At 50.6% G+C, this 60,948-nt stretch overlaps 2 protein-coding genes across 2 annotated transcripts; both read left to right on the forward strand.

Annotated features, from left to right (window-relative positions):
• The first annotated feature begins 25,560 nt into the window (after positions 1-25,560).
• Positions 25,561-57,786, forward strand: Bdkrb2 (bradykinin receptor B2). The gene is made up of 3 exons (XM_021179605.3): positions 25,561-25,657; positions 51,305-51,408; positions 54,150-57,786. The coding sequence occupies exons 2-3, from the start codon at positions 51,338-51,340 to the stop codon at positions 55,255-55,257; spliced, it is 1,179 nt and encodes a 392-aa protein (XP_021035264.1). The 5' UTR covers positions 25,561-25,657; positions 51,305-51,337; the 3' UTR covers positions 55,258-57,786.
• On the forward strand, positions 42,067-42,364 carry LOC110307379 (translation machinery-associated protein 7). The gene has a single exon (XM_029484361.2). It carries the CDS (start codon positions 42,067-42,069, stop codon positions 42,259-42,261), a length of 195 nt encoding a protein of 64 aa, XP_029340221.1. The 3' UTR covers positions 42,262-42,364.
• Positions 57,787-60,948: the final 3,162 nt, after the last annotated feature.

Raw genomic sequence — 60,948 nt, forward strand, 5'->3', positions numbered from 1 at the left:
TGATCCACCCCCAGGCTTCCAGTTTCCAGCAAGCCGTCTGTTTGCAGTGGGAAGGCGTAAATAAAAGCTTAGTCACCCGGTGGAGTGGCCAAGAAGTCACCTCCCTCCTTGATAGCCACCATAAACACAGTCCCAGTCTGCTCCATTTGTTTACTCTCTGAAGTTTATGTTGTTGCACGGAACCTAATGTCAAAGATGAGCCACAAACATCTGACTCCCCATATTTAGTCATCTCTGTATCTGAGAGTACGTCACACACCGTAACACACTTGAAGAGTGCTAAGAGGATTCGGGGGGAAGCAACACCCCCCCCACTTCAGCCCACCCTCAGAAGCACTCCAGCCTTTGCACCCCACAGTTTGTATGTGCCCTTTCCCCTGGCCACACACACACACACACACACCACCACCACCACCACCACCACCACTCACTGGAACAAATATGGCTCATGAAAGCGCTGGCAGGCCTTCTGAACTGAGCCATAGCAGCCTTGCTTTCAAAGCTCAGTGCTTGCAGGTCCCTCCACTCCTGCATGGTAAGGCTTCCCTTTCCCAGCTTTCCACAACCAAACTTACCTACCAGCCAGTGTCAGGGAACCCGGAGGGTGTGTTCGAGGTCTCATGACAATGGACTTGTTGGCCTCTGCTCTTCTCAGTGTGCCAGGTGTTAGGTCCCATTTCACAGATTGGGAAACAGAGGATGAGAAGGGCAAGGGATTTTCCCAGACCATCAATCTTCTACTAGCCTTCTGGGCTATGGGTAGCAGGTTCATTTCCCTCCATCTGCTCTCCTCTCCATGGGCCCAGTCAGTGAATGCTTCAGGCTCCTTCTGGGTCTTCAGGTTCTGAGATAAGTTCTAACGTCTTAGAGTGGACCTCAGTAGACTATGGCAGGAACCTAGCTAAGGGGTAAGGTACCACAGTGCCTGGAAGTGGAAAACCATGGCTCTCTGCTCAGTGGGAACAAGAGATGTTTTATTCTGGAGCCAAATATGAGTGAGAATGGCCAGGGAACTCAGTTTACCACAAATCCTGTGCTCCAACGTGGGAGAGGTTTCATAGCGTTCCTTATAACAACAGATCAAAGATGGTCATAAATCAAAGCATTTAAAAACCACACTGGGGGAGAGATCAAAGAGCAGGGTTACAGCCGGGGGTTGAGTATATCTCAGCTACACACATCAGCTTCTATCCAATAGCAACCTTGGCCCTCTGATTGGTGGAGAAGGGGGTAAGGGGGTTTTGTTAAGTTAATATACTCCAGGGTTGGTTTGGGATTTTTTTTTTCCCCTGTTTATCAGGATGTTAGGTCCCGTGCAGAGGTGAGCAAGGAAAGGCTCTTTGAGGGGCTAAAGATAGCTCAGGATAGATAGCTCAGTTAGGCTCAGGACCTGCACCAAGCCAGGCATGTGTGCTCAAAGGAGCACCAGGTTGGCCTTAGGGATAAAAGCCCAATGGGGCTCACCCTGGGTGCCCCAGCCTGCTTCACTTGGCAAAGCTATGCCTTTGACAGAAGTCAGGGGTTTTTGCCTTGCCAAACTATGGGTTGTGTATTCATTTTGTTGAGACCCCAGACCCACCTCTTCTCCCTCATCTGTTGGAAGCTCCCTCCCTCACAGACCTTCTCACAGGTGGCGATTCCAAAACAAGTCAAGTAAGTTTAGCCAGAGCAGCCTCTGTCCCTGGCCACAGTGGACCCATCGATGACCGAGGCCTGTGGCTTTTTCATATTTGTCCCTCTAGCCTGGCACTGGAGCTTGTCTTTTGATGTCGGAAGAGAGGAAGGATGTACTGACAGACTTATGACCCAACGTTCTCAATCCCGCTTCATTCTGGAGCCCTCCAAGCTGAGAAGGAAGGATTCGTGTTGGCTCTCGGTTTGAAGATACACAGTGGTTAGCGTTGACATAGATCAAGATAACCCTTCACACACTGTCCTGAGGCCAGTCTGATCTAGACAGACCCTCACTGAGACTTCCTATGACTCTGGACTTTCAAATGGACAACACTCAAATTTCAGTGAGCACAGAAGGCAGCATGCTCAGTACTCATGATAGAGCACAAATCCTGAGCCTCTCGGGTGACGATTCAGAGCCTCTCTAGGAAGTGGGTGGTTGGGCTGGGGAAAGTCAGGACAGGTTCAGGTTCTATCTGAGGCTGAGGAGAACCGGCACCAGAGTCTTTGTGAACTTTTAATCCTGGAGCTCTGAGCTCATGCTGGGCTCAGCACAGCCATGTGTTGCTTGGTGGGAAGAGCCCCTTGCTCAGGGACCATCTCCAAGTCTGCAGAAGGTGACATTGAGTCATACAGACAAACCCAGGGGTTAGCAGGAGCCTCTCTGCTTGCCAAGGATTTGGGGAGATTTCACCAAAACTGCTGGTTCTGTGCTCTACCCTTCCAGAGGACGCCCCCTGCCTTGTCCCAACCCCCTACCCCAACACAATTCCCATGGCGTCTCTCAGTTTTCCTCTACAGACTTCTACCACTTCATTGGAAGGACTGGCTGGCATCAGCCTCTGCACTTCAGACATGTGGGCTAAGATCTGACCACTGCCGCCACATGTCAAGAGTTTCACAATTGGAAAACAGCAGAGGGGCGTCGTCTTCTGCCCAGGCTAGGGCTCACCACTTCCTGCTGTCTCTCACTACCCTACCATACCACAAGCACACATCAGAAGGACCACAGGCCTCTCTGGCCTGAGGCTGGATGCTGCTGCCCACACAAAGCCTAAGGGCTTTGCCTCTGTCTCCAGTGGGCTCCCCCATGGATTTCTTCCTAGACACGATGTACTCACTGAAAGGAACTGGAGAAACCCAAGTTTCCTTGTCTAATGTGTATATGTTCATCTTAGTTACTTATCTTGCCGTGATAAGACACCATGACCAAGGCAACTTACGGAGGAGAGAGTTTATTTGGGCTTAGGATGACAGGGCGTTGGAGCGAAGACATGGCAGGAAGAGTTTTAACCACCAGAAGCCACGTGCTAGGAGTGAGTGCCTTATGCATAGTAACCAGCACTGAAGGGTGAAGGCAAGATGGTACCGTGGGCTCACTGGTCAGCCAGTCTACCCAAAACTGCTCACCTGTGTTCAGTGAGGTATCTCATCTCAAGACAAATAAATAAATAAATAAATAAATAAATAAATAAATAAATAAGATAAACAGCTGAGGGGAGGAAACCCAAGATTGACATCCAGCCTTCACACACACCTCCACAGGTAAGCAAATCTGGACATGCATACACACACATGCATACGCACGCACACACATGCATACCACACACACATGCATACCACACACCCAGTACATGAGTTCGGCAGAAAAGCAAGGAGGGGTAAGGGAGGTGAGTATACAAACCGCCCAACAGGTCATCTGGGAGGCTCTGAATTTATGTTCCCAATGCAGCCAAACATATGCTATGTTACAGTTTTCTTTTCCATAACCAGTGACACAAAAACATGAGTTCATTAATTTTACTTATAGCATGGCTCCCTGTGGGGAATTGCAGGCTGGTCTCCAGTCAAGCTGAGGTCTCTGAACCCCGATGGTCATAATTCACCTACATGACATAGTAGGCGTTCCCTCGTGCTCCTGGAACTCTGGCCCCTGCCTAAGGTACCACCTCCCACAGCCCCCACAAGAGAAGCATGGTCAGTAGTCACATAACCAATGGCCCAAGCTTCTGACCTTCAGGCTAAACTCCTCCCCAGTTACCTAGCAACAGTAAAGACCATAAAAGGGGCTGTTAAGCCCCCACCTCACTCTTACTCCTTACTCTTACCTCTCACTTCTCTCACTTCTCTCTCCTCTTCCCTTTCTCTTTGTCTTCTCCTCTCCTCTCTCCTCTCTCTTTCTCTCTAGCCTTCTCTCTAACTCTCTCTCTCTCTCTCTCTCTCTCTCTCTCTCCCTCCCTCCCTCTCTCCTTTCTACCTTTCTACCATCTCTCACTCTCTCTGCATTTCTATAATAAAGCTCATAAACCATAGAGAGTCTCTGCTCCATCAAGACCCACTGTGCACTCTGGTCAGTGTTGGGAACTTCTTCCCCTATTCCCTGTCTCCTATAACCCTGGGGCTACAAGGTGTGGCCTCGGGGTCCCTTGTCGGGGGCTGCCCCTTCTCCACCTCACCCCCCTGCCCCCCTGCCCCCCCCCCCGCCCCCAGGGATGGGTCAGAGGCTTAGATCTCCACCCAGGGCCGTGTGGAAAGTGCCAGGCAGTCTCTCCGAGTCTGCCTGCCCAGAGCACAGGAACTCTGGCCAGACATGGCATATTTTTTCTCCCCCACTTCTCCCTAGGCCTCCCCAAGCCCCCCTTTTTTTGTTCCCAACAGCTCCCCACCAACCTGATCCCAGCACTTGACATGGTCCCCAAGACTGGTTCGACTCAACAGAGGGCAAGAAGGCAGGGGAGTAGGTTTCTGTGCACTGCTTCTATGAGCTGGGTATCTTCATATGAACAGGCGTACACGTGGGAAACTAAGGCCTGCCCACTTCATGCAAACATGCGTGACGGTGTACAGCAGGTAGCACATGTGTGGGCATGTTTGTGTATGTCCCACATCCACTCATAGAAAGTCAGGGAGGAGCTGTCTTTATCCCGAATGAGCTCTGAGAAGTGACCATAGCTGGCCACCATGACAGGCTTACATTGCTCACATGCTGTGGTCCTTATATCATCAATCTGAGCCACTGTTTGTCTGAAAGACTGTGGTGCTCCCAGAAGCCACAGCTAGAGGAGCCCCTGGGCCCGAGGCATAGCTGTGCAGGCGGAGCCTTAAGAGCCCTGGTAGTTAGGCACCACAGAAACATCCCAGCTGCCAGGCCACCCTGCAGCCCCAAAAAATGGAGTTCTAAAAATGAGTCCTGGATTGAACCTAGATCAGGCTTTAAATTAGATCTTGGTCCCCAAGCTCCTGGTGTGCCTTGGGCTTCTATGCCCTCCACCCAGAGCCCTCATGACCACATCTCACAGCGGGTCCTGCTGGAGTGCCCTAGTGGCAGCAGGAATCCCCTCCAAAACCCCCACGACTCATCACTGAGGCCCCTCGTGGTCCTAGCCCACTGGCCATGCACTTGCTCCATCCATTGTTGACTTTGTTTCTGGCTTCGTAGATTCAGTCAGCATTCTGTGTCTCTTTCCCTCTGTGCCACCCAGGGCCATGCTGGCACCTGGCTGACAGACTGTTGGTCAGAGCTCATGGGGTAAATAAATGAAAGGACAGACTCAGTCATTCAAAGAACACACTGAACATGGAAAAGAGAGGGGACCATAGATGAAGGAATCAGTATCAGCGATAAGGATGCTGTCTTCACTTGTCCTGAGAGACAACATTTGAAGCCTTTCTGTGTATGTGTGTGCTCCTGTGTATATATGTGCACTGTGTGCATGCAGGAGCCCAGGGGGTCAGAAGAAGTATAGGATCCCCTTCCCAGAGTTACAGATGGCTTCAAGCTGGGACTGGGGCTGGAACTGGAGAGATGGCCCAGCAGTTAATGGCTGGGTTCACAATCAAACAAACAAGAAAGATGCTCTGCTGGAGTCTGGTAGCCACACACATGCATGCATTTGCACATATGCACGTGTACACATTCACACTCAGGCATACACTCAAAAAATATTAAACATAGAAAGAAAATATCAGCCATTTGTAGTCCAAGTGACCACCAGATGATAGTTAGTGTGTTTCCTCCAGTTTACCTTTTAAGAATGTGTGTGTATGTATATACATGAACTGTGAAAGTGTGAGTGTGTGTGTGTGTGTGTGTGTGAGTGTGTGTGTGTGTGTGTGTGTGTGTGTGTGTGTGTGTGTGTGTGTGTGTGTATGGTTGCACGCTTATAAACATGTAACCAATGCAAGTGGGAATGAACTAACACTGTTCTTCCTCCTGTCTCGGTTTACATTTTAATGTTTTAATGTGAATACTCTGCTGCATGCTGCTGTCTAGGCTCACATTCCATCCCACCCCACCCCACCCTTGTAGCCCTGTGATCTTGGACCATTCATCTCTCCTTGCTGAGGCCCCACATTCTTACTGGCAAAATAACCACAGTCTCATGGCCACTGGGATTCACCAATACCCATTTCTTTCTCTTCACAAAGAGAAATTTCCCAGCCTCCTTTGCAACTCGACAAGGCCACATGACCATATTCCAGCCAATCAGATGTAAGAGAAAGCGATACCAGCTTTGATGTAGGAGAAAGCGATTCCAGCTTCTAGCGTGACTACTTCTTGAAGCCTTTCGCAAAGAATCCTCCTTCTCTCTTCCTAGACTGCCATGAAAACCAAATGGACCAAGGCGATTGTAAAAACAAAATGGAAAGCTGAAGAGACCTGGGGCTCCAGCCCGGAGCTTGAGGAAGGACACCCCTGTGATTCGAACAAGAGATAAACCTTTGCTGCCTTATTCCTGCAGCCTGGCTGAGTCTGACTGCTCCTGGCAAGCTGTACCTTTTAAATAAAATATGTGAAATCAATTGCCCATAAAGAACACTTCAATGTGAGCCTTTAAAAATTAAAGCACAATCAAGGAATGAACAAGCCATTTGTTGAATTAGATAATAAACACTGTTTGTGGGACTTGAGGGAAGAGAGAAGTCACCGAGGACGGTGTTAGTAAAGGAGGCGCTCTGTGGAATCTGCCAGGATGGGTGTGGTTCTGAGTCCTGGAAAGAAACCAGGAGATAATGATTCATTCAACCAACGCACCAGCCACTCAAGAGACAGGAAGCTCAGTGGGGAGCTTCTGTCATTATGGAAATGGGACAGAGCCCACGCAGTGATGGAGTAATGCGCTTAGTTAGTTACCAGCACTGGTAGCTTTCCTGTGTCACTGGGAATCTGGACTCCTCACTCAATCTTCCCTGCACCCATCCCTGCATCCACAAAATGGAGGATCCCTGGGTACCCTAGTACCCCAGGTGCCCTATATCCCTAGTACTCTAGCATTCTGGGTACCCTAGTAAGCTGGTGCCCTTGCATTCTGGGTACCCTAGCATCCTGGTTACCCTAGCATCCTGGGTACTCTAGCATCCCTGGTACCCTAGCATCCCTGGTGCCCTAGCATCCTGGGTATCCTAGCATCCCTGGTACCCTAGGATCCTGGGTACCCTAACATCCCGGGTACCCTAGCATTCCTGGTACCCTAGCATCCTGGGTATCCTAGCATCTTGAGTACCCTAGCATCCTCACTCTGCTCCTATTTCTTCAGCAAGTGCTTCAGTTAGAGGCAGTCAGAGTAGGATGTCCTTCTCCATCTCTCATCCTCACTCAAGACACCAGACCCCTCCTGGGGGCCACTCCTTTCTCCACTTCTCCACATGGCCCTGTACCAACGCATTCTTCCCTCCATAGCCATGAGGTCCCAGGAAACGAAGTTCTGATCATGTGACACATTCCACTGATAACATTCTCATGGTAAGTGTCCTGGTCAACTTGACTAGGCTTTGGCGCCCAGCTATGTGGTCTGTTATTACCCGAGATGTGTCTGTGAGGTTAGCCTGAATGTGAATAGCTTTGGAATCTGCAGGCTCTGAATAGAGCACATTGCCCTCTGTAATGTGGGTGGAACTTGTCCCATCAGCTGATGGCCCCAATAGAACAAAACACCAGGGTCCCTGGGCAAGACAGAATGCTGTCGCAGGAAGCTTTTGAACCAGGTCTTTAGCCTGGTGACCCACTCTACAGATTTCAGACTTGTTGGCCTTTACAGTCATGAGCCAATTCCTTTCAATAAACCTCCATATGTATATGTATGCATATGTACATACACACGCATACACACACACAATTGGTTCTGTTTCTATAGAGAGCCCTGACTCTCTCTCTCTCTCTCTCTCTCTCTCTCTCTCTCTCTCTCTCTCTCTCTCTCTCTCTCTCACACACACACACACACACACACACACACACACACACACAACCCTGTACACACACACACACCACCCTCTGGGTCTGTCAGAGCTCTCAGACCCCTAGGACAAAGTCCAAGTCCCTTTCCATCGTTTTTTGACACTTTCCCCTCACTTGAGTACCCAGATTTGGTTGTAACACCCCTTGGACCTCACACATCTCGCTTTAAACTTCTGGCTCTCATAGACAAGCTGCTATTTTCATCCACCCATGAGCTGCTCAGCTGTTTCATCTGGAAATCTATCCCCGCTGCTCCTCCAATAAACCTGGCTCTAACGACAGCAACTGAGCATCACTTCCTTTCACGATCTCATGCCACACTTATCCCAGAAGTGGCTCAACAGTGTTTTGTAATCACGCACATTTGAAGCCTGTCCCTCCCAAAACTGTACATCTCCTGTAAAAGAGCCAGGAAAGCCAGCTTCATGTGGAGCCCCTGCCTGTGCCTGGGGCACACAGCAGGTTAAGTTCAATCTTAAAGACAGAGCAGATGATGTCTTTTGTCATTCCCGTGGGCGCCTCTAATTGAGTCCAGAGGGAGTGCTCTGCCTTCTTGGACCACACACTTTGATTGCATGGCTAACACTGAGATCAATTCCTCCACATTGCTCAACTTGAGTGATGACTTACAGAAAGCACGCTGTCGACAGCGGCAACCCCACCCGTGACCTTTCACCCTCATAGGCGCTGTCGCCCCTCCCAGATTTTGCTTTCTCCCACCCACCTCATTCCCAATGCTCCCGGGTCTCATCCCAGCCTCCCTGTTTGCTTTCTATTGGCAGAGGTGAGTAAACTCACTGATAATTCCCTGTGTAACCTCTGTGGCCTGGGGTTGCTACCCTGGGAAGTTGGTGACTGGGCAAAGGATGTCAGGAATCCTGTGGCTGTGTGATGTCCACACTCACTTTCTTCTTCTGCATCTTGGCCTTGAAAAACCAACGAGGACCTAGGAAGAAAAGAAGAGAAAGGCAAAGAAACACAGAGAGCAGGAGGGAGAGGAGGAGGAGGAAGAGAGAGAGAGAGAGAGAGAGAGAGAGAGAGAGAGAGAGAGAGAGAGAGAGAGAGAGAGAGAGAATCAAAGCCTTTGCATTCATCTGCTTCCTGGGGTCTGAGTTCTATCCCCGGGATGAAATTCATCTGGTCTGATGATACCAGTGTTTTTCCAGCTCCTAGCCACGTGGGAGTCGTCATGCCTGAGTCAGAGACAGACTGAGTCCCCTCACCCTGGCCTCTCTTCCAACGGAGAAACCACACTCAGGACATGGACCTGCTAAGGTCTAGTGACCCCTGTCCTCCTCCCCAAGAGTTGCCCCCTCGGCAAAGGCCTTCTGTCTCTCTGGGACCATGGGTAGGAGTGCCCTGATCCATTTGGTTTCTAAGATCAAGTGTGCCAGAGGTCAAAACGGGCATCTTGAGCCTTCCAAGGGAAGTTTGACCCACAGGTTAGCAGATCGGTCACTCATGCTCCACACAGGTGAGGGGAACCACCCATCCGTTTTGGAAAGTGGGCTGGAAAATTCGGACTTGCGTCTCAGAAGAGCCAACAGCCGCAGCAGAAGCCAACACTGAAAAGCTCCCAAGGAGAAGAAAGCCACAGAGGCCACCAGGAAATAAACGCGTGGGGTGGTGACAAGAACCTGAAAGGGACTTGGCCCAGGTCCTTGGCCTCACCTGCTCTCAGCAGCCACACTGACATGACCAGGCTCTGTTCTGCTCAAGCTCTGAGTTGTACTGTGGTGTCCCTCACTTCCTGTCTGAGCATCCCAGCAGCTGCAGCTCGTGGTCCCTAGGGGCACTCACAGGGTTCAGAAAAGAATCACTAGGGACAGAGGCTCTGTGGAAATCCTAGTGCAGAAACCATCCTCCTGCAAGTCCCTTGGCCCACATTTCTGAGATAGTTTAACTCCCTTCCTGCTAGATCCTGTTGCTAGGCAGCTCCTAGCATCCCTGGCCATCTCAGATTCAGAAGATGTTTTCACACAGCTTTCTCCTTCCTGGCGTCTCTCCATGCCCCTCCATTTCTCACAGGGTCACCCCTAAGTAAATGTCCTGCTCACAAACCCTCCCTCTCTGTCTGCTTTGGAAGGAGCGCAGCCTAGTGCACGCTCTCTCATGCCGGTGATTCAGTCAGGGTCCCTTCTGCGAAAGCGCGTCCAGCTGTGCAGTCCAGAGAAGTTGGTGGCCATGTGTTGCCACTGGCTACCCTGAGGGGTGGTCTGAGTACCTCTCACAGGAGACAGGCAGACACAGAAGAACGTGTTTGTGAGTTTCTGTCTCAGAACCATGTGTTCTGGGATCTGACCCACTTTGTGATGGTTGACCTGGATGGTCGCCTTGATTAGAGGATGTTCAGGGTGTTGTCAACGCACACCTTGAGGTGGATCTGAGCACGGACGGTGTTTCCAGAGACAATGAGCTCATTAGGGCTCTGAGTTACTCAATGATCCAACCCATCAATGAATACAAAATCTGTTGTTCTGTCACGAGGGGACTGGAACTGTGGGAGACAGGGACTGTTGGAGGAAGTGTCACTGGGAGTGTGTCCTAGAAGGCTATACCATGCCTTGGCCCACTTCGTTTCCTGTCTAGGACGATGAGCTGATCTGCTCCGCCCTGAGCTTCCCACCATGATGAAACCATGAACTAAAATAAGTCCATTCCTCCCCTCAGCTGTTTTGCTTGGGTATTGTAGGAGCAAAACACCCCATGGGGCTGGATACGTGGCTAAATGGTCAAGAATACTTGCTGTTCTCCCAGAGGGCCCAGGTTTGAACTGCAGAACACAGATAGAGTGGCTCACAACCACCTGTAACTGCAGTTCCAGGGGAATCTAATGCCCTCTTCTGGCCTCTCTATGTACACCTGCATAAACACACACACACACACATACACACACACACACACACACAGAGAGAGAGAGAGAGAGAGAGAGAGAGAGAGAGAGAGAGAGAGAGAGAGAGAGAAACAGACAGACAGACAGAGACACAGGGGTTAGGGAACATCTAACCCATACCTCTGCCACCCTAACTCAGACAACGGAGCCGCTCCTGACTCTTGGCCATCAATGTACATAGTGACGACAACCTCATTCCAAGAACTCCAGGCAGCCCAGAAGGTCTGGATGCCACCCAAGAAGCTGCCCCTAACTCCAAGCTGCAGACTCAGCAACTTCAGTCTCAAAGCAACATGGGCACTCTCTGTCCCCATGTACTGTCCCTGTAGGACCCAAGGAGGATGGCCTCTCTGCTTCACACTTTTGTGACTTGAGGTGACTTTCTGCCCCCCTATGAACCTCAGTTTCCCCATAATATAAAGTGGGATTCATAGCGTCTATTTTACAGAGATGTTCTGAGGACTCAATGACAGTTATAGGAAGCTTTATGCTAAATTCTACATAATAGGGGCTGCTGAACAGCAGCTTAGAATACTGTGCTCTGGGGAAATGGGCTGGCTGGCTGGTTTGCCCTAGCATGCACCAGTTTGGGGGCATTGCTTCTAATCCATGGGAAGCCTTCTCTAGAGCAGGTGTCCAAGCCCTCGGGATCTGCACAAGCCTCCCACCCTCTAACCACAGAGAATGAAAGGCCTTGAGCTGGTCTGATGTTGCCCTGGAGAATAAATGAATTAAATGAGCAATATTATGGAGAATTGCTGTGAGACCGCAGGGTGACCTTGCGGTTAGGGACCAGGGAAAGAGCAGGGTCAGCCGCTGGGAAGAGCTGCCCTTTGCATGGCCTGGCTGGCTCCATCCTTGGCCTCTGCAGCACTGACTCAGGGTGCTGTGGACACAGGAAATCCATTCCGGAAGTTTCCAGTGACACAGACATGGGGCATGTCACGGTGACCAGGAAAGCAGGCACTTAGAGCACTGTAGGAACACTGCACCAGGCCATCTTGGAGTCTGCATTTCCAGAAGAGGAAATAAAAAATTTCTGGAGACTCACGTTCCAGGCAGAATTTGAGCCAGGTGGACCCAGCTTTCCACTGCAGGTTGCCCTCAAAGCCTAGGAGACTGACTGCTCACAGTGCAGGAGCATTGAGTACCAACACCCTAAACTATGGGGAGGAGGGAGAGTAAGGTGAGGTGGACTCCAGAGAGCTGTCAGGACAGACATAACTGCAGTATGGGGGTCACATGGGTGACACCTTGGATTGGCAGCCTCAAGCCTAGATGGAGAGGCATTTCTCCTGCCTCCACAGGACTCACTCCATATCTGTGAGAGATTTAAGAAAGCCAAGTCTCTTGACCTTTCTGAGACTCCATACACCACGTTAAAGTTTTATTTCTGAATGGGGAAGGGACCTCTTGCCCTCTGTGAGAGAATGTAGATAAACACTTGGTGGACAGAGGGTCTAGATCCTACACTCATTCCTCAAAACAGCTCACAGGCAGAGGGATCCAGGCCCTGAGCCCCAGCCCTAGCCATTACCGACTATACACCAGCCATAACTGCAGGATCTGTTGTGTACCAGGCGTAGACTTTAGGATCCGTCAGGAAAAGACCAGCAAGAATCTGATAGGTAGGAAGGTAAATTCTAGAACAGTGACCCCTGTGGTAAGCAAGTATGCAAGGGAATTCTCATGGCAGAAGTGTAGCCAGTTTGAGAGAAGACAGCAGAGTGCAGAGGGGGGAGGTCAGGTGCAGAGGGGAGAGGTCAGGTGCAGAGGGGGAGGACAGGTGCAGGGTGGGGAGGACAAGTGCAGAGGAGAGAGGACAGGTGCAGAGGGGGGAGGATAGGTGCAGAGTGGGGGAGGATAGGTGCAGGGGAAGGACAGGTGCAGGAGGAGAGGACAGGTGCAGGAGGGGAGGACAGATGCAGGAGGGGAGGACAGGTGCAGGAGGGAAGGACAGGTGCAGGAGGGAAGGACAGATGCAGGAGGGGAGGACAGGTGCAGGAGGGGAGGACAGGTGCAGGAGGGGAGGACAGGTGCAGGAGGGAAGGACAGGTGCAGGAGGGAAGGACAGATGCAGGAGGGGAGGACAGGTGCAGGAGGGAAGGACAGGTGCAGGAGGGAAGGACAGGTGCAGGAGGGAAGGACAGGTGCAGGAGGGGAGGACAGGTGCAGGAGGGAAGGACAGGTGCAGGAGGGGAGGACAGATGCAGGAGGGGAGGACAGGTGCAGGAGGGAAGGACAGGTGCAGGAGGGAAGGACAGATGCAGGAGGGGAGGACAGGTGCAGGGGGAAGACAGGTGCAGAGGGGGGAGGACAGGTACAGAAAGGGAAATCCCTCTTCAGAGAAGTTGCTATTGGTAGGATGCACATGCTCTGGGGGTGCCCCACATTCTTGTGCAGAACTAGGTGAAAAAAACAAAAACAGAATAATGGGGGGACATACAGATATTGGGGAAGTATGAGGGAGTTGGAGGGGTTATTTGAGTTAAATACAATCAAGACACATTATATATACATGTATGGAATTTCAACGAATAAATAAAAATACTCTCTTTTTACAACTCAGTAAATGTGCTTTGGAGTTTTGACTGTGTATATGTCTGTGCAAGGGTGTCAGGTCCCCTAGAACTGGAGTTACAGACAGTTGTGATCTGTCAGATGGGTGATGGCAATTAATCCCGGGTCCTCTGGGAGAGCAGCCAGTGCTCTTAACCTCTGCGCGATCTCTCCAGCCCCATAAAAAATATTATTAGGATGCCCTAATGTTGTCTCATGTGGCTTACTTAATAAGTGGACACTCTCCCAGGAGACTACTCCAGCAGTGGTCACATCCACACTAATTCTCCAAACATGGGAATATATCCTTTGAGGAAAGGCTTTTGTGGGGAAAAAAAATAATCAAGTTAAAATAAAGACCCGCTGTGACTGTGTCCTTAAAATTGGGGAAACTGGGGCACAGGCAGGCACACAGTAAGCATCATATGCAGAATAGAGTCTTGCTGCCACAATCCAAGAAGGTACCAGACACCAGAAGGCCTGGACCAGAGCCTTCCAGGATCTCTGGGGCCCTGCCACACAGTGGTATTGCACATCCGGCTTCTAGGATGATGCAGCCTGCATTCCTGTGTTCTTGGCACTTAGTTCAGTCAGCCCAGCTCTCTCGCATACATCCTGCGATCTGAACGTTAAAAGCAGAGTTCCTAGGACCCCAGTGGCTCTTGGGGGTGCTGCTCTGCTGTGTAACCATCAGAAGATACCACAAGCATCACCCCTGAAGTCAGCAAATGAAGCAACAGGGTGAGCTAAGAAGAGAGGACTGGAGCCAGGAGCCTTTATTCTGAAAATAAGAAGCCTGTTCTGTCTCAATACTGGCTGGCATTCCTGGATGGGCTCCTGGACTGCTGGCTGGGGACCATGAGGTCACATCCTGACAAGCAGGTGCATGGTCTGGACAGAGACAGTGGCGGAACAGTCCCGGGGTGAAGAACAACCAGGCGCCTCCCCCAGGGACCGAGGTTTCCTCTGCGAGGTAATCAGGAAAGCTGCCAGCTTGGGTGGTGAGGGGGGAAGAAGAGAGCCAGAAAGTCTGAGAGGAAATAGGGTCTGGGAATGGGAACTCCCGGGAGGTTCTTCTAGGCAGGGGAGGCCCAGCTGGGGCTGTCTGTTCCCAGGGGACAGTGGCACTAAGGCACTAAGCCGTGTGACTCTATGTCAAAATGATAGTTCGTGATGTCTGGTCAATACGGAATAGAAAAAAGGCAGCAAGGGACACAGACTGGTAGAGAGAGGCGTCCAGGCCTCAGCAAGGGTGGAGACAGGGGTCACGGGAGCACTGAGCAGGCTTCATACAAAGCATGGAGCCGTGGGCCATCAGAGCAGAAGTGCAAACAGGTGGAAAATGACAAATTTACCCCTTCTTGGTTTTCCGACTGTTCCCCAAACTCCTTTTGAATGTTACTAAAGAGGCAGTGACATTGCTCAGCAGACGAAGGCACTTGTCTCGAAAGCTTGATGACCTGAGTTCAACGTGCCCCCCCCCCCCCCCAGTGCTGCGGTAAAAGAGAGCTGACTCCTAAAAAGAATTTTAAAAAAATAAGATTTTTTTTGAATAAGTTAATGTCTTAATTAGGGTTTCCATGGCTGTGATGAACATCATGACCAAGGCAACTTACATTTCCAGGTGACAGTCTGTCCCTGAGGGAAGTCAGAGCAGGAACTCAAGCAGGGCAGGAACCTGGAGGCAGAGCTGATGCAGAGGCCATGGAAGGATGCTGCTTACTGGCTTGCTCCTCCTTGCTTGCTCAGTCTGCTTTCTATAAGAACCCAGACTCCAGGGATGGTCCCACCCACAATGGACTGGGCCCTGCTCCATCAATCACTGATGAAGAAAAGGCTTACAAGAATAAAATATTATGCCCACTATACAAAAAGAAGGGTGTTTATGAAAGTGAACCATACATAGAGCTCTTACCACCAGACTTGTCAGGATCTGACCACTTGCTTCCAGGCCAGGACCCCTGTGGCAGAAGAGAATCAGCGTCCCCAAGTTGTCCTCTGACCTTCCCAAGAGTGCCACCCCATGCTTGCACACCGTTACATAAATAGGATTTAATAAAACATTTTAACGTCACAATCAAGCTCAGAGGGAAATCTTTGTGAAGCAGAACTTTCTCTGATAAAAGACCTGCAGTTCTCAGTAAAGAACTCTCCTCCACATTGAAACAAGTAGGCCAATTTATAAGTGGGACGATGATTTAAACAGATATCACTCATACACACTCTCACATACATGCACAGGCGCACACATACATACAGATACATTCACACATACTCACATACACATACATACACAGAAAGAGAGAGATACACTCACACACATACACTCACATACATGTACACACACACACTCTCACACACTCATGAACACATACATACATGCACACACAGATATATACTCACACACAATGCACACACACACTCACACACATATATAGTTATAGGAAGCAGAGAGTTTCTATCCCAGGCCCAGGAGCTACCACCATGAGAGGTAGTTACAGCCCCGAGCAAGGGTGTTGGGGGCTTTTCTTGTTGACCTTCTTCATCTCCCCGCATAAGCTTCCTGTGTTCAGATTTCACACCCAACCCTTGATGGATGGTAATATTCTCCTAGCGTCTGTCACATTTGGCTTATACACAGACGACTGGAATGTCCCAGTTGAGAAGGAACCATAAGCCATTAAGAGAGATGGACACAAACCAGGCATAGTGGCACACGCCTTTAATCCCAGCACTTGGGAGGCAGAGGCAGGCGGATTTCTGAGTTCGAGGCCAGCCTGGTCTACAAAGTGAGTTCTAGGACAGCCAGGTCTATACAGAGAAACCGTGTCTCGAAAAACCGAGAGAGAGAGAGAGAGAGAGAGAGAGAGAGAGAGAGAGAGAGAGAGAGAGAGAGAGAGACCCTAGGAGCCCTCCTCAGACTGTGGCACCAAGTGGACCCTGATGTCATGCTTTAGAGACAGTGGGGTACCCAGTGCCACATCTGAGCTTGTGCCTGCATGGGAACAGGTCTAACGTAGCTCTCTTAACATTCGCAGCAGCATAGGTTCTGAGCAGAGCTTCTAGGACCCCCCCCTCGCCCAACTCCACCCTTGGCAGCGAGCACTGGGTCACTGTGGAAACCCCAGAGACACAATAGTGCCTCTCTGCATTCTTCGGGCTCCGAATGGAAGGGACCGGCTGGTGATCCAACACTTCCAGCCACCCAACACTTCCCTCTGCCAGGCGCCATAGCATGACGTCACTCACTCTTGCTTCCATTTTGGTGCTCAGAATGTCCCTCAATAAACCCCAGAATGAAAAGGTGGCTCCAGGGGAAGGAGGAGGTCACCTTTTCTTTTTTTCTGAGTCATTCTGGGAAGAGTGCCTAGCCTGGAGCCCGGAAGTGGCTGTTACCACCCACCCGTCTGGGCAGCTTGGGGGCCCTGGCTATTTCTGGCATCAGAGAGCCTTGGATCTGTTCCCACCTCAGCCCCCTCGGCTTTTGACGGGACCTGGAGGAAGGTAGTGTCTATTTATGGGGCAGGACCTACAGGCTGTGCTTGCTCAGTGTTACCCTAACTTTGGGACCCAGGGTGCCCCTCCCCCACCCTCTCAGAACTTCCGCCTTCGTGACCTACTGATAAACACTGGAACTGACCCAGCCAGGAGGACAGGATGGGTGGCCTTAAGCAGTATTCCAGAGCCCCAGGCAACCCTCTTGGCAACCTGGGTTTCATTTCTGAGGTACTTTCCCACATTCCATGCTCTTTCGGGGGATCTCCCAGACCCCCTGTGCCCACACAAGGGTCCAGCGTGGCTCCATGCCTTCTCTGCGCCCTCTACCTCTTCTCTTCCACATAGCTGCTGAAGTGATTTTTTTTTTCTGAGACAGGATCTCATGTAGCCCAGGTTGGTCTTGAACTTCCTACGTAGTCAAGGAAAACCTTGAACTTCAGCAGCTATGGGGTTGGCGTGGGGGTGGGGTGGGGTGGAAAATGGAACCAACATAGGGGCCATGAGAAACAAGCTAGGTTTGCAAGGACACCCCAGGCAAGGGCAGCTGAGCCTTGGCACTCGGTGGTTGTGGAGCGATGGACGCAGGCTGTTGACCACTGTGAGCCTCAGCTTCCTCAATACATGACAATTCCCACCTGAGAGCTGTTCCCATAGAAGCAACACCTTCAACCTGAAAGGACCTGGCTGGACCAGATTGCTCCCCACTTAGGACTGGACAATGAGGGTGCCTTGGCGGGGACTGGGGCGGGGGCTGGAGGGTCCTGTGGCTGCCTTGAAATGCCTGTGGCTGAGCTACCCATCCAGGGAGCTGCTGTAGACACACTCAAAGAGCCTTTGAAGGTGAAGTGTGGGAAATTGCTCAGCCATGAAGGGCATCTGGCTACCTGAGCTCCCACCCCAACCCCCACCCTCCTGGCCTATGGGTCCCCTGACGTCACCTTTCTGACAGAGGAATGCGGCCAGAATGTTGTGCATTTAGAATGCTTCTCTCCCAGGGAGGCCCAGGCCTTGAGTTGGGGCTAAATCAGGATCTGCCTGAAATGGAAAGAACAGTGGGAAACAGGTGGCCCCTTGAAGTCCCACCAAGTCCGGGAAAGTACAATGAGGAAAGAGATACATTGTCAGAGGCAGGCATGGCCGGGGTCCTGCTCCATCTCAACCGCCAGTGAGCTAGGCTGAATTGGACAGATTATTCACCCTCTCTAGTTAGGAATAAGGTCAATGCATCTACTGTGGGAGCTACTTCAGATAGCCACAAAGTTCTTATGTAAAGCTGTTGATGGAGAGGAAACAGTATCACCTTGGTCAAAGCCTCCTTTCAGAGTCAGCAGGCTCTTTACCTACCCTTGAATGCGGGATAAAAGACATAAAAAAAAAAAAAAAAAAACCTTATGTTGCCGGTAGGTGCCACAAGCTGGCAGCTCCTTCCACCATTAAGCACAGAGCTGACCTATCTATAAACCAGGACCTGCCTGAGTGCCAAAAGACTGAAGAGATTTGAGCTAAGTCTGCCAGGTCTCACAGAGCATAGTTAAACCAAGGTCAGAAGGAGCAAGCAGCTTCCGAGTAATGGGACCCCACCATGGAACAGACTTGAAAAGGTTAGAACCTGATAGATACTAAGATGTGGGTGAACTTTGTATGAAGCTAGGCAAGATGGCTCCCACGATGGCTCCCACGATGGATGCTTTCATATGCAGAATAGGTGACTCTGCAGAGACAGAAGCTGAGTGATAGAGCCCTTGACAGGCAGAAAAGTGGGGTGACTGGTTAATGAGCACTGTCTCCTTTGTGGCTGGTAGAGTGTTCGGAAGCTAGTCAGAAGTGTGGGTGCCCACTGCTGTGAACACCACAGAATTCGACAGAAAGACAGTTTGCTGTCTCTTGAATTTCTTTTTTCTCAGTGGAGGCAATGGACGGTGCTTTAAACTTCTGCCAAAACTGAGATTTGATGCAGTGAGATTGGTGCCTGCCTCCTGACTGGGTGTGTTGCTGTTCTCATTGCTCCCACAGGGACTTGGGGTCCCCAGTCCCTGCCGGTTATCAATGGCCACCCTGGGCTGAGGTCAAGGCCTGTGTTGGTGTTGTCTGCCACCAGCCACATGCCTGACACTCTGCTGGTGGCCTGCTATCAACCCCCTTATCTAATCTCACAGCCTGCAGAGCTGATTGTAACACTATGGAAGGACTGGCTCCTGGAGTTCTGTATACTAAATTACCAATGACAAGTGACAAGGGGGTAGGAGGACCCAGATTGTCCCAAGTCCTGGCACCAGGGAGGGCACAGACAGGCCGAGCCCAGAATGGTAGGGACATTGCGTTGGGAAGAGAATGGGTTAGTGAAGGAGTGAAGTGGGAGGGGGATAGTGAATGCTGGGAGCAAGAGAAGCAGGGGATTTAGAGCCCAGGACACCTGGGCAGTGAAGAAGCCAGCTGGCAGACAGGTAGGACCAGTGGCTGTGGATAGATCTCAGAGGACTCCTGACTGCACACCAGCACCGGTGGTCAGGAGGATAAAGTCTGAATTTGAGACAGGAGGGAAAATAGGCAGGAAGTGTTCTAAGTTCCTTCAGATACCCACATGTCAAACATTCGAGCCAACCACCCCTGCTTCCTCTGTTATAGGTCCCTTTTAAGCTGTGCTCCACCACTAACTTGAGGGGTTCCTCTTCCTGAGCCTCAATCTCAGATAAAGAGGATGGGAGACTGAGAGGGCCTGGGGAGGACTCTGGCCACGGTGGTCGGACAGCTGGGTGAAGATCCCAAGTATGAAGGAAGAGATGGCATGAGGACCCAGGCAGATCAGCTCCCTGGTACTTCCAAGCAGCGTCAGACTTAGGGGAAGGGTCAGAGGGATGCTGGGAACCGGCTCTCTGTACCCCTGAGTAGCCCTTCCCAGCTTGGAAAGGCCCAGGCCAGTGCACTGGCCTCAGGAAGTGAGTAACTGCCTCTCCCTGCCTGCCGGCAGCAGCACAAGCCAGACGGAGCTGGGAAGTGCAGCAGCTGACTGGTATTGAGGAGGCCTTGCCTGTGATGGTTCTACCATCCTCAGAGGGTCATGCCTGCATCCTCCTCCCAGGGAAGCAGAAGAGGACAGATAGGTCTTCAACACCTGTCCTCTCTTACCCCTGCACCAAGAATCGCTAGAACCTCACTTGTTTTGAGTTTATTCATTTACAATCCATTCCTAAGCCTGGGCAAGGGGCCCACATATCATCTTCCCAGTGTTAAGGCAGAGGGCCTGGGCAAGGAGCCCAGTGTATCTGTTGGGTGCACAGGAATCCCTAACTATGAGGCATAACTGCTTCAGGGGCAAGAACAGACTTGTGTACACATCTCAGTCTTTAAGTATAAAAGGAACAGAGGTCAGAGGTGGGGTGTACCTTCCAAACCTTGGCAATTTCACCCCTTCTCCCTGGTGTCACCCATCAGTACCTCAGGTGTAAGTATAACTTACCTCCCTGGAGGATTCTTCCAGATCTCAAATAGAAGTGGGGGTACTTGACTCAAGGGGCTCAAAGTGAGTCTGAGGTTGGGGGTGCCCTAACCTGACCTATGCTTTCTATCCTCACCAGAACCTGCGTTAGACTCTGAGAGAAGATGCGCCTCCTGTAACATCGATGGCCAGAGACCCTGTCTCAGGCCTCCTGCTCAGGTGCCTGCCCAGCACTGGACACCCACTTATGCTAAGTACAGCTCATACTCAGTACAGAGAGAGAAGAGAGAAGATCTGTTCCTGGGTGTCTTTAGTTCCAGGGCAGAACACAGTAGAGAGCTGGAGGAATGTTCCGGGTGGAGAAGGGGAAAACAGGTGAACTTGGCCTCCACGTCACGTACTACGTATCCGGTCCCTCGCTCAAAAAACATGGCTGATGGAGGAGGGGGTGTCATGGTATGGAAAACAGCAAAGAGTTGAAGGCTACAGCTCAATGGGTAGTAGAGCCCTTGCCTAATGTGCATAAGGTCTTGGGGTCAACCTCTGAGAAAGGAAGAGAAGGACTAAGCAACAGAAGAGCCAGTGAACAGTGGATGAACAACCGGGCACAGCGCTCGTCAAACAAGACCCAGATTTGAGCCTCATCATGGCATTCCACTAAATCAGCACTAAGACCAGAAGAAATAGCAGAAATTCACAGTGTAAGACAGCACGTGTAACATGATGGACGTATAATATCATGCATGTTGCTTAAGAAGCCAGTTATAACACACACACACACGCCTAAACGCAAAGACGCACACACTATGGTCCCCCACAGTCTCATATGTTTGACTGCTTGGTCATAGGGGTGGCACTATTAGGAGGTGTGACCATACTAGAGGAGCTGTGGCTTTGTTAGGGAAAGTGTGTCACTGTGGAGGTGGGGCTTTGAAGTCTTAAATGTTCAAGCTATGCCAAGCATGGAGCACATCCGATCCCCTTCTGGTGCCTTCAGATGAAGATGGAGAACTCTCAGCTCCTCCTACACCTTGCCTGCCTGGATGCTGCCATGCTTCCCACCATGATGATAATGGACTGAACCTCTGAAACTGTAAGCCAGCCCCAGTGAAATGTTTGCTTTTTGTTTTTGTTTTTAATAAAAGTTTCCATGGTCATGGTGTCTCTTCACAGCAATGGGAACCCTAACTAAGCCATTGAAAAAAATTTTCGATTTTTACCTTATGGTGGAGCTCAAACAATAGAGAACTACACACATCATGTCTACTCTCGGGTTTTGAGTGAGTAGGTGTGTGCATGCAGGTATGCCTGAGGTCAATCATCACTGCTATTTTCTGAAAGGCACAGTCCATCTTTTCTTTTTTTTGAGACAAGTTTTCTCACTGGCCTGGAACTCATCAAGTAGGTTAGCCTGGCTAGTCTTGGAGCCCCGGGGACCCCTACCTTTCTCCTCCTTTCCAGTGCAGGGACTAAAACACAGGCCATGACAACAGCATCCATCTCTTTCACATGCATCCTGGGTACCAAACTCTGGTCCTTATACTTGTGGGGCAAGTGCTTTACCCACTGAGCTGTCTCCCAGCCTCTCTCAGCCTTCATTTCAGCTCCAGCTTCCTTCACTGCTGTGTAAAAATAGTGGAATAGTGTAATCACATGCTTAAAGAAGGCCTGGTCCGGAGAGTGCCCATCTCCATGAACAAGGACCAACTCTGTGTCCCATAATGCCCCAGCAGGGTTGGGTAGGAGATCCCCAGGCCCAGAGAACCAACTGTCAGGATCGACCTTTGCATTCTGACACAGATGCGTGGGTCTGATGCAACTTGCCACACATTAGATACACCAAAGTCGAGAACCTCAATGGAGAGTTGGTCCCAATTGCCTTAATTAATGTGGGAAGAAACTCCCCCCAAAATGGGTAGCAACTACTGGGCAGTCCAGATTAAAAGAGGAGTGTGGGGGGACATGGGTAGAGGAAGACCCTCTTCTTGATTGGCTTCCCTCATGCCTCTGGGATAATTTATCCTGTTGCTACTGATTCCTTCAATGATATCAGACCCAGGATTTCCAGGCTTCCATAGTAGACTGAGTCCAGAGGCTCTTCAAGAACCATCTGGGTTTTCAGTACCAGATTGGAACTGCTAAGGTACCTGGTCTTAAGGACCAAAAACTACTCGGTGCTCAGGCTCTCCAGTGTGTGTGCGAGAGCTGTTCTTACTATTTCAACATAAGCTGATTTAATAAATTCTTTCAACACATGTACATATGTAGATAGACAGCTAAGTAGAAGTATGTGTACATATATGTAGATAGACAGACAGCTAGGTAGAAGAGATAGATAGATAGATAGATAGATAGATAGATAGATAGATAGATAGATAGATAGATAGATAGATAGAGATAGATTAATAGATAGATGGTAGAATGATTAATAGATAGATAGATTAATAGATAGATAGATAGATAGATAGATAGATAGATAGATAGATAGATAGATAGATAGATAGTAGATAGTAGATAGATAGTAGATAGTAGATAGATATCCAACCATGGATTTCTGGACAAAACCACAGGCCAGTTCTTGAAGCTTTGAGGACGTCTTTCTCTCTCACCAACATGTAGAAAATGCTCTGGAACATTGCAGCAGAGAGGTGGGCGTTCACAGATGTGTTGGTATCCTGTTCTATGCGGTTCTGTCTTACTTGGTCTCTCCTTTACGAAGTTAGGTTGGATGGGGGACTCTTCCCTTCTCCATTCCAGTTATGGGGTGCCCACTTGGCATGGGTGATAAGTAGCAGTAAAAGATGGGGCTCCCTGCTTGTGGATTCTTAGCCCACCAAGAAAAACCCCATGGCTGGTGCAGGAGATGCAGGAGTTGGTGGACACACACGGGACATGGTACCTGGACAAGCATATCGGATGTCCCCAAACAGCCTTCCAGAAAACAGGGACTACCATCTAGGGCAGAGATCACAGCCAGTGCAAAGGCCCACAGTTGAATATGATCCTGACACACTTGGGAGCTGAGAGGGCATCTTGGGGCTAAGGCACAGAGGACTGAGGTGGCTGGAAACTGTACTAGAGGAGAGTGGGGCACAGGGGAACCTTTGTATGTTGTGTGAAGGACCCCAGCTAGGTGAGGAGGCTATGGGAGTGTCACAGGAACACCTGACCCCCTCCATTGCCCTCTCTGATTATAGTGGAGGGCTGAAGGCTGGAGCCCTGCCCAGGCTGAGCTTCCCTCTGCAGCCCTCGCCCAAGCACAGTGCAGAGGACGTCAGAGGCAGCCACCTCAGAGAGCTTTCAGAAAGAGCTGAGCCAGATTTGCTCAGAGCAAAAGCAAGGCGTGAAAAGCAGACAAAGCCAGAGAGGACCAGTTACCAGTTCGTAAGGAGCGCTTTGAAATGACTGCACAGCCTGCTCTGCCCTTGGGGACTGGCTGGACGTGCGTCCCTCCCTCCATTTCTGCTGCCTATGAATGTCTGAGATGAACAGGTGGCTAGATGAACCAGTGGGTGTAAGAGAGAAAGAAGAGGGTGACAATGGAGAAAGGAGAGAGGAGAGAGAAGTGGGGAGGAAGGAAGGCGAGAAGGAGGAAGAGAGGAAAGAGGCAGGGAGTGGTATAAAGACATAGGTGGCTAGCTGGAGGAACAGTTCATTATTGGGTGTGTCAATAAACAGGGGTGTGGGTGTCTATAAGTTTTCTAGATTCATCTGACAGCTGGACACAACATAACTCCAGGTTGTGAGACAGAGACACAATCTTGGTGACTTACAAGAGAAGACTTCTTCCAGTGCCACACTAGCATTCATGACAGCAGGTCAGACCAGTAGGGGCAGCTTCTGCCGGGGTGACAGATGGGGCTAGTTAACCTGGGAATTATCAACTCTGATGTTTTCATGGTATAGGACTCTTCCGAGCCGCTGAGTATCTGGCTTCAAGGTGAAGAGGTCAGGGGCTTCCCATCAGAAAACCCAGCAAGAGAAGAGTTTGGAATGTGAACTGAGTCTGCCACTCCAGACCGACCAGCACTCTACAGAATGAGGACAAGATAGTGGGGCTTTCTGGGAGGTGGGGGGCATTGTTCTTGGTTTTGAGTCTGCTTCCCAATATGGAGAGCTAGGCAGACCTCTGACTCTAGACCCTGCAGCCTTGGTTTCTGTGAATCACTGCTCAGCTTCTGTCTGCTCTGCAAAGGTCATGAGGGACCCTTCCCTTGTGACCCTTCAGGGCTGTGGTGGTTTCCCCTGCACGAGTGGGTAGGCACACTGCATCACCTTAGCCAGATCACAGGCTCACTGACCCAAGTGGACCAGAGGTCCCATGCCTCAGAAGCTTCCTGTGGTCAGACAGGCCAGAGGTGCAGATGGGCAATGGGACACTCAGGTCACAAGAGCTTTGACTCATTTCAGTCAGTCTGAAGCCAAGACAGGGTTGGATTCACAACCTCTGCTGCTGCCCCATCCCTATTTGGTCAGGGACAGGGGGACAGTGGCTGGAGCTCTGTCTGTGCGCGTTCCTGGAACCTTAGGCTCTCTCTAGACTGGTCGCTGGTCTTCCCTGCATCCTCCTCTCATCTGGAGAGGAAAGCGCAATGGGTCTTTAGCAGATCTTCAAAGAAAATGAAAAATGCCAGAGCTTAGAAGGAGAGGAAGAAACTGCTTCTAAATTCCCCAGAGGAAGTCCCGTATCTGGCAGGGGCCAGCGCACAGCTCACACAAGGACTTGGCCAGCAGTGTGTCCCTTGTCTGAGTTGTATCCTGGTTTCTGCCTCAGCACCCCTGGGAGTTGTGCACGGCCAAAGCAAAATAAAAAACACGTTCAGAAACCCTCCATCCCAACTGGCCGCCTTCTATTTACATCCTCTGTAAATGCCCACTGTTTGCACCTAAAACTCAGGAGCAAAACAGTCACTTCAGGAGACCCTGTCACGGTAAACAGTGTTATGTTAAACACAGGCATTCACGTGGTCTCCGTGGCTGTTCGAGCTACAGGGGAAACATTTGCCAGCCTAGGCTCCGGGACCCGACCATGGTCTGGACCCACGGGGGATAACCTGTGGCCATCCCAATTTGGCCTCCGCAGCTAGGAGGTCCGAAAGCACCACGGCTAGGATCTGCTGCTGATCCCGGAGGGAGCCGGGAGCTGATCTGGACTAGAGGTGGAGGGGGGAGGTGCCCAGGAGAGTGATGACATCACCGGCCAGCCCTTGAAAGATGAGCTGTTCCCCGTGCCACTCCAGCTTCGCTCCTCAGGAGAGTGGATAGTAGAGCTGTTGGGAAGGCGTGTCAGGCAGCCGCTGAACCCGAACCTGGACCGAGGGACTCCCTACAACACAGAACCGACTCGCTCGCTCGAGAAAAGGTGAGTGTCTGGCATGGGCTCGTTCATGGAGAGCCCAACTATCCCAGCACAGAGAGGGCCAGGTCAGCAGCTGAGACTGAGTCTCGGGAACTGGAGGAAGATTCCTTCCTCCCCTAGGTCTGAGAAACGAAATGAGGAAGGATTACAGATACTTACAGGCAGGGGTTTTGCCTTGCTTGTACCAGCTCATCTTTTCCCTGTGAACGACCAGTGGTTTGAGTTTTATAGGTTTCATGTAGACACCATGGGCTAAAGGAGTGAGTGCCAGGCAGCAGGACAGGTGTCCGGCTTTTTATTCACTGAGCCCCTGATGGTATTTTGTGACCCCCGGAGAGTCGCTGTCATGTCTCTAGGCCTTGTTTTCTCTGTCTGCAAAGTGTTTGGCGGAGAGTAAGACAGAAAGGAGACTTTGTCTGTTGTGCCTCATCTGGGCCAGTGGTGGCAGCTTTAATCCACAAATACTTAGTGTCCCCCTGCCCTGTTCTTCCATCAAGATAGTGCTTACGGGTGAGCTTGGTGTGTTGTCTTGGGTTCGAATCGCAGCTCCGCTTTTACCCGATGGGTACCATAGTTAGCGAAGATTTTATATCTCGGGACCAGGGCCACAAAGAAGACTCGGTGGCTCCTTTTAATGCAGACAGAAATGCGATCTCCCCACGGCGCGGCGTGCCACGTGTGCAGTTTGCATTACCCAGGTTGCTAGTTGGTAGCTCCGTGGCCTCTGTGTTGGGTGCAGCAGTGATGCTCGCGGGTTAGGCAGGTTAGAATGCGCCTTCCTGAGTCACAGGCTGCCTGTGGCTCTCTCCAGCCCTCCACAGGAAGCAGGAGCTCTGTGTGGGTGTGGTGCCCTGCCAGACACAACTCCTGGCCCTTCTGTGTCAGAGAAGGGCTTATAAAGGATCTGACCCTCGCTGTGCCCTAACAGCAGTGTGGGTGTTGAGAACACCCCACAGTTGTGAGACTGGGAAGCAGAGTTTGCTGTTTTCCTCTGCTTGGATTGGGGCAGGGGCAGGCAGGAAAGGGGGGTTGGAGAAAGTATTAAAAGTGGAAAAACTCCTGTGCTTGCCTGGCAGTGGACCCTAGGAGTCCATGACAGCTCTACCCTGAACTTGCGCACTGCCGCTTGATGTGTTATGGGAGAAAAATCCCCTGTAATCACACCTTGGAAGCCCCCCCCCCAGCACAGATGGGGAAACTGAGTCTGGAGAAGGTCACAACTTCACCAAAGTCCTTCTTACATTGCCAAGGGACTCCCATAACTTCATGGGAGGCAGGCTCTGTCACCTTTAAAAAAATGAAAAGATGGATTGACTGAGCCTGTGTAAGGATGCTGCTCCAAGCAAAGGGGATCAAACCCAGAAAAACTGGACCGTCTGACTTCTGCTAACACAGTGACTGGCTGGACAAGAATTTCAGGGTGTCTAAGAGTGACATTAGGGCTACCTCTCTCTGCTGTTCAGGTGTAGCCTGTAAGGGACCACATGGGTTGAGGGAGAGTTGTACAGATTGCCAAGGGGGCTGGGCTTCCAGAATGAAGGTGGGACCGCACGTCTATATCCAATCATGGGATGAACAGTTGACTGCTTTAGAACTGGGCCCCAGGGCCGCTATTTGCTGAATACATGAATGGTTTGCTGAATGGACGGCTGCAGTGCTCACACAGAGAGCACTGAGAACACACAGCCTGATGTCAAGTTAAAGCAGCTGGTTTGGGAAGCTGACATTGTGAGCACCCTGTGACACGCTGGAGAAAGCGCGTAATGTCTATGGTGATACACATAGGGTCAGGAGGGACGGGGTGGGTTAGATGAGAACCCTTTGAACTTTCCCCTTTAGTTTTCTGTGAACCTAGAGCTGTTCTCAGGGAAAGCTCGTGGATCAGGTGGGTCTGTGCTTTGCTTTAAGAAGTCAAAGGCCGTGAGTCAAGGGATAAGAACCCACTGACACCAGGGACTCAAGTGATCACTTCCAGCATGTGTTCCTTGGCCCAGGAACCCCCAACCATAAACAACTGCCTTGTTGCATGCTGGGACCAGTGTGCATCTCAGGATCAGCAAGCTGGTTGTTGCCTATGACCTGGGCCATCACAGGAGGGCTCTAAGCCAGCAATCCTCTCCTCATGTGGCGGTCACCAGCCTCCCCAGAGACACAGCGTATGTACTGTTGTTATGAGCTATACGAGTCAGCTCTCCTTGGCCGGAACGTCCTCGGCCCTTCATCTGCCCTCTGAGAAAGGGGTCACATGGTAAGCTTTCCTGATTTTCTGGGGAGCCTACACCCAAGACACACAACCAGAGCTGCATTCCACAGCAAACTGAACAATCCATCTCTCCATTCTGTCACCAGGGTGGGGTCTCTGAGACTCTGGAGGCCAAAACAAAACAAAACAAACAAACAAAAAAAAAACCGTGGAACCCTATAGACCCCGCCACTTTGTCAGAGGTCACAGTGAGGAGGGACAAGCAGGACATTGGGTCCAGACCTCAAGGGTGCCACGTACGGATCGAGAGACTCTCAATCTCTGCTCACTTGGCTGTGATACGGACAAGTGTCCCCACTTCAGAGGAGCCCTCCACAGCTCCTTAGAGCACAGACTAGAGGGAACACCACTGAGAAGGAGACACACCCCTCCTCTCTTCCTCTCCCCTACCCTCCTGTCTTCTCCCCTCCCCTTCCCTCCTCTCTTCCTCTTCCCTCCTTTCCTCTCCCCTCTCCTCTTCTCCCCCTCCCCTCCCCTCCTCTCTTCTCCCCTCCTCTTCTCCCCCTCCCCTCCTGTCCTCTCTTCTCCTCCTCTCCCCTTCCCTCCTCTCTCCTTCTCTTCCCTCCCTTTCTCTCTTCCTCTCCCCTCCCTTTCTCCCCCTCCTCTCCCCTCCTCTCTTCTCCTCTCCCCTTCCCTCCTCTCCTCTCCCCTCCTCTGCTCTCCCCTCCCCTCTCCTCCCCTCCCCTCTTCTCCTCTCCCCTCCCCTCTTCTCTTCTCCTCTTCCCTCCTCCCCCTCCTCTCCCCTTCCTCCCCTCTCCTCCTTTTCTCTCCTCTCTTCTTCTCACTGTTTTTCTGAAGGTAAGCTAGAATAGAATCCCTCCTCCCCCACCTCGCTGCCTAGGGCAAGCCATTAGCTCTCGGAGCCGTGGCTCTTTCCGCTATAAATAGCACCTGGATCCGAAACTACCTAAAAATTCAAATTGGAAACCCCCATGAGAGTCTGGAGCACTCAGGGACAGCGCTAGTCTCCCACAGCAGTGCCTCTGGAAGGCCAGTCACAAAGAAGGTGAGGAAGGAGAAGGTGCTGCAGCTACACAGTTGAAGAACAGCCAGGGGACAGGGCTTCTAGCTCCTGCAGCACCCTACAGGGAATTATAACATGCTAGTGGAGCATGGGACCTCGACACACCAAGATGTTAGCGTGAGAGATGCATTTCCACTCTTCTGACTCGACTATTGATCAGTCTTGTGATGTATTCCATAAAGAAGCATTCATATGTCAATTTTTTTTAAATGAGGACCAGAGCTATACCGTATCTGGCAGAAGTAAAGTCCTGGATTTCTTTCCTAGCACCTCAAAAAATGAGGTGGTGTGGCGGTTGGCTGTTTTTCAACTTGACACAAGCTAGCATTATCTGAAAAGAGGAAACTCAGTTGAGGAAATGCCTCCAGGAGATCGGCCTGCAGGCAAGCCTGTGGGACATTGTCTTAATTGATGGGGAAGGACCCAGCCCCCTGTGGTCAGTGTCCTCTCTGGGCAAGTGGTCTTGGGTTGTATAAGAAAGCAAATGGAGGGGCTGGTGAGATGGCTCAGTGGGTAAGAGCACCCGACTGCTCTTCCGAAGGTCCAGAGTTCAAATCCCAGCAACCACATGGTGGCTCACAACCATCTATAATGAGATCTGACTCCCTCTTCTGGTGTTTCCTGCTGACAGTTCTTGCTTTGGCTTTCCACCATGGACTGTGTTCCAGGATTTGTAAGTCAAATAAACCCTTCCCTCCCCATAGAAAGCAAGCTGAAACAGAGGGTAGCTCAGTGGATGTATAGAGATAAGGACGAGTAACTGGAAGTGTCTGTGTGTCCTTCTGCTTGGTCATGGGCATCTGCCTGTGAAACCAGGAGGCATCTGAAAAGGGAAGGAAAGAGACAGCCTGGTGGGCTTCAGGGAGGAGGGTAACAGGGCCAGATCACACCAGGAGGGAGGCTAAGGGTCAAGGTGCTTCCTTTTATACCCTTTGAAACTATCATGGGCCTGCAAGTCCCTTTGCAGAAACTTAAATGAAATCTTAGAAGCAAAGCAAATAGAAACAGAAATAAGAAGACAAGTTGGATGGGGCCTCCTCGTACCTGGAACCCCCAAATCCAGAAAGCTGAGACAGGAGGATTGCCCTAGGTATGAGACCAGTCTGGGTGACCTTCTGAAGTCTATACCAGCAGCCTGGGTTCACCTATATCTCAGTAGATATAAGGTCTGGAAAGGTGGAATGGGGAAATCACGCACCCAGGCCTGCATCAGGTCGCCAGCCCAGCAGAACAGCAGTGGAGGCAGGGTGAGGTCAGGGGTAGGGTTTGAGGGTGGCAGAACAAACCATTCTTGGATCTTCAGAGTCTTGTTGGGACTGTGTACAAAAATGGAATGACTGAGCACATACTGTGTGGTGCTTGGCTCGGAACTGAGCCCTGGAGAGGGAGAAGTTTTGTTTTGTTTTGTTTTGTTTTGTTTTGTTTTGTTTTATAACCACCTCCACTAAATAGATTCGGATGTATGGGATTGGTTCCTTGAAACAGCCTCTGCTTACACGGACTAAGATTCTGAGGAGGGATTTGTCCTGGGATGGGGGTGGAGGAGGAGGAAGAAACAACTTCCTAAGTATTCCAGCCAAATAGAAAATTCATCATAATCTAAATAATCTACTAAGTGGGGGTCGGGAGGCCACATTATAGAAAAGATGCTTATAGCTAAATGATCCCAATTAAAGTCTAAGCTATGGCCCTAAAGCTGGTTGGGACCTGAGAGAGACGCTTAATGAATGTTGGGAATGGTTCATCGGAAAAGATAAACAGTTTGTAACTACCGGGGACTAAAATCTCATGTAACTCCTTCACCCAAAGCAGAGAATGGAAGAGAGAGTCGGGGAGGAAATGAGAAGTGTACTAGGGGTTTTCACCTTGTTCTTTTTAAGTGTGGGTTGTGTGTGCACCTACACACGTGTGGTAGGCAGGAGTGTGTTGATGTGTCCTCGCCATGCACACCCCTATGAGACCATAGGTCAAACCTTGGGTGTCTTCCCACATTACCCTCAATATTTTCAGAGTCTCCTCCTGAACTGGTAGACTGGCTTGCCAGGGAGACCAGGGGATCCTCCTGTGTCTATCTCCTCTGTATGTGGATCATAAGGACATACCAGGGTTGTATGTGTGTGTGCACAGGTGTGCGCGCGCGCGCGTGTGTGTGTGTGTGTGTGTGTGTGTGTGTGTGTGTGTGTGTGTGCATGCGTGAACAGTGAGTGTCTTTCTCTGTAGCTCTTCACCTTAGCATCTGAGACAGGGTCTCACTAAATCTGGGGTTCCCCATTTCAGCGACCTGCTGGCCTACCCCCCTCTGAGATTATACAGAGGGCCTTTGTGTGCCTTTGTGCCTGACTTTCCTGGGTGTTGAGGATCTGAACTCAAGTCTTCACGGTTGTGTGACACTTTACCGTGAAGCCATCTCTGCTTCCTGGCATTAATCAGCAAATATGGATTCTCATGTCTGCCCGTAATTTAAAGACAGCCGTTAGCAGGGAAGTAGGAATGGAGCCCATGACATGGCTCCTACAGCTGCAGACATCAGCTGTATGTTCCAGGCCTACCAGAAAATCTCAGCAAGTAGAAATTGATATTGATAGATGCCTTGTGTATGAACCTCTGACAGGCTGTATCGACAGCCTGTACTATGGAAGTTAATATCCGATATAAAATCTTGAAAATTCCAGAAACCGTTCCTAAAACTCATTCATCAAAGCATTGTGGAGAAATCACATATATGTGAGAAGTGACCGACTCTGTGATAGCACTACTTATTAAATGTACGGGACACAGCCAAGGCAACGCCCGAGGACAATTCATTCCTTCAGATATGTCACTTACGAAACCACGGGGGTTGCAAACATGAATTCATTCAAATTCACTTAAAAATATATCTATAGCTAAGCTAGGTTTGGTAACACAGGTAGGCCCAGACGTCCAGGAAGCTGAGGTGGTGGTGGGGGGGGGAGGGGTTGTAAGCCTAAGACCAAACAGTCTGGACAGCATAGTAAGGCATTCCTATCTCAATAAAAATTGACCAGGACGTAGCTTTGCAGGTCAGTGCTTGCCTAGAATACACAAAGCCATGGGTTCAATCCCCAGCATCAGAAAACAAAATTAGGTAATAAATACTAACCAGAAAGAAATGATGGGAAATGATAACACAAAACAGACAAACAAACAAAACAAAACACGGAGGAATAACTGGAAAGAAGAAAAATACTGATATTGAAAAGCTTGCTGAGTATGGTGGTGCACACCTTTATTCCCAGTGTTTGGGAGGCAGAGGCAGGGAGATCTGAGTTCGAGGCCAGCCTGATCTATAGAATGAGTTCCAGGACAGCCAGGACTACACAGGAAAAAAAGCAAAAAGCAAACAAACAAGCTATTTAAGGAGAACCCAGGGGCTGGCTCTTTCTTTGTGGTGTGCATTCCGTCTGTGCAAGGGTTTCACTACAGCATCGTCATGCGTCCTCATGTGACATGTGCTTGTTGACATTTCTGTCAGTCCCTTGTCTTATCCTCCCTCTGAAGGGTGTGGCTGGTCTGAGGAGACAAGTCAGTTGCTGGGTAGTTAGGACTAGTCTGTAGGCGAAGTTGGGGGTCAGCCATGCCCCAGCCTTTCCTGAGACTGCATTGGAGATGTAGGAGTTACTCAGTTAGGGGTCTCTTCCAATCTGGCCCCCAGGAGATCACTGTCTTGGACAGAAGGCTCCTTAACTCCAGAAAGGCATGCTGGGAGAGGAAAGTGCCTCCGTCCCTCACCTGACTGTCACAGGTCTCTATCTCAGTTCTCCACTAGAGTTCCTCTAGGCTCACAGCTGTGCTGATTATTTGAGCAGTGTTTAGACATCAGGACCAATGGGTCTTGTCCAGCAGTCTGGGGTTAAGTTCTGCCCGTGTGGACCCTGACTTCTCTGGGCTTCTGCTTTCTCATCTGTAGGGATCCGCAGGGGGACTGTGGTTGGGCGGACGGAACAGGGCAGCCTGCTCTGCGGCCAGGATTTGGGAATTTGGTTTATTCCCTATAATCTCTCTCTCTCTCTCTCTCTCTCTCAACTTTTGTTCTTTTCTTATACGTTACATCCTCCCAGTCCCCCACCCCACTCCAGCCTTCCCTCTCCTCCCCCTAGATCAACCCCTCTTATATTCCCCCTTTTAAAAAAAAAAGAAGAAGAAAGAAAGAAAGGAAGAAAGGAAGGAAGAAAGGGAGAAAGGGAGAAAGAGAGAGAGAGAGAGAGGGAGGGAGAGAAAGAAAGAAAGAAAGAAAGGAAGGAAGGAAGGAAGGAAGGAAGGAAGGAAGGAAGGAAGAAAGAAAGAAAGAAAGAAAGAAAGAAAGAAAGAAAGAAAGAAAGAAAGAAAGAAAGAAAGAAAGAAAGAAAAGAGCATGCATGCCTTTTGGGAGTATGTACGTAACATGACCTAGCAAGATACAATAAGCCTTCAACTACTAGTTGAGCCTGCTCTGGAATCCCCGGATCAGAGACCTCTACCCAGAGGAGCCAGAGATTGTGCAGGCTTCAAGTTCAAGTCCTATCCCTGTGAAGCAGAAAGTAAGCCGAAATAGGGGAAAGGATATGATATGGGCAGGTGTGCCATACAGCACGTATGGAATTATGTTTAAGCCCTATCCTGGCCCTAGGGACCATCTCCACCCAAACATGACAATGCTACTCATTCAAATAAACCTGCTCTCTAAGTGATGTGTCCCACCTGATTCTGACAGTCTGTAAAGTGACATAGTGGCTGAAGAGACATTTGAACCTCACCTGGCTCTTGTGTCAGCTGGTCTCCCCAGAAAGACAACTGGTTAGCTACTGGGGCCTCCAGTGGGTGGAGGGGAGAGCACAGGCTGGTTGAGGGTGGCAGACCCTGAGCCCCTGAGAAGCTAGGCACTTCTCCACAGAGGGAGGAATCCCAGAGCCATCGAGACCTGGTGTGACTTTCCTATCATCTCCCTCTGCAGCCTAGAACTTCCCAGCAATTGACACGTGTTCAGCCTGAAGATAAGCGCTAGCCGACAAGAGGCTTCCCTCACAAGTGGCCTAGGCAATTCTTTCCCAGAATCCCTTTGATACTTGTGACAAAGAGGATGGAAGTAGAGACATCTGGGCTCCTGACTGCTCAGATTCATCCTTCAGTTAGGGGGAAAGAGAAAGCAACTGTGAGTCTGGCAAGGGTGTTGGCATTGATGAGTGACAGGGGTGAGCATGCCAGGTCCCCAAGGTAACCTCACACTAACAGTACAGCTCCTTAGCCTGCAGGCAGGGACTCAGGCTCAGAAAGCTGGTTACAGCATAGGCAAATGGCAGGGCTGGGATTTGAATGCAAATCAGCATGCCTCTGTTCTGCCAGTGTGTACTCAGAATGCATACCTGGTGCACCAGAGTTTGGGGGGTGCTTAGGGAGCAGGTGAGGGAAAGGACCCTCAAACCTGGAGTACAGTGAGTGCCAGCTCCCCCAAACCCCCAGCAGCTGAGAAAAAAAAAATGAAGCCTGCTCCTTTGTAGGTTGTGAGAATAGTTGAGACTCCTGATACATTTTTGCATTGCAAAGTAAAAGGATAGGTTAACACCAGATTGGAAGCTGCGAGTAGGGCCCCACTAGCTGCCTTGGGCTTTCTTTATTCTTTGCAGAGGTTCCCACAGTGCAAGAAGAATCAGACTCCACAGAAATGAGCGTCAGATTCCAACAGAGCAGAGTCCTTATATAGGAGAGAAATGGGCTGTGATTCTGGGTTCATTCAGTTCCCTCTGCTGTTACAAAGTGCCGAGGCAGATAACTTTGTAAATAAAGGGGCGGTTAAGGCCAGGTGTGGTAGAAAGTATTTGGAATCCCAGCACTAGGGAGGCTGAGGCAGGGAAGAGAGAGGGATGGGGGCAGGAGGAGAGTAGGAGAGAAAAAGAAAAGAGTTTAATTAACTCATAGCTGCTAAAAGTTGGCCCTTGAAGCCCCTCCCCTTGTCTGTCAATATTGTGATTGGCAGGGACAGAAATGGATCCCTTCTGAGGCCACGCCTCCAATGACTTAAAAGCCTCCCTGTTAAGCCCTACCTCTTAAAGGTCCCTCACCACCACCTCCGAAGTCTCCAACCCCAGAATCTTGGCAGACAGACTTCGTTGAGCACAGCAGGTGAGGATAACAGGGAGACTTGCTTAGAATGTGGAATGTGCTTAGAGGACTCAGCATCATGAAAAGGCCACTCAGGGGTGACCCAACCATGAGAACACTGTGGAAGGACCCACTTCTGCCCGTCTCCTGGGGCTGCCATGGCCAAATCAAGGAGCCAGATTGGATTCCACGATCCCTGGAGGGTTTTGCGGCATGGTAGGGAGCTTAGTGGTCCCAGAATCCCATCTCTGAGGTCTTTCCGGATGACCTGTTTCTTCCCAGGTCGTCAGAAGCCTTCAGATTCACCTGTGGTATAGTTAGGCAGCCAGAGAATCATGAGAGAAACAGTTCAACATTTCATGTTAAAGCAAGGCCTGGCCGGCTCTCTTTCTTCTACAAACTAACCATAATTCACTCTCTATTTTGTTTTTTAAAGGAGAAAACACAAGGCTTGTTATTGCAAAAGCCTCGTGGGTTGGCATGAGGGTGCCGGTCTGTGCATGCCTGTGTGGAAGTCAGAAGTCAATGTTGGTGTCTTCCTTTATCACTTCCTGCCGTAGCTTTTGAGACCCACTCTCTTACCAAACGCGTAGCCCAACTTTTAGATAGACTGAGCGGTCAGCAGGCTCCCAGGAGCTGCCTTTCTCTGCCCTTCTCCAGCACTGAGGTTACAGCATACACTGCTATGGCCTGCTTTGCTGTGGCTGCTAAGAATATGAGGCTCCTCCCAGTCCCATAGACGGTCTTCACTTAAAAAGCAAACTTGAGAAGCCCTACCAAGAAGTCCAAAGCAAACCGTGATCCTGTGGCTAAAGATGGTCATCCCGTGGCTAAGCATTGTGATCCAACAGCTAAAGACGCTGGCGCCAGTCCTCAGCAGTGCACCCTCCAGAAGGTAGACTCTGAGCTGTGTAAAAGGTTTAATGGCCTGAGTTTATAAGGTTGGCAAGATTTCAGGAAGAGACTCTCATTTTGGCAAGCTTGGAGAAGCACCCTATAGCAGTCATTGCATGGGCATAGAATAGCATCTAGCAGGTGCCCCCTGCGGATGAACGTGTCCCTGCATGAAGCACTTCCTGTCCTTTCATTCCTTTCTCCGAAACAGCACCCAAAAAGGTAATGGCCTAAAAAAAAAAAAAAGTTGCAATTTATTCAATAAATTATGCTAAAATCTAATTTTCTGGTGGCAGAATTGGAGGCCATTCTGCCCCCTCCCCTATTCAGAAAACACATCAAAGCTGCCACCTATTGCTGCCTCCCTTAGTCCCTTGGTCTGTAACCTGCCACATGCAGACCAGGCCATTTTTTTACATTGTCTTGGCTCTGAAGGTCCCAGACGGACAGTCAAGAGTGGATCCTTGCAGATGGGCAAGCTGATGCTGCAGTACATTAATTCAGTCCTCGTTAGTAGCAATCCTAAAAATGGATTGAGCACCTGCTAGCCACCCACCCCAGGCAGCCTAAAGTTTAAAGTACTTTGGACTCACCATTAATGGAGAAACAGAAGTGTGACCCAGTATCCCCAGGGCAGGCTTTGCACTGGGATGGGTTCCAGCAGGTCAGGCCGCCAGTGAGCTGGGCAGGGAATCTGGGCGGGTTTATCTCTGGCTCCAGAATGTGAAGGGCTGGTGAAGGCAGCAAGCCCATGCATGTCAGAGCCATGCTGAATCCCAGCTCAGACGTGGGGATTTTCTGCCATGTTGATTCTCATGCACCCTCAGGTCCTGGCTGAGCCCCTCCCCCAACCCCAGCCTGGAGACAGGTCATGAGTTCCCTCCAAGTCCCCTCCCTCCGGCCGGGCTACAATTAGACTCTCCTGATGTATGCTGGGACTGAAGTGTTTATGTAATAGACAATGGTAACAAGACGGTGACCCGATGGGGATGGGGCTCAGCTGGTAAAGGGCTCACTGCTCAAGCACAAGGGAGGACCTGAGTTCAATCCCAGAATCACTTCTATAAAATCCAGGTGTCAGCTAGAGAAGTGGCTCAGTGGTTACAAGCCCTGCCTGCTCTTCCAAAGGATCCAGGTTAAGTTCCCAGCACCCACACGGAGGCTAACAACTGTCTATAATGCCAGTTCCAGAGATCTGATGCCCTCTTCAGGCCTCCGCAGGCACCGCATGCACATGGTGGTAGACATACATAGAAGCAAAACACTCATGTGCACATACAAACACCCACTCTGACAGACATTTCTCATCTTCAGAACTCACTGGTTTTATACCTAGTAAGGTCCCTCTACAGTGTTGCTGGAAAGGTTGAGCTACCCTTGGCTATCCTGATACACCCATTGCCACCTCGGTCCCTAAATAAGTTTATTATTATATATATATTATATATACTATTATATATTTATGATTTGGTATATATGTATTCATGTGTGCATGTCCACATGCATGTGTAGGTCAGAGGAAAACGTGTGGGTGTTGGTTTGCTCCTTCCACCATGTGATTCCTAGGAATTGAACTCAAGTGGTCAGGCTTAGCAGCAAATGCCTTTACCCACTAAGGCACTGGTTCTCGACCTATGGGTCTGTAACCCCTTGGAGGACTAAATGACCCTTTCACGGATGGGTCATTGGAAAACACAGATATTTACATTACAGTTTATAATAGTAGCAAAATTACAGTTATGAAGCAACAACAAAAATAGTTTTATGGTTGGAGGGTCACTACAACATGAGAAACCATATTAAGGGGTCACAGCATTAGGAAGGTTGAGACCCACTGCCCTAAGCCATCTCACCTGCCCAGAGTACCTCTGTTGACCCAGGAGACAATGATGTCAGCTGGCCAGAGATGACCCAAATCTCACAGGTTAAGGACACAGTATCTACCACAAGACTGTCACCCTCTGAGATGCCACTCCAAAGCCCCTGATTGTGATCTGTGCTTTGGATGAGACATCTGTCAATAAAGGGTTCCCACAGCCCTTTCCTCGGATTCAAGAACTTTCTAGAATGGCTCATAGAATTAAGATACATCTTCTTCTGTTGAACTTGGACTTTTAAGTGGCCAGTCTGGTCTCAGACTGGGGGGGGGGGGGGGTGGGAGGTGGGGGGGGGGGAGGGGGGCACCATCCAAAGGTACCAGAGTTGTTGAGGAAGCTGTTTATTGGTTATCTGAGATTTGAAACTACAGATGACCACTTAGGAGACCATTCTGAGACATGGGGCGCACTTATAGACTGTGTGGTGATGAGGGGTCCCTAAATAAAACGTTCCAGGGGCTCTGGGATTGTGAGCTACTCTTGTGTTGAAGAGGTGGATGTTGCAGTGTGTGCTCGGCCGCACGAGGTTGATGGGTGTGCGGCAGATTCTTGTAACGCCTGGTGGACACTTGCAGAAAAGAAAACTTTGTTGGTGGCTATATTAGTCAGGGTTCTAGGAGTGCAGACCTTATAGACTGAATCTCTCTACATAGAGAAAGGGAATTTACTAAAATGACTTGCAGGCTGTGTCCAGCTAATCCAACAATGGCTGCCTACGAACAGAAAGTCCAAGAATGCAGTAGCTGCTCAGCCCATGAGGCTGGATGTCTCAGCTGGTCTTCAGTACAGGCTAAAATCCTAGAGATGGGCTCTGGTGCCAGTGAAGGAATGGACTTGTGTTATGGAATTTGTGACCGCTAAGAAAAAAAACATAGACTCAATTTAATTATAATTAAAAGATTTATTGATCTGCTGCTAGCAGGAGGAACAATCTCTGAGCCAAATTTGAGAGTGTCATGCAGAAGGGGTATGGGGGAAGGATTTTAAAGGTGGAAACCACATGGAAACCTTCAAAATCTATGCAGGCAAAAACTGCTCTGTTCTGCCAAGTTCAGAGCTTAAGGCAACTCGAAACAATCTTTGGGTATCTGTGTAAGCAAGTTACATTAGCAAAAAAAATTTAGTTAGTCCTATAACAAGTAGATAGTCAGGGCTGTACATTTTTTGGGGGGTCACTGAGTTGGGGTTACTGGAAACTTATCTTTCAGGGACTGGAATCAGAGACAAATGGCTTGCAGGTACCAAGATGGATGCCATAACACTTAATAACCTGCAAGGCAAGAGCAAGCAGGCAAAGAGCGAAAGCTTCCTTCTTCCATGTACATACGCATACACACATACATACACAAACACATACACACAAACACAAACACATACACAAACACATACACACACACACACACACACCCCACATACATATGCTTCCAGCAGAAGGCATGGCCCAGATACAAGGTGTGTTTTCTCACCTCAAGATCCAGATTAAAGGTGTGGATCATCCTACTTCAGATTAAGCAGAAATCCCTCACTGGTGTGCCCTCCATTTTTGGATTTGTAGTTCACTCCTGATGTTGCCAGCCAAGAATAGCCATCACAGTGGTATTAAAGATACAGAAAAACATACCCCGAGGGGCTACTTTGGGAGTATGGCAAGACTGAAAGCATAGACATTATAGACGACAGAGAGAGAGGAGAGACGAGAGGGTTTGCTTTTGTAACTGTTGATGATCACGGCACGGTTGATAAGATTGGTGTTCAGAGATACCTCACGATCAAGGGGCATCCACGTGGAGTGAAAAGGGCCCTTTCTGAACAAGAGGCGCAGTCTGCTGGACCACGGAGAGGCTGCCGGGGTGGACCTGGTAACTCTGTGGGCCATGGAGGAAACTTTGGAGGTGGTGGAGGCAACTTGAGTTGTGGGGGAGACTTTAGTTGAAGAGGAGGCTATGGTGGTGGGTGTGGTGACAGTCGAGGTAGCTGTGGCAGTGGTGACAGTGATGACTGCGGTGGTCCTGGTTACAGTAGCAGAGGACGTGATGGTGCTGCTGAACCAGAACATGGAAGCCAAGGAGGTGATGTGGTGGAGGGGGATACGGTGGAGGAGGGGGATACGGTGGAGGAGGGAGATACGGTGGAGGAGGGGGATACGGTGGTTACAACGGAGGAGGCTTTGGTGGAGGTAACTATGGTTGGGGGTAAGGGACTTTAATGGTTTGATAATTATAGTGAACAACAGAAATCAAATTATGACAGTGTTAGTGGAAGGGAGCCCGGGTGTTCCCTGTGGTGGTGGCTGTGGATCTGGTGGGGGAAGGGGTGGAGGGGGTGGCAACAGAAAATGGCTCGGATTTTTAGCAGGAGAGTATGGGAGTTGTCAGGAAAGCTGCAGCTCCCTCTGAGACAGCTGTCCCACACGCATGAGAGGAACTGTAAAAGTCTGCCACAGAGGAACAGTGATACACACTCAGCAAAGTTCCTTCGGCTCAAGCAGAAATCCCTTCTTGTTCAGGACCGTCGTCAAGAAACCATTCTCAAAAGTGCCCAATATATATAAAGAACTCAAGACTCCAGAAAATCAAATAACCCCATTAAAAAATGGGGCTCAGAGCTGAACAAAGAATTCTCACCTGAGGAATACTGACTGGCTGAGAAGCACCTGAAAAAATGTTCAACATCCTTAATCATCAGGGAAATGCAAATCAAAACAACCCTGAGATTCCACCTCACACCAGTCAGAATGGCTAAGATCAAAAATTCAGGTGACAGCAGATGCTGGCGAGGATGTGGAGAAAGAGGAACACTCCTCCATTGTTGGTGGGATTGCAAGCTTGTACAACCACTCTGGAAATCAGTCTGGTGGTTCCTCAGAAAATTGGACATAGTACTACCGGAGGATCCCGCAATACCTCTCCTGGGCATATATCCAGAAGATGTTCCAACCGGTAAGAAGGACACATGCTCCACTATGTTCATAGCAGCCTTATTTATAATAGCCAGAAGCTGGAAAGAACCCAGATGCCCCTCAACAGAGGAATGGATACAGAAAATGTGGTACATTTACACAATGGAGTACTACTCAGCTATTAAAAAGAATGAATTGATGAAATTCCTAGGCAAATGGATGGACCTGGAGGGCATCATCCTGAGTGAGGTAACCCAATCACAAAGGAACTCACACAATATGTACTCATTGATAAGTGGATATTAGCCCAGAAACTTAGGATACCCAAGATATAACATACAATTTGCTAAACACATGAAACTCAAGAAGAACGAAGACAAAAGTGTGGACACTTTACCCCTTCTTAGAATTAGGAACAAAACACCCATAGAAGGAGTTACAGAGACAAAGTTTGGAGCTGTGACGAAAGGATGGACCATCTAGTGATTGCCATATCCAGGGATCCATCCCATGATCAGCTTCCAAACGCTGACACCATTGCATACACTAGCAAGATTTTGCTGAAAGGACCCAGATATAGCTGTCTCTTGTGAGACTATGCTGGGGCCTAGCAAACACAGTAGTGGATGCTCACAGTCAGCTATTGGATGTATCACAGGGCCCCCAATGGAGGAGCTAGAGAAAGTACCCAAGGAGATAAAGGGATCTGCAATCCTTTAGGTGGAACAACAATATGAACTAACTAGTACCCGCCCCCCCCCCCCCGGAGCTCATGTCTCTAGCTGCATATGTATCAGAAGATGGCCTAGTCGGCCATCAGTGGAAAGAGAGGCCCATTGGTCGTGCAAACTTTATATGCCTCAGTACAGGGGAATGCCAGGGCCAAGAAGTGGGAGTGGGTGGGTGGGGGAGCGTGTGGGGGACTTTTGGGATAGCATTGGAAATGTAAATGAAATAAATACCCAATAAAAAAATGAAAAAAAAAAGGCGCGGCTGTTGATCCCCGCACTGAAGTGTCAATTAGATGTTCATTTCTGAAGCCTTTCTTCAGTTGTAGCCTTTTCTTTTTCCCTTTCCCTTTTTCCCTTTCCCTTTCCCTTTTTCCCTTTCCCTTTTTCCCTTTCCCTTTTTCCCTTTCCCTTTCCCTTTCCCTTTCCCTTTCCCTTTCCCTTTCCCTTTCCCTTTCCCTTTCCCTTTCCCTTTCCCTTTCCCTTTCCCTTTCCCTTTCCCTTTCCCTTTCCCTTTCCCTTTCCCTTTCCCTTTTCATTACATCGGGTATACTGCCCTGTAAAGTGTGGTAATCATACCAGGAATAAAAAAAATTAAGGAGAGGGGTCTGGCGAAGGGGCTGGAGGCGCCATGTCAGGCCCGGAAGGTGGCAAAAAGAAGCCCCTGAAACAGCCCAAGAAGCATGCCAAGGAGATGGACGAGGAAGATAAGGCTTTCAAGCAGAAACAAAAGGAGGAACAGAAGAAACTCGAGGAGCTAAAAGCCAAGGTCGCCAGGAAGGGCCCCCTGGCCACAGGTGGAATTAAGAAATCTGGCAAAAAGTAAGCTGTTCCTCACATCTGGGGTGATGGTGACCCCCTCTTCCATTCCTATTTAAACATCTGGATTCCCTGCCACAGCATCTTTGCCACCTACAGCTAGAATGAAGTGTTATCCTGTAACCTGTCAAACATCTGGATTCCCTGTCATAACATCTTTGCCATGTAATAGCTAGAATGAAATGTTATCCTGAAGCCTGTTGTACATTGTAATAAACTTTTGTTTAAAAAAATGAATAAAGTAAATAATGCAATGACAAAAAAATTAAGGAAATTTCAACTTAAAAAAAAATAAAAGGTCTGTTGCCTTATATTTGCAGAGTAAGACAGATCAGGAGCTGCTCCAGATGGAGACAGTGACACAGGGAATGACAGCTGTTCAGGGTTTGCATACTGCAGGAGGGGCGGGGCTCCGTGCTGTATAAAAAGCAGACCTGCTGTGAGTTGGAAGCCATGAAAGCCTAGAGACAATCACAATGTGTCTTATGAAGCTGGCCTGTCTATTAAGTGTCGGTTTGAAATCTCCACAACATGGGGTTCCAGCCCAGTCAACCTGAGTTGAAACCCCAGCTCTTATCTGCTAGCTATGCCTCAGTTTACCTCTCTGTAAAATGGGGCTACATGCAGAGGTTTATCTGTCACATGCTCAGAAACATGGAAAGAAGACTGGTGGCCATATGTGGCCCTCAGGCTCCATTTTCACCAGGCCTCCCCATACCCTGTTTAGAGAAATCAGCCCAGTTCATCAAAAGGTGGGACCATGTGCACCAGGTTTTCAAGTGAGAACAGACAAGATGGAGACCCTGCTCCTGTGTCGCCTGAATCCAGGCTAGACGTGAAACAGTGGCCAGGGCTCAGCCTTTCCTATGTTCTCTCTCTCTCTCTCTCTCTCTCTCTCTCTCTCTCTCTCTCTCTCTCTCTCTCTCTCTGCAGCTCAGCACTTGGAACCCTACTTCTCTCCCATGCTCTCCAGGAAATGCTGGCAGAGCCCAGAGTGCTGGAATTCTGAAGGGTTACTCCCTCTCTTTTGAGGGGCTCCCCTTTCAGCAGACAGAGGTCATGTGACCAGGGCGAGGGAGCTCCATTTTGGCAGGCCTGATTGGTCTGAGCCAGCCTAGGATCCTCAGAGGCTGAGGGGAGCTAGGCAGGGAGCAGTCTCCCCTCACCATGGCCAGTGAAGGAAGCTGCCAAGATGGACTCAGTCCACCTTGGGTGCCAATGAGAGAGAGAGAGAGAGAGAGAGAGAGAGAGAGAGAGAGAGAGAGAGAGAGCGCAGATTCCGTGGTCTCAGCTTGCATGCTTCTCTGGATGGGGAGCTCACTCACTGCTTTCTCCAGAGTCATCTACAGCCCATTCTCCAGATGAAGAGATAGAAGGTTCACAGATACAACACATTTACCCAAAGACACACCTGGTCCCCAGGGCTCAACTCCACACCACCCTCCTCCATTTCTTGGCTCTAATGTGGCAGACTCCGTAGTGCTGTCTGTCACAGGCCCTCAGTGCAGCCGGGGAGGCTGCAGAGGCTCAGCTATCCTACAGGACCCACTGGCTCCCTAGCTTACTCACCACCCTGAGGAATCGCTCGCAGGCACACATGTTCCTGTCTGGACACACAGCAGCCTTCCTCTCTGATGTAGTTTTTTTGGTTTTGTTCTGTGGAAAAGATTCTTATCGCCTCCTGAGACCTGTGATTATTTCAGTGCTCGTGACAGGAAACCTGGGGTGGTCAGAGGCGTGGGAAGGCTGTCTTTACCCTTTACCTTCACAAAAGGCAAGTGCTCAAACATCCCGTGCGTGACCACAGTAAGGGGTGTGGCGGCCTCTGATGCTGGACGCACGTCTCAGCCTTCCACCCCAGAATGGGACAGCCTTGATACAAAAGAATGAGGAGCTAGGGTTAAGATTGGAGGTCCCAGATTCAAGAGGAAGTTCAGCTAACCCTGAGTGACCTCTGAGCCTCAAGGTCTTTTCTCAAGTGCCACCTGGGAGCCCTTCCCACTCAAACACTTCGGGACTTCATGAAGTTAGAGCCTTAAATTACCATGTCACCTGAAAGAATGTTTCCAGGGGGTTCCACCCGGGCCCAGCCCCAGAGCTCCTCTGGCTGCTCCACTTTTAAACAGGCAAAGTCTTGGCAACAACTCCGGGCTGATGTGTCCATGTTAGTAGAGGAAATGAAGGAGGGGACTTTGTTTCCTCCTCTGCAAAAAGACAGGGAAGACTGGGCATTGTCCCTTTTGGCACCAGGGCTCTTGCCTCTAATAAAACTGCTTGCTGAAGCCTGCTGTTAATAGGGGAAAGGTATACTGTATGCCTGGGCCGTTTGTGTGTGTCTTGTAATTGTTAGCATCCCTGAAACCTCCCCAAGGGAGTATCTAACCCAGCAGCTAGAGAAACTCAGGTTGCATTATCTACAGCTAATGGGCTTTGGAGCTGGCCTTTGGATTGGCTGTGGGTCTCAGTGATGAAATCCTGGCACAGGTCAGGTACCTGTCCCTGTTTTGTCATATTCCTGAGCACACGTAATAGTAACTAAGAGTAAGTACCCTGGGCGTTCTCCCAGAACACATCTACTCAGCGGAACATGGGCACACATAAGCATGCATGCATACACACACACACACATGTACATGTGCACACACATACTATATGCACTATTCCCATGTACACTGTGCACATGTATAATGCACAGGCACACACACAGCAGCCACTCTTCTTAGCTTCCTTGTTGTCTTAGTTAGGGTTTTACTGCTGTGTGCAGACACCATGACCCATGCAAGTCTTATAAAGGACCAACATTCAATTGGGGCTGGCTGACAGGCTCAGAGGTTCAGTCCTGAATCATCAAGGTGGGAGCATGGCAGAGTCCAGGCAGGCATGGCGCAGGCAGAGCTGAGAGTTCTACATCTTCATCTGAAGGCTGCTAGTGGAAGACTGACTTCAGGCAGCTAGGGTGAGTGTCTTGAAGCCCATGCCCACAGGTGGCACACTTCCTCCAACAAGGCCACACCTACTAAAAGTGCCACTCCTTGGGCTGAGCATATACACACCATCGCACTTGTCAAACTCTGTTCGAGCCTCATTTTAAACGTAGCCAATGAAACAGAGGCAAGGGTCTTTCTGTGGTGCAAACCCGATAATATCCAGTCATCGCAGTGGTCAGATATCACCAGGACCAGGCTAGAGCCTTCTGTTCTTCTTTCCTGCAGTGCCGATTCTCCCCCTCAGCGCCTGAGTCTGAGCAGAGGGGTCAGAGAGACTCTGAGCAGTCACATGGACAGCATATCTTCCCTATGGAGAAGCAAGGTACAGCTTCTCCCGTAAGCAGTTAGGCTGTGAGCTCACCTACCTCAGTTCTTCCTTGGGATGCATCCTGCACTAGGAGATGGATAGGAGCCTCGCCAGGGCCAGAGAAAGATTTAGCATTCAGCCTTGTGCAGCCCTGGGTTTGAGGCCCGCCTCTGATTGGTTGTGGGCTTGAACCACGTGGAGCGGCTTCAGCGCCTCTGCATTTCCGTCTAGGGCGACACACCCTCCAAGGGTGTGAGAACGTATAGAGGCGCACTATTGTTCCCTTTTGCCTCTATTCTGCAAAGATATCTGCTTTGGAAAAAGGAGGAGTACACATCACCTGCCCATTGTCTGTCAGCTAACCCTCAATGACAGAGCACCTACGGTAGGTCAGGCGCCTGGTGGAGGGAGGCAGCAAAAAGGGGCCACGTGGCAATTACAATAATGTCTGGGGGCAGGAGGGAGAGGTCGCACTACCCGAGCAGCGGGAAATCATAACACTCTCAGGGCGGAGCTTGGCTTGAGAAACGAACGGAACGGCTGGAGATCCAGATCATAGGATTTATTTCGAGGAATTGGCTGATGGGCCTGCGGAGAGTGTCTGGGTTCCCTGAAACCCGGGGAAGCTCTTTAGGGAAGAGTCAACCCTGGGTTGGACTTGGACTGAAGCTGCCAGCCCTAAGGAGTGTTTCTTCGTCTTCTGTGAAACTGGGGTCTGCTTTAAATGTCCTCCTTCTGGTGAGATCAAGTCCAGTCAGCGGACGAAGGCACAGGCTTCTCCTTTAACACCGTGACACATCGCTGTCATCTACAAATGTATTGGGTCACATCCATAGGTATCCTGAGATACCCGGGGCACAAAAGCCATACATTGGACATCCTAATGGATGTCTTCCTTGTAGAAAGTCAGAGGCTATAGATTTTACATGAAGCCACCGCTGTAATACATAGGCCATCATTAGGGGACAGGGGACATAACAGGGAACAGTGGCTTAGTCAGGCTGTCACACAGGGATGACCATAGCAAAGTTCTTAAAGAAGATCCATGGGAGGTTAGGGGCAGCAACTGGGCAGAGGGGTGTGGCTAGGGGGGGCAGCAGGCAAGGGGTGTGGCCAGGAGGAGGCAGGCAGAGAGGTGTGGCTAGGGGCAGCAGGCAGAGGGGTGTGGCCAGGAGGAGGCAGGCAGAGAGGTGTGGCTAGGGGGCAGCAGGCAGAGGGATGTGGCCAGGGGGCAGAAGGGTGTGGTCAGGAGGCAGCTGGCAGAGGGGTGTGGCTTCAGACAGAGCTAGGAGTGTAGAAAATGTCTGGCGAAACCAGGACTGAATTAAGAGTCTCAAGCACTACAGAGCACATTAAACAAAAGGGGACTGAAACAAAGGAATGGCTTTTAAAGCACTGCGCTTGTTTTAAGGTCATTATGGCGCCTATGAGCAGCTCAGGGACGGTCCCTGAGAGGGCTAGTGGTGTAGTACTTCAAGGGACATGAGATTACATACACTGCCAGTCTCTCACAATTGTGAAGTTCAGTGTGGGAAGAGAAGGTAATGTTATAAACAGGATCATCTAGCCACGGTGAACAAAAAAAAAAAAAAAAAAAAGACAAAGAATTAAGTCAGCCTCCCTCCCAGGGTCCGAGGCAAGCAGTCAGGCAAGCTCACCTTGCCTCCTGCCTCCCCTGCAGAAAGCAAGATGGAAGAGGGGCCCTGCCTCTCAAGACAGACTCTGCCTTTCCTTTAGTTATTACTAAATGTTCCAGAACATTCCAAAACCAGAAAGCATTCAGATGCTGGGAGGGCCCGCATGCACGTGTCGGGTATTGGATCTGGCTTCTGGTTTGACTGAGTTCTGAGAATGGAGAATCTGCCGTCCACCCCAACCCCCAGCTCTGCCCCTGCAGGTGCCTCTGACCTTCTTCCTTTAAGGGCAATGGTTGCCTGGAAACCCATGCTCGGGGTTGCACTTTGCTGCAGGGGCTGCGGCAGGTTGTGAGGTCCCCCGCTCTCCTCCAGCCCCATCTGTGCCTTGGCCGGAGGTTTACATAGTGATGGTCTATCAACGCCATCCTGACGCAATAACCATGAAAAGCTGGCTTTAGGGGAAATTGATATTCTGGGAGGAGTCAGGGAAGGGATTCAGGAGACCTGGTCCTTTCTGGCTCTGGCCTGGTGGTGTGAAGAGGTTTGAGTACTGATTTGATGTTGTTATTCAAGGGGCTGAGACATGATGGGCAGAGACTGGGAGACCAAGGAGACAGGGGCCTCCCTTGAGAATAGTGTGTGGCATAGGGTGGGCACCCGGGTACACTTTGCATGCACGGAGAGACGCACACAGGTACACATACAGGTACACATACATACATGGTTTTTGCTGAGATGCTGAAGTATAGGAGAGCTGCCCCTCGGAACACAGACAGAACATAGCCTCAGTGATTCCCCAGGATCGTCAGGCTGCCCGTCTCCTTCAGCCCTGTGAAATCAGTGTCCACCCAAATAGGAAATCAGGGCCAAACATGAGCTGTGGACCGGAGAGCAGGCTGAGAGGAAGGGCCCCTCCCTCAATCCTGCCCCATCCTGTTCCTGTGGCTGAAGCAGGGCGCCCCCTGGTGGTGCAGAGGAAGCAGATTACTGACCAAGAGCTAGCGCTTGACTGACAGTGACTTATCCCCTCCTCACAGTGCACTGGAGGGAAAGGCTGCCTGCTGACTTTCATGTTATCAGCCCCGTGGAGGATTTTACATCTGCGTTGGTCAGGAGTCACCAGAGGAACAGAACAGACAGAATGATGGCTATTAAAAGGAGGTTTCTCAGAGCACTTATGTGACATACATGATCCCGGTAGTCCAACGATGCCTGTTTCTCTATTCTGAAGAGGCTGAAAACCTCAAGGTCGGTTCTCCGGCAGACCCAATCTGGTGCTAGAGGCCTGGAGAATTCCCAGAGAGCCTCTGACTCTCAGTCCACGTCGGACACCCCAAAAAAGCTGGGTAGTGCCATCAGTGACAGCCTGCAGCAGCGACAGAGTAGACATACTTAACAACAAGGATGAATGAAGTGAGCAGGCAAAAACCAAAGCTTTCTTCTCCCACCCCCAACTCCCTGCCTTAGCTGGGCTGCATGCCTAGATGCCGCCTGTCTTAGTCAGGGTTTCTATTCCTGCTCAAACATCATGACCAAGAAGCAAGTTGGGGAGGAAAGGGTTTATTCAGCTTACAATTCCATACTGCTGTTCATCACCAAGGAAGTCAGGACTGGAACTCAAGCAGGTCAGGAAGCAGGAGCTGATGCAGAGGCCATGGAGGGATGTTCCTTACTGGCTTGCTTCCCCTGGCTTGCTCAGCCTGCTCTCTCAAGACTACCAGCCCAGGGATGGTCTCACCACAAGGGGCTTTTCCCCCTTGATCACTAATTGAGAAAATGCCTTACAGTTGGATCTCATGGAGGCATTTCCTCAACTGAAGCTCCTTTCTCTGTGATAACTCCAGCTGTGTCAAGTTGACACATAAAACCAGCCAGTACACCACCCACCGTGAGCGTGCAAGACAATTGGAATGTTAGATGCTCCAGCTCCCAGTGTCTGCAGGAGTCAACTCAGGCTCATCCCATCCCTGAGAATCGGCATCTGTAGAGCCTACCCCCTCCTGCTTCCCCCCCCCCACACACACACATGCAGCACAACATGCCACTGTCGTGAGCACCAAGTTTTCCTCCTTGTCCTTTTTAAACATTCTTCTTGTATCTGAACTTGCTCTCCCAAACTGTATTTGTCAGGACCCTGGTGGGAGCCAGAAGGTATATTCAGGCTGGTGGCATTAGAGAGGTTGACAAGCCAGTTCACATTAGAGTACAGAGAGCACGTGAGGTCCTGAGATGGCATGGCCTGCACTCCCTGCCCTCCCCCTTTAGACAGTGGGCTCTTGGTGAAGGCCAGAAACTCTGGACCCTACAGGCCCCCAAGACAGGGAGCTAGGTTGCCAACATCTCTGACTGTACTCCTAGCCAGACCCACTGGGAGGCCAGATGGCAGGATCCCAGGAGTGGTCCCAAGGGGCCTGACAAGCCCAAGGCAGTGGAGAACAGGGGATGCTCTGGAGCAGGGCCCAGGAGAACCCACACCAGAGTCCCAGTCAGGCAGCTTCCAGATATACAGAAGCAGGGGAGTAGCCTGTAGTTGCCAAGTCCCCTGGGCAGTAAAGCGCCTGCTGCCTGCGAGTTGGGCAAGAGAGAACACACATTTTGCTTTTATCTTGAAAGCAGGGCCTGACTGGGCCATACTGGTCAATGGGGGCTTTGGACACCTTCCCAGGGCCACCAAGACCAAGGACCCAAGGTCTCCAGGAGCTGTCACTGTCCAGATGAACAGCACCCAGCCACAGACTAGCCAGTTCCAGGGCAGAAGGGCATCTCTGCCCTTCTCCTGGATAACAGAGCCTCACCCCCAGCCTCGGTCATTCTTAATGTATGCTAAACCTAGAGCCACAAATTCAGCGTCTCAGACGCCCAGTTGGATTTCCCCCTAAAGAGTCAGGAAGGGTCTCTGAAAGGCTGGCTGTGGGGGATTCTCTTTCCCAACCTCCCTTTTTTGGAGAAGCAGAAAGACTTAGTTCTGAGTTTCTAGTCCTGGCCCTGGTTTTGGGAGGTTCCAGTAAATCTCTTCCAGTGTCATCTGAGTGCCTTCCGATACATTTTCTTCCCCTGCTACTGTCTGCACTGGCGTACACACACACACACACACACACACACACACACACACACATATGAATTGGGAGAGCCTGGGTGCTTTTGCGATGTCCAGAATCTTCTAGCTTAGGAGTGACTGGCTGCTGAGTACAAGACCTGTAGTACACCCACATACACATACGTATGCACACCCACATATGTACCCCAGTTTTCTACATACTCCCAGGCAGAGCTGTCATGTCACACGGAGTCCTGGACAGTGTGGAGGTCAGATACACTAAAACACCTGACAGAAACACCTGAGCAGAGGCGAGTTTAGGCAGATTCACAGTTTCAGCCAGTTGGGTCTGTCTAGGCAGAGGTCACGCAGTAAGAGCATGTGACAAGGAGCAGAAAGTCACTCAGAACCAGGGCTGCATATGACCTTCAAGAGGCCTGCCCCAAGTGACAAGCCCTTGCGGGACCATCCCCACCCGCTAAAGGTTCACAGCATGCCAAAATAGCTCCACCCCTTGGGACCACACATTCAGAATATGAGCCTGTGGAGGACAGCTCAGAGTGAACGTGTGATATCACCTTTTATAAGAACCAGGCTTTCACACGAGCCTCCTGGGGACACAGCCAAGCCATTGGCCTTGTAGTTAACATTGTTTGGGCAAACCTTGGTGACTATTTGAGTGGCATCCCCCTCTTCTCTGCAGCCTGCAAGCTTTCCTGGACATAGAGCATGTACCTACATTCACCATGTGTGCCCACACGCCGCATGGGTCCAGAGAAGGCCCAAGACCCCATCTTTCACCCTCATGGAGGATAGGTTTTTTTTTCAACTAATTACTTTTTAATGTGTGTATCTATATACGATGTGTGTGTCTGGTGTCTTAGAGGCAAGAAGGGGATGTCGGATCCCCTGGAACTGGAGTTATAGACAGTTGTGGGCTCCCATGTGGGGGCTGGGATTTGAACCTAGGTCCTCTGTAAGAGCATCCAGTGCTCTTAACCACTCAGGCCAACTCTCCAGCCCAGATTGGTGTGTTTTGACCTTCGTCCCAGCTAATGACATCCTCTGCTCTGACTCCCCAGGAGGATCCTCGCTCGTCTTTGCCCGGCGTCCAAATGCCCTGCTCCTGGAAGCTACTCGGGTTTCTGTCGGTGCATGAGCCCATGCCCACCACGGCCTCGTTTGGGTAAGTCAGGGGATCTCCAGCTCACCATCGGTCACTCCAGGGCGGGCAGTGTCCTGTTGTGGGTCATGGTTGAAGGGGTGTTTCACGTTAGGCCCAAGGACCAAAGCTTTAACATTAGTCCCCACAGCCCTGTCATGAGCAGCAGGAGTGGCTTTTGTAGGACTGGGGGAAGGCACGGGGACACTTCATCGCATGTGGGATTTCCCAGTCATTGTGAAGACAGGGTCGCCATGGAATTGACATCTGCTGGAAGACTGAAGACGAAGGGAAGCCTTGGGGAAACTGAGTCAGAGTAGAGCCAGGAGACAGGGCCTCCATCCTGAGGGACCAGTGCTGGCAGCACAGAAGAGGGTCCTAACTGATCCTCAACATCCTGCGGCAGTTGCCACTGGGAACTGTCCCCACGGCTCTCAGTGCTCACTGGCCAGGCAGCCTCCTGGCACTGCTGGGTTTTCTCAGAGTGCTGGCCCTCAGAACAAATAGCAAGTGGCCCCGGTGGTACACGTGAGTCTCCAGTGAGCAAATACCTCCCCCAAACTGCTGTTAAGAATATGGGCTCTCAGCCGGGCATGGTGGCGCACGCCTTTAATCCCAGCACTCGGGAGGCAGAGGCAGGCGGATTTCTGAGTTCGAGGCCAGCCTGGTCTACAAAGTGAGTGCCAGGACAGCCAGGGCTACACAGAGAAACCCTGTCTCGAAAAAACAAAAAAAAAAAAAAAAAAAAAAGAATATGGGCTCTCTATGTCTGCAGAAATGGGCACAAGGTTGGAATGAAGACATCTGGAAGATTCCAAAAGAAGAGCCAATACCAAAGGTCATGGTGTAGGGCAGCCCACAGGAGGGTTCATCTCTGCCATGTGATGCCCAGGCTCAGTTGAAAGAGTCATGAGAATGGAAACAGCACAGGCTGCATTGGGGTTGGCGACTCCCCTTGCACTTGAGGGTGTCTGGCTTCCTGCAAGTTCAGGAAGACGCTGCAATGCATTTAATGGCCCCCACCTTGGAAGTCACATATCCCCATTGCCATTGTGGGTCAGCAGTGGTTCACTACATCCAGCCACATCCACAGGAAGAAAAGTTAGACTGGGAGGATTTTTTTTTTTGTAGCAAGGTGTTTTTCCAGAGCACACAGCTTACCCCTTGGCCCCTCCATAATATCCTCAGGGCAACAGTGGGGACCCTCTCTTCTTCCCTTGTTCAGTCTCATCTCCCATATCTCCCTCCACACACATCCCTGTCATACCCAGGACCACCTTCCAAAATTTAATCTCACTTCGTGACCCCAAAATGGACTTGAGATGGGTCCATACTCCAGCTTTGTTCTCCCTGGTCTGGAGGTTTTTAAAAAGTCTCCTTTGGGTCCAGCTCCAGAATTCCTGGTGATGGTGATGGTGTTGGTGATGGTGATGGTGTTGGTGATGGTGATGGTGATGGTGATGGTGATGGTGATGGTGATGGTGATGGTGATGGTGATGGTGATGGTGTTGGTGATGGTGATGGTGTTGGTGATGGTGATGGTGGTGATGGTGATGGTGATGGTGGTGATGGTGATGGTGGTGACAATGGTGACGATGGTGATGATGATGATGGTGGTGATGGTGATGGTGGTGATGATGATGATGGTAAGGGAGGAGGGATGCTGGGTCTGTGCCCTCTTGAAATCACCACCTACCTAGGACTCATCACAGAGGAGTCCATGACTGTTAGGAGAAAAACAAACTCCTTATCCACACAGGAGCTACAGGGGCTCTAGACACCTCAGGATCCAAGCCATGTCACCATGAGTCACAGGTCCCGGCCTGGCTCTAGGATAGCGCCAGCCCAGCAGACACTCTGGGGCTCTTCCTGAGAAACCTCAGGATGTTGAGCAGAGCCTTCTCATCATTCTGCCTAGTGCCTCCTTTCCCCTGCCCCACAGTGGAAGGGTCCTCCCATCCCCCACTCTGCGGGTGACTAGTCACACGTGCCCTGGGTGTGCTTTAGGCTTTTTAGTGAATCTTTATAATCATGTTTCGATATTATTCCCATCTTACTGGTTAGGGGTCCAAAAATATTAAGCAGCTTACCAAGCCCAAACGGTGACCAGGACTCGGCCCCAGGAGGACCAGGCCAAAGTCTCGCCTTTCCTCTTTCCAAGCAACCTTGGCTCACCTTCTGTGCTTTGCTACCAGTGGGCACAGGCACAAGGTTCTCCTCTGCTAGAAAACACAGATTGTCATGGAGGTGGCTATGCTCTGGGGGGGCCAGGCTGCAGTCTCTCCACCTGGCATGGCATCACTGATCTGGTCTAATTTATGGCTCACCTGTGACCCCACTCTGAGGAGCTGATGGGTCACAGTCCCACAGGGAAGAGGCATGAGAAGGCAGCAGGCACATCTCATAGTGGAGGCTTCAAAGGGCTCCAGGTGTGGCATTCACGACCATTGGAATAGCCAGGGAAGGATTCTTACAGAGTTCAGACCAAGAAATATCATGTCCCTTTGGTCCCACGAGCGGAAGATCTCTCAAAGGACTGGAGAGTCCAAGTCCCCTAGTGCTGTCCACAGACCGGAGTCCCACCACCAACCCACACCCCACTGCTGCTGAGAGTCATCAGCTGAACAATAGACTTTCTGGTCCACCTGTCCTGTGCTCCTCCCTGGCCTTCCACCTCCTCCTTCTGCTATCCCGTTTTCTCTTCCCCTCCCCTCCCCCTCCTTGTGACCTAAGGATATGACTGTCTCGTCTCTACTTTCTTTCAGCATCGAAATGTTCAACGTCACCACACAAGTCCTCGGGTCTGCTCTTAACGGGACCCTTTCGAAGGACAACTGCCCAAACACCGAGTGGTGGAGTTGGCTCAATGCCATCCAGGCCCCCTTCCTCTGGGTCCTCTTCCTGCTGGCCGCACTGGAGAACCTCTTTGTCCTCAGCGTGTTCTTCCTGCACAAGAACAGCTGCACTGTGGCGGAGATCTACCTGGGCAACCTGGCAGCGGCGGACCTCATCCTGGCCTGCGGGTTACCTTTCTGGGCCATCACCATCGCCAATAACTTCGACTGGGTGTTTGGAGAGGTGTTGTGCCGGGTGGTGAACACCATGATCTACATGAACTTGTACAGCAGCATCTGCTTCCTGATGCTCGTGAGTATCGACCGCTACCTGGCGCTGGTGAAGACCATGTCCATGGGCCGGATGCGCGGGGTGCGCTGGGCCAAACTCTACAGCCTGGTGATCTGGGGCTGTACACTGCTTCTGAGTTCACCCATGTTGGTGTTCAGGACCATGAGGGAATACAGCGAAGAGGGCCACAATGTCACTGCCTGCGTCATCGTCTACCCGTCCCGCTCCTGGGAAGTGTTCACCAACGTGCTGCTGAACCTGGTGGGTTTCCTCCTGCCCCTGAGCGTCATCACCTTCTGCACGGTGCGCATTTTGCAGGTGCTGAGGAACAATGAGATGAAGAAGTTCAAGGAGGTCCAGACAGAGAGGAAGGCCACCGTGCTGGTGCTGGCCGTTCTGGGGCTCTTCGTGTTATGTTGGGTGCCTTTCCAGATCAGCACCTTCCTGGACACACTGCTGCGTCTTGGCGTGCTGTCAGGATGCTGGGACGAGCACGCTGTAGATGTCATCACGCAGATCAGTTCCTACGTGGCCTACAGCAACAGCGGCCTCAACCCACTGGTGTACGTGATCGTGGGCAAGCGCTTCCGGAAGAAGTCCCGAGAGGTGTACCGGGTGCTGTGCCAGAAGGGAGGCTGCATGGGAGAACCCGTCCAGATGGAGAACTCCATGGGGACTTTGAGAACCTCAATCTCCGTGGAACGGCAGATCCACAAGCTGCAGGACTGGGCAGGGAAGAAAGAATGAACAGAAGCCACCAGGCAGGACTACTGCCAAGTGTGTGAGGATTGGTGGGACCCGAGCTCCTCAGCCTGGGTTCAGGAAGGAGCTTGAAGCATCCTAGGCAGCCCCAGGGAATCAGGCAGGTGACTCCAGCCCTGTCTCATGGCATAAGCATGCTGTGGGGAATGGGTACCCTGGGGCACAGCAGGGTCATTCTTACTGACTGACGCTCTAATTCTCCATGAGTGGAGGGGTCATGGGTATGGGTGGGAGTGACAGAGCTTTCCCCTTTTGGGGAAGGACAGATCTCCTGCCAGCTTTGGCCCTGTGGCTACATGCACAGTAGGCATGGCTGCCTCATTTCCCAGTTTCAAGGGTATAAGATTTATTGGTCATCTGAAGGTTAAATTCTATGGAGTCTCAGGTAAGAGCCCAGGGACTGGGGTTCGGTGGCTCCTTTCACCTGTAGACAAGGTGGACAGCACAAAAGAAGAGCCCCCAAAGCATTTATGGAGCACTTGTTGAATACACGCCGTTATACACTGAGGGCAAGAGGAAAGAACTGCATAGTTTAATGTCTTATAGGAGCCCTGACATTAGCGGAGAATAACGAGAAGGGTGCTGCTGGTGTGCCAAAGCAAGGAACTGTGGGAGACGGGAGAGCACAGGGCCCAGGTGAGCCAGTAGCCTCATCCCTGCCTCTGCTTCTTCGGCTGTAATGTGAGGGTGTTCTGGGCTTTGAAAGTGGGGTGTTATATGGCTGTGAGGCATTGTGACTCACACCACCACACGCAGACGCATTGGGACACTTGGCACAGAGAAAGCCACTCAGGCTGAAGAGCTACTCTGTGGGGACACTCAGTGTTGGAAGACCCAGGACCTGCCTGCAGGTGTCTGCGGCCCTCAGTCCCCTCTATCTTTCCCTCCTAGTATCTCACCCCTATGCACACACAACAAAGCATTTGCTCCACGGGAAGGGCAAGGGCGGGAGACAGCGAGTGTTTGTTTTGCAGGGAAACAAAGAAAAAAGAATTCTGATGGGACCTGCCCAGGGAATCCACACCTCATAGCCTGGCTACAAATTGGTAGCTGTTCAGGAGAGTCTAAGCTGCTTCACAGAGTCCCTGTCTCAGTGACCAAGGGCTGCAATGAGTGGTTTTATTTGAGAGTGGCTCACAAAGCAGGGGACGGACACTACCAAAGAGCAGCTGACCCATCCAAGGTCACTTAAGCCAGGGTGTTAATTCTGGGCCTAACCCCCTGCATGGCCACAGAGTGATAGCCTCATGAGTGACGGTGGGTGGAGCTGCCTGCACCCAGGGAACTATGACATGAGACTCAAACCACCCCCACCTCTGGGGACAGCACACGTACATATTGAGCAGGTCTCCCATCAGGGATATGAGGATAGCCTCCCAGATAGCTTCAGGGCCACTGGGTTCTCCGTTAGAACCTTCTCCAGGGGCCTTGGGTGAGTTCAGGTGTCAGTGGAGACAGTTGCCCCACCAACTCTGCCAGAGGCTCAGGTGACAGACATCATACTCATAGTTCCAGAATCTTCCATGGGAGTTAATTTTTCCATGCATCCATATCGGTCACTTTCTAGGACCTGTGACAAACTTCCTGACAGAGGCCACTTAAGGGAAAGAGAAGGGCTATTTTGTCTCTCAGTGTCAAAAAAAAAGGCTTCGGTCCGGTGCAGCAGGAACTGTACGGTAAGCAGAGTGCCTGACAGAGCATCATACTCCAGAGGGGACCAGTAAACGGAGACACGGCTGGAACCAGGGAGGCCTATGACTGTCAAATGTCTGCCCCTAGTGACCTTTCACCTACAAGGTCCTACATCCTAAAAGGTTCTATCACTTTCCAAAATAGGGCCAGCAGCCAGGAATGAAGGGAGGTGCATTTCAGACTCAACCATTACAATGTCGCTACAAACTGGCTGGCCCCTGGGGACATATGAGGAGCATATCAAACAGCCTCCAACACCAAGCCACTTAGGAGCTCTCCACTCGATAGCCAGGGGCTACGGAGGGGTGGGGGGAAGGATGGGCAGATTTCACTGGTGTTTCTGGACAGGCTGGAGCCAAGGGAGAGCCTATGTGGCAAATAGGCCATAAATCCCCACCAGTCTGATTTTGAATTTCCTAACAGAGTGGACCCCAGGAAATTCTTTTTCCACCCTATCTTCCTGGACACTAGTCCAACAAGCACACAGGACACATGTAGCCAGAAGAAGGAAACAGATGACATAAGTAACAAGAGGCTAGAATGGACCCAACCACACCCATACTGTGAAGGAGAAGCAGGGCCCCATTCTCAGAAGAGGAGCTGGTGAGCTACCGGTGCGAGGATCATGACTGGCCACAGCCTGGGCCCCTCGGGGTGGCTGAAGGGTCTGGAACTGGGTTCCTGCAGGGTCTGCAACTAGGTCTGTGGGAGGGAAGTCCCCTTGTGCCTTGTGTCAACATCCTGATGACAAATCGTGTCCAGTGAAAGATGCAGAGAGCTCTGTACTGTGCAGAGGAAGTGGCCGGGGTACCAACGAGGGAGGAGCGCTCTGTGAAAGCGCACGACTCTCCTGTGCACTGGAATAAACAGATGAATTTTGCATAGTGTTTCCCTGTGTCAAACTTCCTGAACCTCTGAGCTCTGACTCTGGGACACTGGCTTTGGTAGTCGAAAGGCTTGGGAGGTGAGGGACACATTCGGTTCCCAAGGTTTCTGTCACGGAAAAGACCAATGGACTCCAAGCTTTTGCAATGGTGCATCCCTTAGGGGTTAGATGGGGGCGTGGTGGTGGTGGTGGTGGGCAACACACAACACAGGACATTCAGTTTGCATAATTATTAATATGCATTGAAATATGCATGACTATGTTAAACAAACAGCATTAGGACTTTTCAGAAAATACATTTTGGGTATCCCCACCCCCTCATGCTACTTTACTCCATAGACAGCTCATTCCCAAGCCTCTTTCAGATGCTCATATCATAGTGTTAGAGATAGCCAAGTCCAGTCGCTCATATCTATAAAACACTTCCATTTGACCTTCACCTCAAATCAAGAGCATCCTGTACAATGTGTCCTCCCAGCCATGGGAGTCTCTGTGCTTCACATTCGGGTCCCATGTCCACTCTCCATTCACTCTGTGAATCCACAAACAGCACTGCTTAGTCACACACCCATCTGTCCAGTCCAGACACCTGGGGCTCAGTGCTCACTGAACCCCATCCTGTACATCCCTGAGTGCAGAAGCCTGCCTTTTAGATTCTGCCCCTCTTGTGACCAACCATCCTGGCTTACTGCTTTTCGCCCCACTGTTAGCTGTCTCCAAGCTCTCATTCCTCACTCCCAGCAACAGCAATTCTCAAGGCTACAGTCCCAGGAGGCTCGGATCATGGAGAGCAGATACCAGGAGCTCAGGTTTCAGAGTCATGGCGATGTGGAGTCCCATTCTGGTTCTGCCCTGGGCTCCCACTTGACTCTCTAACAACTGTAAAGTGGGGTCAGCAATGGCAGCAATCAAGTCAGAAAAATGGCAACAGGTTCATGTAGGAGACTGTTTAGGACAGTGTCTGGTACAGACTTGAAACCAGTCTGTGAGGTATGTATCTGTAATGGTGTATGTTATCCATGATGGTGTATGTCATCTGTGATGGTGAATGTCATCCGTGATGGTCAGTGTCATCTGTGATGGTCAGTGTCATCTGTGATGGTGTGTGTCATCCGTGATGGTATCTCATCCATGATGGTGTGTGTCATCCATGATGGTGAGTGTCATCCGTGATGGTGAGTGTCATACGTGATGGTGAGTGTCATCCATGATGGTATCATCCGTGATGGTGATGGTGTTAATAATGCTGATGATGGTGGCAATGGCAGTGATAGCAGAAATGATGCTGCTTCACAGGGTTCCTGTCTCAGTGACCAAGAGATGCCAGTTAGTGGTTTTATTTGAGAGTGGCTCACAAAGCAGGGGACGCTACCCAAAGAGCATGATGGTTGGTGCAGAAGCTGTTGGCGAGAGTGGTGAATATGATGGGGATGTGGATGTCGATGAGGACACTCTTCATAGGGGAACCTTTTATATTCCCCAACCCTCTTGTAATAAAGCTACACATTCATACATGGCCTGTGAGACCCCTGGCAATCTGGCCCCGCCCACCCTTCTGGCTCCACCCCTTCTCCCCCACTCCTTCTCTACCCTCCAGTTACATGGGGCTCGAGATGCCTGGGCAGATCTCAGGAGATATCTGACCCCCTCCTCCTGTCAGCCTCCACCCCACACTCAGTACCCTGCATCCGAAATTCCCAAGGGAGATTCCTGCTCCAGGGTGACAGAGATGTGGGCACAACAAACCACTCATTTATACACACAATACATGTATGATTCTGAGAGGAGCCGTGGACTGGAGCCGGAATCACAGTAATCAGATCTGGATGCAGGACTGGCCACCCTAGTCTCACCACACAGGCCGCTCTCTAGGCTCCAGGAAGTCAGAGCCATGAGGAGAGCTCCAGGTAGGCCTCAGGAAACCAGTCAAGAGCAGGAATGCCACTCTGGCCCAGAGGTGTCAAGGCCAAGTGCAGAGATATCCCCAGCAGGCCAGGGGATCCCCTAGGGTTCATGTGAGGCCACGGATGATGGCTCTCCTGTCTTAAGAACAGGCTTTGTGGTTCAGCGGGTAAAGTGCCTGCTTCATAGAACTCAGTAGTGCATACCTCTGTGTCTTTGCTACCCAATCTCTGACCTCATTGCCAAGCCTCACACAGCTCTGGTCCCTCATCTAGGTGCAGGGAGGATGTGGGGGTCACGGATGAACAGCCATGGTCAGGAGTTGGCAAGAACGGCAGCTGAAAGCTTACGTCTTTGGGTTTTGACTGAGGCCAGGCCTAGGCCAGCCAGGCCCATGGAACTAAGAACCACGCCCGACCCCTCCCCTTTCCATGGAGGTTGGCAAAGTGCGGAACTTACTGGGTCTACAATTCTTTAGTGGGTGTTAGGGAGCCCCAATGACTCTGGGGTGCACAGGCCTTAACCAACAAACATCACAGTCTACCACAGACAGACAGGACCTACAGGAAGTTTATCCCATAAATCACTTCTATACCAGAGTCTGGCCTGTTCGCACCACAATAAACAGTGTCTTGAGCCTTCGTGAGTACAGAGGTCCCCGGTCCCCTCTTTTTTTTTTTTTAATATTTTTTTATTACGTATTTTCTTCAATTACATTTCCAATGCTATCCCAAAAGTCCCCCACCCCCCACCCCCACTTCCCTACCCACCCATTCCCATTTTTTTTGCCCTGGCGTTCCCCTGTACTGGGGCATATAAAGTTTGCGTGTCCAATGGGCCTCTCTTTCCAGTGATGGCCGACTAGGCAATCTTTTGATACATATGCAGCTAGAGTCAAGAGCTCAGGGGTACTGGTTAGTTCATAATGTTGTTCTACCTATAGGGTTGCAGATCCCTTTAGCTCCTTGGGTACTTTCTCTAGCTCCTCCACTGGGGGCCCTGTGATCCATCCAATAGCTGACTGTGAGCATCCACTTCTGTGTTTGCCCCGGCATAGTCTCACAAGAGACAGCTCTATCTGGGTCCTTTCAGCAAAATCTTGCTAGTGTATGCAATGGTGTCAGCGTTTGGAGGCTAATTATGAGAAGAGGTCCCCTCTTTACAATCATTTTACCTAGACATCTTCAACTTTACCA

This window comes from Mus caroli, unplaced genomic scaffold (genome assembly GCF_978045245.1).
Source record: "Mus caroli unplaced genomic scaffold, Mus_caroli_1 scaffold_14, whole genome shotgun sequence".
In the NCBI taxonomy this organism is placed as follows: domain Eukaryota; kingdom Metazoa; phylum Chordata; class Mammalia; order Rodentia; family Muridae; genus Mus; species Mus caroli.

Bases quoted from the DNA above. Each gene is read 5' to 3' on its own strand.
- LOC110307379 (XM_029484361.2), top strand. From the start codon at position 42,067: ATGTCAGGCCCGGAAGGTGGCAAAAAGAAGCCCCTGAAACAGCCCAAG.
- Bdkrb2 (XM_021179605.3), top strand. From the start codon at position 51,338: ATGCCCTGCTCCTGGAAGCTACTCGGGTTTCTGTCGGTGCATGAGCCC. The intron at 51,409-54,149 runs GTAAGTCAGGGG...ACTTTCTTTCAG, and splicing joins CCCACCACGGCCTCGTTTGG to CATCGAAATGTTCAACGTCA.